Source organism: Ailuropoda melanoleuca, chromosome 1, assembly GCF_002007445.2.
Source record: "Ailuropoda melanoleuca isolate Jingjing chromosome 1, ASM200744v2, whole genome shotgun sequence".
Taxonomy (NCBI): Eukaryota; Metazoa; Chordata; class Mammalia; order Carnivora; family Ursidae; genus Ailuropoda; species Ailuropoda melanoleuca.
The window spans coordinates 52,773,778-52,828,220 of NC_048218.1; the positions used below are offsets into that span (position 1 = coordinate 52,773,778).

General features: G+C 41.3%; 1 protein-coding gene across 1 annotated transcript; it reads right to left on the reverse strand.

The window, feature by feature from the left end:
- Nucleotides 1-24,360: 24,360 nt before the first annotated feature.
- On the reverse strand, nucleotides 24,361-53,516 carry GUCA1C (guanylate cyclase activator 1C). Its single transcript, XM_002928481.4, has 4 exons — nucleotides 53,313-53,516; nucleotides 37,182-37,331; nucleotides 32,733-32,820; nucleotides 24,361-24,539 (listed from the first exon to the last, which is right to left on the reverse strand). The coding sequence occupies exons 1-4, from the start codon at nucleotides 53,514-53,516 to the stop codon at nucleotides 24,388-24,390; spliced, it is 594 nt and encodes a 197-aa protein (XP_002928527.1). The 3' UTR covers nucleotides 24,361-24,387.
- Nucleotides 53,517-54,443: the final 927 nt, after the last annotated feature.

A 54,443-nucleotide genomic window follows, 5' to 3' on the forward strand; every position in this document is an offset into this window, starting at 1 on the left:
AAAAAAAAAAAAAAGAATTCATTCCTATATGTATTCACTTTGGCCAAAACTGAATTGTTTGTCTGCAATGTGATAGGCACCGTTGTAGGCACTGGGGTTATGAAGAGGGAGGAGTCCCACATTGTCTGCCCCCCAGAAGCTCCAGGCCAGTGCAGTACCATCCGCTCTGCTTTGTAACTAAGGCGAAGCCTCGGGTGCTTGGTTGACAGAAGGGGGCAGAGTTGCATTCTTCTCTTGCTCTGTCTGCTGGGCAACTTGGTATTTCATTTCTCAGGAATTTATAGCCTCGAGATATTATTAGAGCCAGAGGGAAGGGGAAAAGGCAAAAATATGGAGCACGACCTCTTTCAAGGCTTTGTTTAACGATTGCCCCAGATTCACTATCCCTCTGCCGGCTCTCCCAGTCCGTGTGCTACATATTAACAACGCAACATAATAAAACTTTCTAAATGTTGACATTGTTGTGTCCTGATTATTTTATTTGGCTGCTGTTTATCAATATAAGCTGTACTAAAATGAGACAAATTTCTGTCTTGAAAATTTTATTGGCCTCATTTTCTAGCGATGATAATTAAACAAGTAAAGATAATTGGACAAATAAAGATGAGAAAAGCATAGCAATCGCTTGTCATTCTATTCTCATCAGCAGATAATTCATCTAGCTCCGACATGCTGCTATTTAATCTCTCTCCTTTCAATTTGGGTAATGTTGCACTCTAATCAGGGGAATTAAAAGCACACTCAATTATAAAGGAATGTTCCATAAGGTAGAACAGAAAAAGCCGAAGCTATCTGTATGTGCATTTAGCTTGACGGCACCTGTCTATGTTTGGCAAAAGGCAAACTGTTCTACTCTACGTTTGGACGGGTTCGATGAAAAGCGAATAAATGTCTAATAATCAATACCTTGTGTTCAGTAAGGAAGAGGGAAAGATTCTGAAAACAAAGTGAAAACAAAAGCTTCTACTGAAATTTGAAATTGGTCCCATTTCTCCAAAATTAAATACACTCATATTAAAACATTCCACTGCTTCTTTGGGCTTTAGTAATTTCATCACGGTTTATCCATAATAGCTTTTTCCTTTCATCTCTAGATATGGGGGGGGGAACCCAAACAACATAATAACAAGCAGCTGTTGGATGTGATAGGAATTTTCTAGGGAAGAAAATATGCTTAATATTTTTTTCATCTTTGTGTGTGTGCGTGTGTGTGTGTTTTGACAGCTGCTTGTCACGGAACAATTTGTTTATAATGTTGTTTATCATGTTATATGAAAAGTGAGAGATTATACAATGAGTCCAATCATGCCCTGTATATTGGAAACAGTTTTTCCCTGAGTTGGGCCAGAAAAGAATTCCTACAAAAAATCCAAAATCCATACTGATTCCAAACTGCCGTCCCTTACCTGTCATGCTGGGCAGCAGTTGGTTCTGATGTTTCTCTCTGTTTTTGTTCTCTGCAAGAGAGCTCAGAAAAGCACCCTAGTAGAGCCATAATATGAGACACAGCACCCAAGAACTTGCAAGGGTTTGTGGGGTCCCTCCAAGATATGCAGCAAAGCAAAGGGTTTTGTCTCTTTTCTGACAACGTAGAAACCTAAGAGGAAAAGCCTTTCTGTTTGTCTGGATTGAAATTCAATTTCATTTCAAAAATAAAGTTGAGTTAAATGAAGCTATTTGCTATTTCTTGCATAGATTCTTACGTCTTCAAGGAGCTCAGTCCTCTACTGGACAGAAAGTCAAAAAGGTCAGGGATCCCTTTGATAAATGGCGAGTCATGATTTTGTTTCCACTTTTCTAAGGTGTAGGCTGGATAGCTTGTATACAGATATAATAGTCAAAAAAAAAAGAATTGGAGGATTTTATATTTAAATCTATAAAAATCTTTGCAAATCTACGGAGTTGCGTAGCCTATTAGAGAAGAATCTACTCCTGTCTGGGCCTCGGCCTTATCCACTTGCTGCTTTTGAGAAAACTGTCTTAGGTGATTGACCCCGTAGAGGCAGTCATGTACTACACCCCTTGACCCACGGCTGACCCAAGGGTGTTCCATAACTGCTGGCCTACAATGTGATCTGTTATAAGGATTTTGCCAAGGCATGATGACAATTCACTGGACCAATCAGATTCGATCTTGTCATTTTTTCAGAAATAGAGAAAACCATATAATTGGTAATGAGTCTAGAATGAGAGAGGCAGAAAGACGCAGAGGGACAAAGAATATCAAAGAAATACAGTGATGCAGCGCTAGAACAGAGATCCATGTAAAAATGCATCTAAAGGAACATCTACTAGAATTTACCTTGTGTCACCAGAGCTGCTGTCAGTCAGACCATCAGAACTATTGCTGTCATGAAGCTGTTCCTGTCTCAATAAAGCCTGGATATGCAGGTAATTTCTTCATTCAACAGATATGTATGGAGAAGTTAGTATGTGCCAGGCACTGTTGGTGATGTAGAAAACAGCATGAAATAGCAAAATGAGACACCACGTCCCTTGTGGGGTCTACATTTTAATAAAGAGAGACAGAACATAAACTAAATAAATAACTAAATGATATAGCAGAACAGAAGGAAAATTGCTATGGAGAAAATAAAGCAAGAGAGGAGGACATGTGGGGTTGAGGGAGTGATGGATAGCTGCAGTTTTATTCTTTTTCTTATCTGAGTATAGATGACACGCAATGTTACATTAGTTTTAGGTGTAAAGCTTAGTGATTCAACAATTTTATACAATAGGCTGTGTTCACAAGTGTAGCTACCATCTGTCCCATTACATCGCTACTATCACGTCGTTCACCATATTCCTTATGCTGGGCCTTTTATTCCCGTGACTTACGTACTCCATGATTAGAAGCCTGTATCTTCTACTCACTTCACCCATTTTCCCCACCGTCCAACCCCTCTCCTCTGGCAGCCATCAGTTTGTTCTCTGTATTTATAGGACTGATTCTGCCTTTTGTTTGTTAATACATATGGTTTTCGTTGTTGTTGTTGACGGTTCCATTTATGAATGGGATCATCTCGTATTTGCCTTTCTCAGTCTGACTTATTTCACTTAGCATGATACCCTCTAGTTCTAGTTCCATTCATGTTGTCTCAATGGCACGATCTCATTTTTTATGGCTGTATGATATTCCATATATACACACACATCTTCCTTATCTTGACTATTGTAAATAATGCTTCAATAAACATAGAGATGCATCTATCTTTCTGAATTAGTGTTTTCATTTTCTTTGGGTGAATACTCGATAGGGAAATTATTGGATCATATGGCATTTCTATTTTTTTAAATTTTTTGAGGAACCTCCATACTGTTTTCCACAGTGGTTGCACCAGTTTATGTCCCCACCAGTGATGCACAAGGCTTCCTTTTTCTCGGCATCCTCACCAACACTTGTTATTTCCTGTCATTTTGATTTTAGCCATTCTAACTGATGTAAGGTGACATTTCATTGTGGTTTTGATTTCCATTTCCCTGATGATGAGTGATGTTGAGCATCTTTTCATGTGCCTATTGGCCACCTGCATGTCTTTTTTGGAAAAATGGCTATTTAGGACTTTGGCCCATTTTTTAATTGAATATTTTTTGGTATTGAGTTGTATAAGTTTTTTATATATTTTGGACATTAATTCTTTATTGAATATGTCATTTGCAAATATCTTCTCCCATTCTGTAGGTTGCCTTTTTTGTCTTGTTGGTGGTTTCCTTTGCTGTACAAAAGGGTTTTATTTTGATGTAGCCCCAATAGATTACTTTTCTTTTGTTTCCCTTGCTTCAGGAGACACATCTAGGAGAGTGTTGATATAGCTGATGTCAGAGAAATTACTGACTGTGCTCTCATTATGGTTTCAGATCTCACAATTATGTCTTTAATCCATTTTCAGTCTATTTTTGCATATGATCTTAGAAAGTGGTCCAATTTCACTCTTTTACGTTTTCCCAGCACCATTTATTGAAGAAACTGTCTTTTCCCCATAGTTGCAGTTTTAAACATGGTAATCAGGGAAGACCTGAGGAGGTACCATTTGAGAAAAGATTCACAGGAGGAGCAAAGCTATCCATGAGGATATCCAAGGCAAGAATGTTTCAGATGAAGGAAACAGCAACTGCAGTAGTCCAGAGTGGAAATGTGCCCAACCCTTGAGAACAGCACAGAGGCCACCCTGGCTGCATCAGTGTGAGGGGAGAACAGGAGGAAATGAGTCAACAGAGGTAAAGGGATACAGAATGCGTAGGGCTTTGTCGGCCATTGTGTGGATTTTGGCTACAGTGATGCAGAGCCCTTGAAAGATTTTGAGCACAGTGATCAAGCTACAGTTTTAATACAGGCACTCTGGCCACTGCAATTATAAATAGTAGGCACCAAGAGGAGAAGGAATCGTAAGATGACTGCAATACTTCATGTGGGAGTTGGTTAGCTTGGACCACGGTGGTAGCAGTGATTAGACGAAAAGTGTTTGGATTCTGGGTATAGATTTTGAGCGTGCCCATGTTCCTTTCTGAGTTATTTAGACTCTTCAAGAAGAGAGAATATGAATAAAAATACATTAATCAAAAAATGTATTGACTTCTGCTTCTAGGAAGATGGAGCAGACATCCTTTCCCCTGTTCCTCCACTAAGTACAGCTAACCTCTAGGCATTATACGTAAGACAAACATAAGAAGATGTGAACGGGGGAGAGAAGAAACAGGCCAGCTAGGGACCGAGGGTCCCAAGAAACAACCAAGTAGTGAGTTCCCTGGGTTTTCTTTTCACCTCATATACCCCATACTTGGAAATGAAGAAGCCAGCAACCTGTAAATGCCAGCAAGCCAGATTTTTTTTTAAAAAGGTGGGGTGGGGGAAGAAAAGAAAAGAAAAGTCTGTTTTATTTAGCCAAAAGACCAGGGAAAGTTCACCCTTGGGGCACAGAAAACGTTTAGACGATAACTGCTCAAATCCAGTCTAATTCCATAGAGAAAACTGTGGCCCATCTCCACTCATGCAATCAAAAGCTGAACGAGAAGTCTAGATTTCTATACTCATGAGGCTGTAAGAGTCCCCCAACCCCCATCAAAGCAGTGTCAGAAAAAGCCAAGTAGGGAGCTAGGATTTTGTCTCCCTACCGCCCCAGCTGGTGATGAGGTCCATCTCTCTATCCCATGGTGTCAACGATGACCACATGGGGAACCTGGACTTCTATCTCTCATCCAGCCCTAATGAAGCAATCCTCCACCTCACCACTTGGGGGAGGGTGGGTGTCTGAGGTGGCCTGGCAGAGACTCAAGACATTCAGTGTCACCCAGCAGTAATGAGACCAAACTCACTCTAGTATCAGTGGAGACCCCAAGGGGAGCCAAACCTCTCGCTTAACCCAGCAGTGACAAGGGCTCTCCACCCCACCCTCAGGTGTCAATGGAGGCCAAGTGGAGAACCTAGACTTCTACCCCCACCTAGTGGTAATCAGACAATGCCCCCCCAACCCTTGCCAGAGCAGAGAGAGAGAAAACCAGTTAAACAGAAGGTCGAAACAAGATCCAGATTTTCATACCGTGATACAAAAGTGTCCAGGTTTCATTAAAAAATCATCATACCAAGAGCCAGGATGATTTCAATTGAATGAAGTAAGACAGGCAATGGATCTCATCACTGAGATCACAGTTTTTAAAGAACTGGCCATACTGTTTTCCAAAGTAGCTATACCATGTTACACCTCAATGACTCTACCGAGAATTTTGCGGAGTTTAAAAAACCAATCCAAAAAGTTACATGTGGTGTGATTCCATTAGCATAACATTCTTGTAATGGCAAAATTGTGGGAATGGAGAACAGGTTAGTGGTTGCCGAGGGTTAAGGAAGAGGTAGCAGTACGTGGAAAGTGGGTGGAGCTATAATTGGGCAAGATGAGAGATCTTATGGTAGCATAAATATTCTATAGCATGACTGTATCAGTGTCAGTGTCCTCGTTGTGATATTGTATTACAGTTTTGCAGGATGTGACCATTAGGGAAACTGGCTAAAGGGTAATTTTCTTACAATTTCTTACAATTCCATGTGAATCGACCATGATCTCAAAATAAAACTGTTCGATTAATAAAAAACAAGTACTATGTGAATATCAATATGGAAAAAGAAACGAAGTGGTGGGTGGTATTCAAAATGACTCCAAGGTTTGAGAAGTTGTGCTGTGCCCAACATAATTGCAATCAATTAAAAATTAAAATTCAAATGTTTTCTTTCCCAAAATTTTTATTTTATTCCAGACAGCAGCAAATTTACATAATCCCACTTCCCTGTGCTTTTTCACCAATTCAATCACGCAGCCTTCACAGAAACAAGGACAAGGACATATACCCTTTCCAAGATCTCAAAACGTATTCTGAAAGTGTCCAATGTTCCACGGGCACGAAAAAGTAATTGAATTACCNAGAAACAAGGACAAGGACATATACCCTTTCCAAGATCTCAAAACGTATTCTGAAAGTGTCCAATGTTCTTCACGGGCACGAAAAAGTAATTGAATTACCATTTTTTTAAAGATTTTATTTATTTATCTGACAGAGATAGAGACAGCCAGCGAGAGAGGGAACACAGGCAGGGGGAGTGGGAGAGGAAGAAGCAGGCTCATAGCGGAGGAGCCTGATGTGGGGCTCGATCCCATAACTCCGGGATCACGCCCTGAGCTGAAGGCAGATGCTTAACCACTGTGCCACCCAGGTGCCCCTGAATTACCATTTTTTATAAAATCCTGAGCTGAACTGGCCTTCCTCTCTTTCACATTCTTTGTCAAGGGTTGCAATTTTATACTCATAATGTAATTTATTTGGTTAAAAACTCCCACTGGGCTTGTAAACTCCAAGAGCGCATGTTCTCTGTTTTACTAACTTTGCCTCCTCAGTGTCTGTCTCAGAGTCTGGCAGATAGTAGGTCTACAATAGACACTTAATGAATTTTTAAAAATTAATGAATGACTGTCTCTGCCCATTTCACCCATTCCACTTTTCTGGCGGCACAGAGCTTCATGGACTCATCTGTCTGCCTAGAGAATTCCCTGGACAGTAGTCTCAATGCAGGCTATGGTTAGAGAGATGAGGATTCCTCTTTCTCACTTTGTTTCCATTCCTAAGTGTAAGGGGTATCCAGCTATCCCTGAGGTGACGGCTGCTGCCACTGCCTCCTATTCCTGCTAGAAGTGGTTTTAAAAAATGAAACAAAGGGGGAAAAAATTTAGTATCCACTCAGTGGGAAATAATGCAATTGTGCAAAATAACTTTGTGCCCTAGTTCATGTAATTTAGATTTGGTTAGAGATTTCCTTTTCTTTGAGGCTGCAAGGCCATTAGTCTGGTTTTCCTTAGGACTCCTTCAGTCAAAAGGTCAGCCTAACAAATCACAGAGAAAATAATTGATCTTCTACTATGGTACCTGCATTTTAATATTTCATGATCCCAAACAAGTCACACATTCCATTTTTCTCACTTGATATGACCTTAGCATCTTAAATTGCTATTCAGTCAGTAGACAAGGTATACTAGCTATGGCCACGCTAGCTTTGTTGAAACGTGTTTCTGCCTTAAAAAATGTAGCTGGAAACACTAAATAATTTTCAAAAATAGAAGTCAAGCAGAGAGTGTGTGTTTTAATGGGCAATCTTGGCCTATATAGAAAAAAATGATCGATTTCCTAACTCCACTCAGAACAGGGGCAGTGCGCAGAGCTACTTAATGTCATTTGTATAGACACCAATTATTTTACAGCGACGTCATTGAACTACCCAAAATACGCTAATTATGTTGGACAGTCACTGCTAAGGCACAAATTTCACTTTTTTTTTTTTTCAAAACAGGGAATGTGAAAGCAAACAACAGGGAGAAACAACAGCTAGTTTTGAACGCAGGAATTGCATTTCTTATGCAACTACCTTGTCATTGTCCCCTCTGACCTTTCCACTGCTCCCCCCCCCAAAAAAACCCACTCTCCTACTTCTGGGTCTTCACCTTGATTACCTGTTCTAACTCACCTCATAATGAACTGGAGGATAGACTTTTTTTTTTTAAAGGGATGCAGTTCGTTTAGGCCCTCAGAATTCATGACGGGATCACTAACTGCCTTTACAGATTACTTCAAGAGAAACCCCAGTGAGGGAAACAGTATTTCAAAGTCACACTGTTTTGCTTTCAACAGTATCCTTCCCAAATCGGCACTGAACAAAATCACTGAACAAACTGCCATTGCTTCTTTAGGTTTCATAGTTTTTTTGCTTAACAAAAATGGAGACCATCAAAATGGACTTTCCTTCAAATAAACAGTATTGGAAAAAGATTAAAGCGACCAATCCTTCAGATGCTGATTTTATGCCTTTTCAATTTGTTTTGTGTAACTGAATTATTTGCAATGTTCCATCTCCATACTGGTATGTGGATTCTTGGTCACACAGATTGTGTTATCATAAATAAAATGCCTGTATCATAAATCTCTGCCTCATTTATTTTTTTGTTCAGTTTCAAATAAACTTGTTTTTAAAACTTAGTCATCTTCCTATAAATGTTTATTTCTTGCCTTTACCATATTTAATTATAGCAAACTGTTCCTATCCAAATTGCCATCATTTTTCAAGCTTAAATTTGTTTTGTTTCATTTTTGTGACCAATATAACAAGATTAGCATTTAAAATGGTGCCAAGTGAATGTCTAATCATACCTTCCTAAAGAGGCAACTGGTCTGAATAAATATTTCCTGAATATTAGCTCTTGGTAGGGTTTCTAAATGTGTTGTGGGAAAAAAAATTATACTGGAAAAATACCACCACTTATAAAAATATAATCAAGAATTGGTTTAAGCCTGCCTTTGATGTTCATACTGCCATATCTGATTTCCATGAAAAATGAAGATCTATTTCAGCAATGTTTTATGTAACTTAGTGGGCTGCATCTGAAGGGAAGTTGTATAATTTACAACTGTAAATCTGAACTGTAGATCTGTAACAACATCTAATCTGAAGTATGCTGCATTTTAGATAGAGAATATGAACAAGAACAGAGTTTGTTATTATAAACTTTTTCTTAAAAAAAGACTATTTGAGAGAAAGAGAGAGCGTGCAAGAGAGAACACAAGTGGGGGGGGGAGTGGCAGAGGGAGAGGGAGAAGCCAACTCCCCACTGAGCTGGGACACTTACATGGCGCTGGACCCCAGGATCGTGACCTTCATTAGCCTACTGAACCACCCGAGCACCCTTGTTATTATAAACTTTTTGAGAACCTTTCCTCCATTAATTGGTGGAATGAATGACAAGATATATTGTAAATATTACAAAGCAGTAAGAGTGACATTTGGGAAAAAAATTGTCACTGGATTTCTTTCATTCCCACATCACCCCGTCTTTTTTTCTGCAACCCCTCTGCTGCAAACACTCACTCAAACCCTGGGAAATAGTCTTTCCCTGCAGATTCCTGTTGCTCATTAAACAAGGTCTGGTTGACTCCATAGAATCATTGGCACCACAGCCTATAATTGGCCTTAAGGAAAAAATACACAGATTTAACCATCTATTTGATTCTGGTGCTTGCTGGAAGCAGGCACTGCAATTAAAAAGGAAAAGGAAATGTGGAGATAAAAAGAGGCAGGAGAGAGGAGAGAAAGTCCTGCTAAGTAAGTGGGTCCATACATACAGGTATGGACTTCTCATTCATTCATTCAGAAACTGTGTGTGCCTGAAACTAATAATATACTAAATGTTAACTGAATTTAAATTAAAAATTTTTAAAAACGATTTGTGCAGTCCTACCCTGTGCCAGCTGGATGGTAAACCGTAAGGATAGAATAAGGGAAATTAATAATCATACAAAGAAGTGTAAATCAGTGACTCCAAAAGCAAACAAAACAAGAAACAAAGGTTCTCGTTAAGAAGCCTCAGCCATCCACAAATGGCAGATATTTAAATATACAGTAGCAGTCAGTTTGCCATTCTTGATATATATATTTTTTTAACCAGAAATTTATTGCACGACTCATCGTGGAAATCCTTTAGATGACTGGATTCCACAGCAGCTGCCCTCGGGGGTGGAGAGGTTGCTCCCCACGGAATCCAGGCCTGACTCTGCGGCACCTTTTCAGCTGCCTCACAACCCCTGTCCCAGGGGCATCCCGTCTCTTAGCCTCGGCACTCCACGGACACCTGCTCTGCTGCTTCTCCGTTTGCCTCAGGTCCACTTCTGATGGTCGTAGGCCTGAGAGCCACAGCCATGCAACATGTGTGTCTTACTGTGACGCTTGCCAAGTCATGACCGCCCCTTCCTCATCTCATTTCTGTGGCCAAGACCAAAGAGGCCAGAAGAGAAGGCACCCATGATATTCCTCACTATGCCGCGAACATTCTCCTGTATGACAGGCGACATCCATTGCCTCGGTGGGGATGAAACAACCAAACAGTGGAAAAATGACCTCTGACTGTCAACAACCAAGGCAAAGATCCTTGAAGGTCTCAAACCACAAAATGTTTGTCCTAAACAAAATTTGGGGCCTATTTGAGAATATATATGGAGAGCCGGGCTGCAGTGCCTCCTATGAAACATTCTTCAGATTCCGTAGGAGGAGAACATTTAATATAAAATAATAAAACTAGAAACAGATTTCTGAAAATTGTCTGTATTCTGACCATTTTGGATACCTGATCCCTACCTGTAACCTGGTCCAAGCCCAACTTGAAACTACTTTTTTTTTTTAAGATTTTATTGATTTATTTGACAGAGAGAGAGAACACAAGCAGGGGGAGCGGCAGGCTCCCTGCCAAGCAAGGAGCCCGATGAGGGGCTCCATCCCAGGAACCCAGGATCATGACCAGAGCTGAAGGCAGATGCCCAACTGAATGAGCCACCGAAGCGCCCCAAACCCAACTTAAACCTTGATAAGAAAGGGAAAATAAAGAGCAGGGTGGCCCTCTGAATCGACTCCCCTCCCTCATCCAGTTCTTGAGTAGAATCTCGGAAGATGCAAGGCCCATAATCTCCCCCGTGTGCGAAGGAGCAGTAGAGAAGACATAGTTTCCATGGCCCAGAGTGGGATGAAAGTAATATAATATATTTAATCCTCCTGGGAAGCTCTTGAATATAGCACAGAAACTTGAAGAGGCTTTTCCGTGGGGACAAAAGGCCGTAGCAGTGGTTTCGGTGAAGCAACAGTTGAACACCAAAAGGGCAAGGTCATCAGTATGTGCTCTTCACTTGTAATAATTAGTTACTATAGATATCCATATTGATTTCTTGTGCCTGTGCCATTTTGAGTTTTAGATATTTTTAATCTATTTTGATGATTATCCCTGATCACTACAGAAGTCAACTTGATATGTGACAATACACACCTGATCCCATCCTCCTATACCCTGGCACTCAAAAAGTTTTCTAGACAGGTGAAAGAAAGAATGGAATAGAGCTCATAAATTGAGTTTGCGTCTCCACTACCAGAAGAATGGCAATCCCAAATGGAATTTCAGTTCAGTTACAGAAAGATAATGTTGTACTCCCTACACACCTAACGGTGTGGACTGAGTCATATATGTGCATGAACATTTTATACACACGTGTACACACACCCACACACCCTCCCTAGAGTCTGCAGAAACATGTAGTAATGGCCGTCTATGTGGATTCACTTCTTATGACACTTGTCAATATGAGGCAGGAAGTACTAAATCAGAACTTTCTCATCTAAAACAATCTCTTCCCCTTCAGAGAGGAAAAATTACTTAACTGAAAGCAAAATAAATTCAAAATATAAATATAGAGAAGTGACAACAAAAAACACTGAGGCCAATCAACTTCAGAATTCTCCTGATAAAGATCATCTAGGTGTCCAGACCAGCAAGGATGTTGTTGGTTTTATACAATGTTTTCACCAAGTCACAGCCCAATTCTCACAGGCATCTCAAGCCTAATGAACTGCTCACTAGAGCAGAACAGCCTAAATGCAATCCTTCTAAAAATCAGCCGTAGTCATTTCAACTGAACATTGGCAAGTTGTGCCTTGCCTCAGAGCCCGGCTGTCAGAACCGTTTCAACTAAAACACATCACCAAAGCAGGTACACCTGTCTTTGTCCACATCTGGTTGGTCCCTGAAGCCTACTTCTACTGTACTTCATATTTATTCCCTTACAGTTAAGTGCTGGGGAAAGAAGCATGAGAATAAGCTATGAAAGCTAAAATGGGAGGCAATTTGGTGAGGTTGGTATTTCAGGAGTACGGGCTGGTTGGTAGTGAGGGGGCCACAGAAAGTTGCCTTCCTCTGTCTTGCTAATTTCGTATTCCTTATTGACTTTCCCCTTTGAGGCCACATTGTAGGGGGCAGGGCTAGGAATAAAACCCAAGTCTTTCGACTTCAAAGGAAGGTAAGCGCTACTGCACCAAACTGCCTTTAATCATGTTGTGCAGTGTGGGATGCTGGAGCTATTTTGGGCCACCGAATAAAATGGAACCCTCACTCTGCCTGGTACACCGTTTTTCACCAAATGAACTGAGAACAGAAGGACAGTGGGTAAGATGAACTCAGCGGATAGCAGATCAATAAACCTACAAATAACTAAATGGACAGAGAAGAGCAATTCTAATTACAGGGGTTAGTGTCCAAAAGGGGCAGGAATTTGAAAAAATCATGTTATAACTATTATTCCAATTTGTACTAATATTGTTCGTTCTTATACTTTCCCTTTTCCTCAGTATTCCTCCTTCATATAGATACATTTTTAAAATCGATGCAATTTTGATCTAGCTGGAGATAGCATCAGATTCCACAGGTTAAGGGTTCAGTCCTACAAGGCCGCCCTCCCCCCATTCAGATCCCAGTTGCAAAGCTGGGACCTGACTGCCTACACATGGGAGATTTCAATGACCTTAGGTTCAATTAATTTGCTAGAGCAGCTTACAGAACTCCGGAAGCACTTGCTTACCGTTACCAGTTTCACCAGCCAGATGAAGAGAGGTGTAGGGCAAGTGTTTCACAAAGGAGCTTCTGTCCTGGTGGAGCTTGGGGCCCGACTTGGTGGCACTCGGGAGTGTTCTAGTTCCTCAAGCATGAAGTTCTCTGTAAAAGGCCCAAAACAGCCTCTTCTTGGGTTTTTATGGAGGTTCCGTTAAACAGTCATGACTAATTCACTGGCCATTGGCTGATTCTATCTCTAGCCCCTTTCCCCTCCCCAGATGTGCAGCATGGCATGGGGGGTGGGTACTGAAAGTTCCAACCCTTTAATCCTGTGATTAGTCCTTCTGGCAACCAGCCCCTGCCCTTGGGTGGGATCCAAAAGTCGCCTTTATTAATAGCAAGACATCCATTTCACCTTTGTGGCTCTGGAGCACTTTCAGGAACTGTGAATGAAGACCAAATATATCTGAGAAATAAATGTGGGTCATCTGAATGACCGAATGTATATTTTTTATAAATCATTCTATCGCAAATCATAATAAAACCTTCTTCACATAGCTTCTATGATGATCAAATAGATGACAAGGAAAACGTTCTTTTTTTAATTGGAATGTCCTATACAAATGCTATTACGTGTTGCTGAATTAAACTGAACTGAATCAATTCCCTCTCAAAGTATTAATTTTGCCTTCATGGAGAAGAGAAAGGTTGAGATCAGTGTGTGCCCCTTTTACGGCCCTTTGATAGCCATGGGAAGTCTTGTTAAAAGTGTCATATACATCTTTATCTAATCGACGAGTGTATATGCATTAACATATCTCTATATCCATATGGAACCTAGCATCTCTATGACCTATTCTGACAGTCACTCAAGATTTCCATGCAGGGGAAAAGGTCAGAATAATAAACACCTTGTCAACGTGTTAACAAGTTGTTAACACCTTGTGACTGCAAGGCCTTCATCCCAATTGGGAACCCAATTTTAATGAATTAGGCTATATTATATAGAGACTTATATTTGCCCAGGTTACAAGGAGGCTTAGCACCTAGAAGTGGCGTAAACACAAAAGCCCAGAAAGCCTAGGCAGATGGTTTTGATTAGTGAAACTGTCTACACATATTAAGAGAGTGGTGAAAACCAGGACAAAATGAAAAGCACTTTTCTTGTAGAGCGCACAGCTGCTACTCAACAGCGGCGGATTGGTTGCTGCCCAATATTTCCCCAATCTTCCAACTTTTCAAGAGAAGATAAAAATCCAGATTTTTATGATTTTTTCAATTTTTAAAATATACCATGAATACCATAAATGATTCAATCTAGCCCATGAACTTCTTTGGAATTCATGGCCCACAACCAACTCAGGCAGAGCTCCTTTCTTGTCCATTTTCTGTAAGGTCGTGATTCAATCTCAGTTCTTTGTGTTTTGGGGAAGGAAGGCCCGCTAGGTCTGAATCAGCCGTACCAACCGTAGCTACACATTGGAATCACCGGGAGAGATTTAAAAATACTGAAGCCTGGGTCCCAACCCCAGAGATCTGAATTCAGGTTACAGCCTGCGCCTGGGAATTTTAAGCAGCTTCCCAGGAGATTCTAATATGCAGCCTGGCTGTGGTCACGAAAGTGATGAAGGGAGGTTGGGGCTTTGCCTAATGCCCAGAGCAGTGGTTTTCAGTCACCTGCTTCAGCCTGCAGTGGGAAAGTGCTGCCGTCTTGCAGGAATCACATCAGCAATGGAAACAGTCCTAAGCACTTGCAGATTAAAATCCTAAGTAGAAAAGGATTTCTACAGTGCTTTTAGACTATAAACTTTTTTCATTTTTCAGACAGTGCTTAAGGTTTTGTATAGATTCTGCAAGTTTTTGTTTCTATAATACTTCATAAAAGGTGTTTTACCTCACCTTGTCACACACTTAGCTCTCTAAAGGAGAGGAGGTTGGATGCAGCCACGCATTAATGAAGTAAGGCCCAGTACGTCTGTAACTTCGGTGACATATTCTCGTCTACCCAGATCTCCTTCCCGTCTGGAAACAGAACTCCTCTCTGCTGAAGGGAGCCCATTCTTTTTTTTTTTTTTTTTAAATTCCAGAACAGTTAACATACAGTGTTTATTAGTTTCAGGTGTACAGTATAGTGATTCAGCAGTTCCATACATTACTCAGTGCTCGTCATGATAAGTGGGCTCTTAATCCCCTTCACCTATTCACCCATCCCCCACCCAGCTCTCCTCTGGTAACCATCTTTTTGTTCTCTATCGTTAAGAGTCTGTTTCTTGGTTTGTCTCTTTTTTTACATTATTTATTTAGTTTCTTAAATTCCACATATAAGTGAAATCACATGGTGTTTGTCTTTCTCCCACTGGCCTATTTTACTTAACATTATACTCTCTGGATCCATCCATGTTCTTGCAAATGGCAAGATTTCATTCTTTTTTATGACTGCATAATATTTCATTATATAGATAGATAGATAGATAGATAGATCACACCTTTTTTACCCTTTCATCTATCAATGGACCCTTGGGCTGCTTCCATAATTTAGCTGTTGTAAATAATGCTGCAATAACCATAGAGATGCATATATCCCTTCAAATTAGTGTTTTCATACTCTTAGGGTAAATACCCAGTCAACAGACCCGTGAAAAGATGCTCAACATCACTCATCATCAGGCAAATGCGATCAAAAGCACAATGAGATATCACCTTATACCTGTCAGACTGGCTAAAATCAACAACTCAAGAAACAAGTGTTGGTGAGGATGTGGAGGAAAAGGAAGGCTTGTGCACTGTTGGTGGGAATGTAAACTTGTGCAGCCACTGTGGAAGACAGTGTGGAGGTTCCTCATAAAATTAAAAATAGAACTAACGCACAATCCAGCAATCCCACTGTAGGGAACCCATTCTTAAGATTCAGATGAGGCTGATGATGGTCCCTCCCCCAACCCCACACTGCCTGGCCTTCAATATATACCAATTCAAACAGGGTCAGTCAAGTCCTCCATCTGCCTGTCTACAGTGACTGATGCAGGGAATGACCCAAGCAGGAAAGTCAGTCTTCCCTCAGTTTTGATATATGGGTGCTAAGGGGAGAAGGGAAGGAGACAGGGAGGGAGAGAAAGAGAGAGAGAGACCCTTCTCTGGAATGGAGAATTGTAAGAATAATTTAGGTTAAGTTTGTTTGTGGCCATCAGGGAATGTATAGGGCATGTACAGAGACAAAAAGAAATAAGAGATCCAGAGAGCTGGTAACATCTTTGAGCCCTGTATTTGGCTGCCTGCATGTTTATGTGAAGAGTAGATTCCTTTTCGACTTCAGCTATTTTGAGCTAGGTTTCTTCTGTTGACTACCACATTGGAATTAATCCACATCCTCTACTCCTAAACAGTCATCATCATAAGCAGAGTCATCAATTTACTCTAAACCACACATCTGCTAAAATGGGACTTGGTTTAGAAGACAGGAAGGCAAGCTTTATTTTCCACACCAGATTAAAATTTTCTCAGAAGGGAATACTCCAAGTGGCAAAATAGGCTGTACACCCATCAGACAAGACAATAAATCTGGAGGGATCCAAGCTCTGATCAGGCCTAGCTTTACCTGATATATAGGACCTGGAAGAAGAGCTCAGGGAGTCTTAACAGAGGCAGATACATACGCAATATGTTGTTGGCATAGTCCCTACCTTGCACAGGTAATTCTCCCCAAACTGACCTATAAATTCATTGTAATTCTAATGGAAAACCCCAACAGTGATTTTGCAGAAATTGACAAGCTGTTGTTACATTCTGTATGGGAATGCCAAGGGTCAAGAATAGTTGAGACGATCGCAAAGAAGGCAGATACTAAATATCAAGAATATTGTAACACTATAGTAATTAAGGCAGTATGGAATCAATGCAGGGATAGAGCAATGAAACACAACAGGGCATCCATCTTTTTTTTTTATACTTTTTGAACTAATTTTAAATGTACAGAAAAGCTGCAAAAATAAAAGAATTCTCTTGTATCTGTTACCCAATTTCCCCTAATATTACCATCTTATGATTGAGTTTTAACGAAAACTTAAATTTAATATGTGAAACTGTTTCTAAGTTTTGTTTTAATTTGTGGTGGGCTTTTTTTTCCTGTTAGTTGTGACTTTGAAAACTCTTTTTTGTGTTTGTTAATCAGTAATCGTTGTACTTGCGCCTTTGCAAATTTTCTATCCTGATAACTTCCCCATCTTTGGAGTCTTGGCGTTTTTCTTGTAAATTCATCTGAACTTTTATATTTTAGATCTTTGTTACACTTGTACAAATAAATTCAACTTATTATTTGTCTTTAAGTTTTGATCCAATAGTTTAGGTGGGTTGTTTTGTTTTGTTTTTTAGATTTTTAACTATTTAAAGATCTACTCGTATTTTGAGGAGCATTTTGCTCTCAGTGATGGCATATCATTCCGCTCTTTGAGAATATATTTTGAATTCTGAAAAGAGCCAGAAATCGTTTGTAGTCAAGTCAGGTAACCAGAGTATAGATAAACAAATATATAGGTCACAAAAATGGACAAACCACAAAACAAAACCATCAGCCAGCTGTGATGATAATACGATGATAACATAATGATTTTCTTGTGTGATCAAGAAACTGCTTAAAGGCCAATTTCAAAGGCACTTTTTAAATGGCAGCTTCAGTTGGATTACATGAGTTCCCATGGAAACCAATTTGAAGGATAATTTAAAAAATTATTTTCCCATTATGAACTTTATGACATAATGAAAGGACACATGGACTCAGGAAAGACAGCAAAGAGACTAAAGAGAGTGCTGTTGGCTCCATCACCATTGTGATGCATAATCATTGGCAAGGTTCGTAGTTCCTCTATGTAGTTCCTCATTCAAGAAATAGTTGTTGACTGCTTGCTGCATGCCAGGCTCTGTCCTCAGTGTTTTATGTTAATAAACCAAGCAGCCAAAAATCTCTGCCTTGTGGAATTTGTGTTCTAATGGGGAGACGCTAAGAATAAACAAAATAAGCAATAACAGAGCAAGTTGGAAGATGATAGTACTATGGGATAAATTTAAGCAGAAAAGGGGCCTTGGGAGTGTGGGGGTGAGGGAAGGGACATTTGCGATGTTCAATAGGTGGTGGGGAAGACCTCGCTGAGAAGGTGACAACTGAGCAACAGCTTGAATGAGGTGAGAGAAATAGCCATGTTGACACCTGGGGCAAAGCTTCCCAGGCAGACAGAACAGCAAGAAGGACGCTCCTGTGGAGGGCTGGTGGCTGGTGTGTTTGGAAAGAGAAAAGGGGCCATGACGGCTGAAATGGTGTGAATGAGGGAAGAGTAGCAGCAGATGAGGTGAGAAAGATGAGGGGAGAGGAGGGGTGAAGATGAAGTAAGGATCTGAAGGCCACTCCCATTGGGGTTTGGAACACAGGATCTGCCCTTAATGCATTAATTGGATCCCTCTGGCTGTTGTACTGAGGGCAGGCTGTGGAGGGACAGGCATGGAAGCAGGGAGACTAGTGAGGAGGTTGCTATAAGAATCCAGTGAGAGACAATGGTAGCCGAGAGCAGGCTGGTAGTGTGGGGGATGTTTGGTAGAGACGGAAGTCCAGATTCTGATATATTTTTACTTAATATTCTCATATATATTGTTCTAATAATACAGATTAAATGATGATTATAATATCTAAATTATATTAATGAGTTATTAGCTTTTATATTATCTGTATTATAGGATAGTTTTTATATTTCTTAAAATGCTCATTAAAAGTGTACATGTGATAGAAATGTAAAGTTTCTGAGCAAAAAGAATGAACATATGTGCTGGAGCAGAGACCAAGCGTGCAGTCTCATTAGAAGATTTTTTGCCTGAAAATGGATGAGGGCTCATTGTCATGTTAAGAGCATGAGGAAAATCTTAAGGTCTGTATAACTGACAGTTTGAGGGTCCATTCCCTGTGGGCACTTTAAAGATTTTGCCCAGAGATAATAGTTTATAGATAATTGTTTTCTCAGACCTCATTAGAAGGGGCAATTAAACGTGACTTGAGAACGGAGAGATTAAAGTGTCTGGGACAAGAATGTAGCCTTCCTCTAGGTCAGAACGGAAACTAGTCCCTAAGAAATAACCTTAGCTCCATGTATCTAAGCTTTGAAAAATGCAAAAGGTTAGAGGAACAAACACGTACTAAGTATGTAACATGCCAGGTACTGTGCTAGATGCTTACATATGTCATCTCCTGTCATGTGGAAACTCAGACTTATTGGAGTAAATGATTTATCAAGGGTAGTACGGTGAGTGAGTGAGTGAGTGAGTGATGGAGGCAGGATTTAAATTAGTGCGCATGCGTGCGAGTCTGTGACCTTTTTGTTATATCTTACAAATGAACTATACACGTGTGGGGTTCTAGGGAACTCAAAAGGTCAATGCTAGGAGAAAGAATATAGATGGACACTGGCCTTTTTAGGGTGACCATAGAGAAGGGTCTCTCATAGGGGACATGTGAATGGCTGTGGTTTTCATACTTGGCCATGCATTAGAATCAGCAGGAATGGGGTGCTTGGGTGGCTCAGATGGTTTAGCATCTGAATTCAGCTTGGGTCGTAATCCCAGGGGTCCTGGGATCGAGTCCGGGCATCGGGCTCCTTGCTCGGCAGGGAGCCTGCTTCTCCCTCTGCCCCTCCTCCCCCCAGCTCATGTGCTCTCTCTCTCTCTCATGCTCTTTCTCTCTCAATTAAATAAAAATTAAAAAAAAAAAGAATTACCAGGGATATTACTTTTTTATTCTGAAAAAGACTTTCAGATGACTTCTAGGTAGGAAGTCTATCACTATCCCACTGTTCTATACATGAAGAAGAACCACTCAGAATGAGGGGTAGGGACAAAAAGTAACAACTGGAGACAACATAGAGCCTATAGGTAGCAACCTGAAACTCATTGGCCATGAGCAAAAAAACAAATACAAAAACAAAAACAACAATCTGGACTTCATGCAATTTGTATCAAATACAATTTGTTCCATAAATTTAGTTTCTAAGTAACTAATAATCTTTTTGAGCTACTGAGGTGTCATTCCCTGCATTATGAAGATTTCATGGGATCATAAAAAATGGAGGTGAAAGGGACCTCAGAGATTTGTCCCCTCTCTGGAGAGCTGAGGAGGCCAAGACCCAGAGGGGAAAATGGCTTAAGGGAGGTCCCAGGAATCCACATGTGGTCTCAGTCCAGCACAGACTCCATCAAGCAATTCTGCCTCCCTAAATATCTTCCTCAATGTTGTCAGTCGTCCTACGGATAAAACTGGGTATTCTCTGGCTTTTATTTGAATGTCCAATTTTGCTTACCTACAGCTGTCTCCAGAAACAAACTCTAAGTATTAAAAAAGCTATTCCCTGTCCACGCAGTTTTAACGATTTAGATTTCTTCAGCAAGCATAAGACCCTAGCTTGGTTTTAAATGTCAGGACTTTTCTGTATTTCATTTTCATGTTTAAAGGTTATTCTAATGTAAATGGGGGGGGTAGGCAGAACAGCAGGCTATCTCCAGCCCTCATGTTGTTTCTTTAATGTGCTAATCCTTCCTTTAGGTCTCTTCATTTTGCCTCTCAGCCATATTTGTAATTTTAAACAAACCACTTTTCTCATTTAATTTCCCATTACATTTGTGCCAACACATTTTGGAAAGAAAAATGAAATATTTGCCCCACTTAAACCATTCTACTGCCCCCACGGCCTACCTTTGTGATCTAAACCCCGTTCTGTATCAGCAGATGTTTCTCTAGGTGGAAAGTTCTGTGTCCCTGCCAAAGAGCCAAGGCTTAATTGAAGCAGCAGCTGGTCACAGCCACTGACGTGAGGAGAAAGAAGAGAAGTCATAGTAGAGCTTGTTCTTATCCTGGACCAGCTGCCACTCATCTCTTTTCCTCTTTTCCTTCCTTTCTTTCTCAAGATTTTGGACCTAAGAAGCCCGCCATCCTCCTGGTGCATCTTCAAATCTAGAGAAGGATGTAATATGACTTTAATCTATTGGGGAGGGGTGTCATTTTCATAAGGTTAAGATGGTCAAATCTCTTAATACCTTCCATCCTTATCTCTTTTTAAAATAGTATCTTTCCTTCAAAGCATCAAGGCACTGTAGGAACAAAGAGAAAAATGTGTTGGAGGATGCTGGTTCTCATTAGATGGTAATAATTCTGGTTGCATCACTGCCCTTTGGTAAATGGGAGGGATAGTCTAGACATTAACCTAAGGCTGTTGAGGTTCTTCACACACTAGGCCCTACTGGTCATAAAATTCCGTACTTGAAATTTTACTGTAAAATCATTGGGAGGAAACACATGAAATTTTGTTTAAATAAATTAAAAAAAAAAAAACCTGCAGGAAAAAAAAGGTCACTTGGCAGTGGGCTCTATTTAAAACATCATCTGAAGGAGGAAGAAATTTATTTAAAAATAAATTGTTCATTCAAGTAACATGACTTCGTATGTAGGTTAGGACTATTTCCTGGACCAGACCCATGGCGCTCAGCTGCAGAGGAAAGCATGAAAAAGGAACATGACCTTGGGAAGACTAACCTTAAGAGGTGGAGACTTGAGGGGGGCCCCTGGGTGGCTCAGTTGGTTAAGTCTCCAACTCTTGATTTTGGCTCAGGTCATGATCTCAGGAGTATAATATTAGCCTCACATTGGGCTCCATGCTCAGAGCAGAGTCTGCTCCCAATTCTCTCCCTCTCCCTCTGCCCCTACCTCTCTCTCGCTAATAAATAAATAAATCTTAAAAAGAGAGAGGGATGGAGACTTGAGGGAAAGAATGTAATTCTGTTTTTCTGGCCTCTTTTTTTTTTTTCTATCTCACCTTACCATGAATTAATCTAAATTCTTTTGTCCCTGAATGTCAGATTTTTCCCCTTCGTAGGACTACCCTCTGCAAAACTATGAAGTAGATACTATTTTATGATATGTTTTCTTACGACAAGCAACTAGTATCTTCACATTCTCTGTACCCACTAACCCTTTTTCCTAAGAAGCTAACAAAAGTGTGCTATGTGGGCCTGCCTGCCCTGCATACAGATGAAGCTCTTCTTTGAAAAGGGAAGGGGGTACCACTCTCCCATCTCCACCATAAGCCCTGGAGCCAACTTGGTAGGCATGAGCATCAGGTAAAGTGCACGGAACAGAGATTAGAAATCTAAGAGTCAGCATCCAGGGAAAACCAAAACCTAACCTGAGTAGACAAATCATTCATGATTCCAAAGGGGTTGATGGATGGAGGAGGGTCCAGGTAAGGGGCAACAGGGTGACTGGAGCCTGGGGAAGCCAGATGAGAACTACAGGGTTCAAAGCATAAAGGGCAAGAGGGGGCCTGCAGCAGAGCAGAGCTTGGATGCTAAGTATGGAAACCATGGGTGGTGAGATGTTCCTAAGGTGTCTACTTGGCTCACACCACCTATCCCATACGTGCTGATGATTAAGCTACATACGCTTGGCTCCAACTCCATCCTTCCATATATCGCTCTGTGATGCAAGGCTGGTGTCCTACTCAGTACATTGTTTCCCTGTTAAGCTCGGCCCATAGGTGGTGCTAGAGGGACACTACCAGTCAGGGACTCTGGGGAAGTGGTATCACTTCTTTGAGTCTCAAAGGGGATAACAGCCACACAACTGGGCCATTAGGATCAAATAAGCCCACTCGGCACAGTTTCAGGGCATGTGTCAGGGCATGCAAGGAAAGGAGGGGGTGGGTTGAGCACCTGAATGAGGACTGACCCTTCAGTCCATCAGGGTGCAGAACCAGTCAGGATCCAGTCAGGGAAACAGAAACCACATTGATTATTTTAACAGCATTAATATAAGGTATTAGTGAGAAAGACATTGGAGGACAGAAAAAGCAAAGGGAGAACACTGAAGAAGCAACAGAAATGGCTGGAAGCAGCTACCCTCCTTAGCTGGAAGAACAAAGGGAAAATGTTGGAGTTATTAGGACATAGAAGGTTGGAAGGGGATGCTGGGACCCAGTTTTCTGTGGAAAGGGCACTAGGTGTCTCAGAAAAATGTGTGGGGGGGAGATGAAATCAACTGCCACTGCCAGGATGGGGCTGTTGCTGGGGCAAGATTGCCAGGATGTTTTCCTTTTCCCTTCTACTGCTAGGAAGCTCAGAGTCCGATGGGTAGCCCACTGTTGGCAAATGAGTGAAACTTTGTGTCTTTATGGCAGCAGTGATTTTTCTTTACTTTCTCAGCGATACTTTTATCATAACATATATTGTGCACTTCTTTGCAAATCTCCTCAAAGCCTTTCGTAAAACCACAGGATATTTCTACGTCCATCTAGACTACCTTCACCTGTATCTTCATCTATAGCTTCTCTACCTCCATTTATACTTTGTTTCTACTGCCAAGTATGCCTCGTCTATACCTCTATCAATATTTTTATCCATATCTGTAACCATGAGGGAGGCAGGGCCATCCAGTCTGTCTTTGCAGTTTCAGTTGTGTGTGTTCAGCCCAAATCTGAATATGAAAGCATAGTTGGAAGGTCTTAACATAAAGAGAGCTCACATCTGCTCTTTAGCCTCCACTGTGTTTCCAGGAGAAAGCCTCGCATTGACAGATGTACTAATAGGCCTGTGATATGGAACCCAAAACTTAAAAAGTTCTAGCCCATCAAGAAATCTCATTCATAATTTCATTTTTTGGAAAGGATATAAAAAATGAAATGTCAGAGCTATAATGTCAGGACCGTTTAAAATGTCAAGTGCTTGTTGTTGCATAGCCTGGCTGTCTGCTGTTCTGATCAAACCCCTGACTGGCATAATAATTATAGATGATACATCGCATTTTCATGCACAACTGGCCCCAGATTTATAACAAATCAGCAGAAACGTTCTCATTGCCCAGCCTGAAATTTTCTCCTTTTACTACATAGCTTAAGACTTTTCCTTTGGAGAACATTATTACTGATTCAAGACAGGATTCAAGGTAAAGAATGAGGAGAAAAAGGGAATAAAAAAGTTTCTCCATAGACCAGAACTTGGTCATTTATAATACAGAGATACAACAGGAGCCAAGAGGCATTAAACACATTTACCGAATGCATGTTTCAGAAGAAGGTTAAAGTATGGAGACACTGGCCAGATTATCCAGTTCTGTTTCAAGACGCAGATTAATTTAGGTGTGCCAGGAAATATACATGTGAGCTCTATTCTGAATGGATATGGAGACAATCCTTCAGGTTAATCATCATGTTCTAATCTTCAGAGAAAGCACTAATATATAGACAGGAAAGCAACAATTCTTTTGTCTACGATCTTTATGGAAGTCTCCATGGGACTTAAGTGATGTATTCACAAGCCAATAGCAATTATAATAAAAACCTGAAATCAATAGCATGTACGTGGGAGAATTTCATTTCTTCTCAACTGAAAAGTCTTGCACCCCCCGAAAGTCAGGAAAGGCATTCTCACGGCTCACGACTGCTTCATTTCCACCTTCCCTAGATCAGCCTTCTCAAATGGTTTGAAGGAAGCCTCCCTTCTGTGTCTGTTTCTCATTATAGAGTACTTTCAGTACATTGGAGAAGTCAAAGCTCTTGGAAACAATCTCCAGAAGATCCTGATCTTTTTCCGTGCCATTGATAAATTCTTCTAAAGTCAATTCTCCTAGAAAATAATAAATGAACAATTAACAAGAGGCTTTGTTCAAACCAATCACTGGTGTATACAATATATTCCCTGGTACTTTTCTTGATACTCTTGTGACATCCTTTCACCTCAACCAGACTGAATTCTTTGAATATCCTTATGTAGAAAAGCATTCAATGGTAGGGTTGCCAATGAAAATGTAGATGACAAATACAACCTATTCTTTTGAAGAGGGAGAGACAGAGAGAGAGGGAGGTAGTGCAAGCTGGGGTGGGGGGCAGAGGGAGAGAGAGAATCTTAAGCAGGCTCCATGGCCAGCGCAGACCCTGATGCGGGGCTCAATCTCATGACACCGAGGTAATGACTTGAACCAAAATCAACAGTCAGTTGCTTAACTGACTGAATGACCCAGGTGCCCCAAATACAGTCTACTTTTAAGTTGAGAGCATCAACAATGCACTTGTGTTTACATACACATTCGTGTCTCTACACAGTATTGATTATTTGACCTTTAATCTTGAAGATATGACCAGGTGATAGAAGCATGAATATTGCTGATTTCTAAGATCAGGAGGAAATGACTATGTGCAAGGCTGTTTTCAATATTCTTCTCTCAGGAAATAATCCCAGGGACTGTCCAATGCTATGACGAAGGTTAAACATTTTTTCTTAAAGATTTCATTTGAAAGAGACAGAGAGAGTGCACAAGCAGGGGAAGGAGCAGAGGGGGAGGGAGGACAAGCAGACTCTGCACTGAGTGTGGAGCCTGACGCAGGGCTTGATCCCAGGACTCTGAGATCATGACCTGAGCCAAAACCAAGAGTCAGATGCTTAACTGACTGAGCCACCCAGGTGCCCCTAGAAAGGTTAAACATTTATTCATCCCTTGTATAATCATTGGTCAGCCATTTTCTGATTTTTTTTTTTTTTATTAAGTGGCCTTCACGCCCAGCATGGAGCCCAATGTGGGTCTTGAACTCACGACCCTGAGATCAAGACCTGAGCTGAGATCAAGAGTTGGATGCTCAACCAGCTGAGCTGCCCTCTCATTTCTGATTCCTTATTTCATCAGCTTGACTTAAGCCCTAGGCGCATGCTGGCTAGTCCAGTGCTATAAAACCTTTGCCTTATACCCATGTACCATGGCTGCTATGTTTTGCCACTACCCTCATCCTTCAAGACAACTTTTCAACATTCAACAGGGAGGGTTCTCTGATGACTCATTTGAATTGTAATTATGAGTTTTCCAGTGCACGCTGGATAGCTAGTTTGTGTAAGCCTACCCCAAATGTCCCTGTTAATCACAATCTTGATAATGGAGAGGTCCCGTTGTCCCTCTATATTCCCATCAAGGAGAATCTGCAGTGGAGTGTGTTGTTCAGTGTTCAAGGTCAGGGGCTCTGGGGCTGGCCAACCTGGAGCATCTCCCTTAAAACAGTGTCCAGGCGGCAGACCTTGGTTTCCTTGGAAGCGCTGTCCACAGAAGAGAGGAAGGGCCACTGACAGGTGCCAGGTTAAAGTGCTGTGATATAAATCTCGCTGCATAGAGATGCCAGCGGCAGATGCTCTGTCCAGCTGGCCACTCCTGGATTCCCTGTATGTAAGCTCCCCTGATAAACCCATGTCTTGCCAGGCATCAGGCTCCCTGCTCACTAGAGAATCTGCTTCTCCCTCTGCCCCTCCTCGCACTCATGCTCGCTCCCCCCTCTCTTTCTCTCTCAAATAAATAAATAAAATCTTAAAAAATAAAAACAAAAAACCGCTGTCTCTGGGTCTTTTCTTTGGCCTCACGGGACCACCATCCACCCCAGGCTTAGATGTGCTGGGATGTGGCTGCACACGAGTCTACGAGTCGAGAGGTAGAGATGTATTCCTGATCTCAAAGAGATTGTACCAGATAGGTTTTGTGGCTAGGCAGAAGGGCAACCAAAGACAAATCAAGACCATTCAGTACCTAGAGAACGTACATCTGGGGCAGAAAGTCAGCAGGACCCGAAATCAGGTGTTACGCTGTACCTGTACTTTTGGGGGATAAAGTCAAATATCCAAAACACCATGAAGGTGATTCAAATATAAACAAACACGGATCATCACATTCTCACAAGATACCTTCCTTTTGGTTTCAGTGGCAAAATTCTAAAACACGTTTCTTAGAGGGAAATCGAATCTTTGTTCCTTATGTTTTCCTTATGCCAAAGAAGTTTGTGCAAAACCCACGGGGTAGGCATGGAGTCATCTATGTCTCACAGGGAATGTGTAATCATGGAATGAACCAAAGTTAAGGAGAGAAAACTAAAAATGAGGAGTAGTGAGTGTGTGGCTGGGGACAGTCACATGGGTGCGGAGTGGTGGGTCACGGGAACCATAAATAACAAAACAACCCTATTTCTTGCAAAGGGAAATCATAGCTGCTAAATTCCCCATGAAAAAGTTTTTAAAATTTCTGGGGGCTTCACATGACCAAAAGAGAAGTGAGTGGAGATGGGGGAACTGAAGTGGGTTTTCATCTCTCAGTTATAATACTTGTCCGTTGTCACCAGTGCTGGTGGAAGCTGGGTCTGAGGGTGTAGAGGGTGTAGTCGCCATGTCAGGTGAAAAGGAACACAGGTGACTGGTGCGCCAAAGAGAGCAAAGATGGAATTTCTTTAAAAAACATTTCTTTAAATTGAGATAGAACTGACATATAACGTTCTTTCAGTTTAAGGTATACAACGTAATGATTTGATACATGTATATATTGCAACATCCGTCACCTTCATTAATTACACTTCACACTTTCTTCTTCTTGTGATGAGAACTTTTAAGTTCTACTCCCTTAACAACTCATAGGACGGAACTCTTCACTGTTGTTTTTTCATTTTTCTCAAAACATGTGTGAACTCTGCATATTCGTTGTTTTCATGTTACCTAACAACTTACCATAAAAAAAAGTTTTTTGAAATTAAGCCGACTTCTACCTATAGCAACTTATAACGTTTACTATTTCTATTGAAAGTACTTACCTTGAAATTTTCCTCTTTTCCCTCTAGCACTTAGCATTCATTCATTTATTCATCAGACACGTATTAAGCCCCAGCTACAAGTGCCATTTCCTCCAACACTACGGTGTTGGAATGTGACAGGTGCTCGGAAAAAATGCTGACAAATTGCTTTTCTTTATCTGATGTTCTTAAACACTGCTTCCTAGTCCCTTTTAAGTTGCCTGTGGATTTTTGCCCAAACAAATTAAAAGGATGGTTTCTGAATCTTTCTAGAAAGAATTGCCTATGTAGGTCCAGAAGCTTCCCCTCAAAAAAATCTACCAGCAAGAGCCAAAGCCAGTAAGAGGTGACTGAGCTGGAGATCACAGGGCTCAGAAGGATCTGAAACAATTGTTTGAGTTTGTATTATTTTGTTGTATATTTACAGATACATTTCAGTATTTGTAGGGCATAATTCAGAAAGCACGAAATTTTATTTCCACATGTTGAAATATACATATACTCATCATTTATATCTACATGATTTAGTGTTGCTTGTTGTGTTTGTGGATACCTTCTCTCCTCCTGGGGACCCTGAAGGTCAATGCTCTTCCATCACTCACTACCGATTTTAGCAGCTTCATTGATGATAAAGGCTACCCGTGAATATTTTCTTCAGCCTTGTTTTGGCCATCTGGTTATCTTGCTGATAGTCTTATATTTCTTCCCATTAACATTGAATATTATCTTTCATAACAAAACAAAAAATGACTTCCTACCCCCACCCTGAAAAGAAAAGCCAAAATTTACTGTGCATGCCCACATGATCATTTTTGCTCTAAAGAAGTCAGCTGGTTTTAAAAGAAAGCAGCCTGCATAAAGGACTTTTCATCAATTCTTTCTAATTCTTTGAAATTCGAACTTGGTGAAACAGTGTAGCGGGGCTGGGAAATTAGCAGAGATGGGAATGGGGGAGGGGGGTGTCTCAGGAGATGAGACTGACCAGATTTTCAAGGGTGGACACCCGTGGGGAGTCTACACAACGGGGTTTTGTAGTCATCAGCAAGAGGCACCAGCGGTGTTTAGCCACACTTTACAGCCCAGTGTTTATATGCAGCCTTTCCTTCTTTTCTATGAGAAAACCCGATTCCCTCTTCTCCCCTGGCAGTTCTGCTTCCCAGTTTGAGTCGCTGTGACTCCCATGGCCTTCCACGATGTTCCAGTCGATAACACTGGTACTTCTGGGTAACTGCTCAATAAAATGTCTTCATGTCCTGTCCCTGTTTTCTTTTACCCAAAATATCCACTCAATAATCACCTCTTTCCTTTGTCTTTGGCCTTGTTCTATTTTCACTTTCACGGTTTATTATCATGAGCCACAGAAGTCTCCCCTGCCCCTGTGCTATGTGGTGCTAGGTTAAACTTGCCTGGACACTTTCTGCACTTGATGCTGTGAACAGCATCTGTAAATCTTCCTAAATCACGTCAAGAACAATTCCTAGGCAGTGCATGGTAGAACATGGTTGCTATCCTTCCTGCAGGAAAGGCTGCAGAATTCCATGCTTAATCATTTATCCTGACTTGTCTTGCTGTCCTGCCCATTTTCATTCTTCAATAACATTGAATATTGAACTTCAATCTTCTATCTGTGTGATTCTCTTCAAGTTTTCCTTCCTGATGCTTTTGTTCATAATAGAAGAATAAAAATAGCTTATTGTATTATTACAATAATCATGCTCATGATATAAAACTTAAGCACTACAAAAAGGTGTAATGAAAGAATCCCCCCATAACCTTTTTTTGTCTCCCCAGTTTCACTTTCCATTGGTAATTAACTCCTGCTAATCAATTACACTTAGATTTTGTGAAGTGGCAATGCATACACCATATATGTTTATTTCCAAAATAGTCTAGACACCTTTCTTCCTACAGATAACATTGCATGTTGTGGGGTGCCTGGGTGGGTCAGTCGGTTAAGCGTCCTATTCTTGATTTTGGCTCAGGTCATGATCTCAGGGTTCTGGGATCGAGTCCCCCATTGGTCTCCCTGCTCAGTGAGGAATCTGCTTGTCCCTCTCTCCCTCTGCCCCTTCCCCCACTAGTGTGCGTGCGTGCTTTCTTTTTCTCTCGCTCTCTCTCCAATAAATAATCTTAAAAAAAAATTCCATGTTGTGCTTATTTATTTCCTCCTTCACTTTTCATGACATCTTCCTTCCAGACACTCACTCATCTTACAACTATTCATAGAGCAACTACTATGTGTCAGGAAGTGTGAGCATGCAAGAAATACCGAAGTACATAAAACAAAAATAGTTCTTGCCCTCATGGAGGTTGCAGGTCCTCATCTTTTTGTTTTCTTAGCATTTATCCTATGCCTCTCTTTTGATTAATCTTCTAACTTTGATTTGCTAACTACCATGACAATCATGTATAGAATACTTCACAGCTGTTGTGTATTTTTCTGTCCCAACAAATTTGATATTGGTCATTCTTTTGTAAACAGTTTGCAGTCAAATTGGGATGTTCGTGTATGTTCCTAAAGTTCCATCCTGTTGTGCTGTGATCATCTTCATCTTTGGTTTCAATATTCATGGGATTATCAGATACCAAGAGTATGCTTGCTTTTCAGTTTGAAAAATTAAAAAAATATATATTGGCATGTACTCAACACGATTCTGGTATACTTGACTGAACATCTCTATTTCTACCAACACTGATGTTTAGATAACAATGATAATCAGCAATTTAAAAAATCACATTCGAGGTATATATACTTAGGTTTGTGCAAAGATGAATAGACATGTTCCCCTGTGGTGCTCACTCCCCTTTTATGTGTGAGTGAAACACTTTATTTCCCTGTGTCAAACACTGATAAAATCCTTTCATACTTCTGCAAATATCAACCTCCTATGTCTTCATTACTTTCTCTTCCTTGCCTTCTGGTGCTCTGGGCTGTCTTTGTCCCACAGTACAATTTCAGCATCCTTTTCTTGATGTAGGGAATGACCAAGCTGTCTCTTGATGAGATGATAAAACAACGGCCAATAATTTTCACATAAAAGTAAATTCTATCAGTTTTAGTTCTGTATATGCATTTGCCAAGGAACAGTGGTTCACTGTTGTTCCAAAATGCAGCTAGTTTATTTGATATCTTCATTGTAAAGGCAATGCTATACATCTTTTCTCTTAAATACAAGTTTTTATCAGAGGAAATGATTCACATGATTAATTCTATAAGCTATTCCAGAAACCATAATGTATTCTCTCTCTTTTGACATATTCTTCCAGGTCAAAAAGCCCATTTCCTGGGCTTCAGGTATCCTTAGTTATTGCCCAAGAAAACACCTTCACTCTTCTGGATTGCATCCTTTTGCAACCCCCTCTTTCTTTTTCTAGGCCCTTCCAACCACATCCCCCCATTTTATTGGCTCCTTATACTTTGTTTTCAAGGAAACTGTTTAGATAATAAAGACTCCTGCATCAGTTTCTTGTTTTCTGGAACACACTATCTGTTCCCTCTCACTAATAGAAACCAAGCCCCTTCTCAAGGAGAAGGTCATACTTCTCCAGGAGAGGTCGCCTTTCCTATCATATCCCCACTTCCAACCCTAAAAGCAGAATCCAGAGATATTTTCAAACATTCTTGACCTGGCCTTTTGACATTCATTGTATTACTAAGTCTTTAACATTCACAATGTCCTATTTCCAGGAGACTTATCCTTTGGCCAACAATTTCAGCCGCAGCCTGAAATGTTTTATCATCTCTACCCCAATCCCTGCCATACTCCAGCACCTCTAAGATTAAAAATTAAAACAGAACAAAACCTACAGCATTTGTCCTGTTTGGTGATCAGAATTTTCAGCTGCATGTTTCAAATAAAATTTTCATTGGCCTCCTATGATCTTCCACTCTCTACTTCCCTGGTCCTTGTCTACCTTCACTTAGTTTCCTTGTCAAATCTGGGTTGGCGGAATCTGTGTTTTGCAGCCTTTCACATGAACTGACTTACTTTATCCCCGATCTATATAAACTCAAATATGAGTGATTACAACCAAATGGCTCTGAGATTGGCCAATTAGAAAATGAGCATGCTGACTTGAAATTGAGGTGAGGCAAACTAGGACTGGGTCCTAAGAGGGAGACTGATGCTACTGATACTTTACAAAGTGTTATTCTGAGATTTATACTCTTGTCCAGTCGTTTGGCTCATTCATAAAGGTGATTTCATGTGAACTCCCTCCCAGCCTCCTCACCATCCCATCCTGCCAGACTCAGGGGCCGCATTAGACCTGTGCAAACTGCCACACTCAACATGGATGTCTACTGCCCTCTAGTGTCCATTACAAGAAGTGACCTAAGGTGGGCATGTTGGTTCTGTGGAAAAAAGTTGTCTTGGATTAATGACAAACATGGCTGGAGTCCCAGTGCTTCACATCCATCCCTCCCCACCAAAATGACTTACTCCATCATATTGTCCACAATGTCAAACTTTCTGTTTTAAAGGAACATGCCTAGATACGCTGCCTCAATCTCAAATCAATATGCTCCCTACCAGTTTACGGAGATCAAAGTCATCTCCCCCTTCTTCTGGAATGTCTGTGTCTTCCCTCTCATTCAGCCTCTGAAGAAGAAGTTACCTTCTCTGAGCTTAAAAGGAACCCAGATTTTAGGGTAGCAATAGCAGAAAGGAGATGGAGAAAGGAGCAGAAAGACTAGAAACATAGAAAAGGTAAAAAGAACAGAAATGAAGGCAAGTACAACTCTTCTCAGGAGTGTGTAGTCAAAAGGAAGGAAAAAATCTGATAGAAGAAAATCACACAATTGAAGAAATTATTTTTATAGTATGGAAAACTTGAGTTTACTTATAAGTTGATGAGACATCTCCAGTAGAAAGGAATAATTACTAGAACATATCCCAGAGGGAACAGCAGAGTCCTTGGTATCATTTTCTCTCACGTTTCTTTCTTTAGACCTCCCTTTACTCTTGTTCATATATCCCAAGGTGTCAAGCATCATGAATTAAATATATACATACGTAATATATATACAGTCAATACATATTTATTCAATTGAATTGTACTGACTGGAGAACACTGAATTGGTCAAATTATGAGGCCCAAGTGATACCACAACTAAGATCTTCTTGAAAGGTTCATGCTTTTGCTTAAATGACATTCCCACCACCACCATTTCCTACTTCGTAAACTAAAAAAAAAAAAAAAGTGAGCCCAAGGAGAGTGATTGCCTTACCATCATTGTTTATATCAATCTTATGAAACACCAAGTCAGTAAATTCTTCAGGACTCAGAGTTTGCTGGCCATTGAGGGCTTGTACAGCCTGCAAAGAGAAATTAAATCAGAGAGTTCAATTTTGCTGGAAGCAAATACATTTTGTGACATTTCTATCCTCAACGTGACAGAATTTGAGAATATGTTCATGTCATTTTGGCTGTCCAACCTGTTCTAGTTGTTAAAAATAAATAAAAAGATTATATGTCAGTTCAGGGTAATGAGGCTTGGAAATTTAATTAACTGAATACAATCTGAAGTTTGATATTATATAGCACAAAGGGATCCATTCAACATATTAGGTCACAAAAGATGCAAAAAAGCCTACTGGAGAAAAAATTGTAGCAGCTACTGTCATAAGAATTCTGGACCTAGAAAACAGACGACATTCTCAACTTCAGACCAATTATCATTGATCTTATGGAGAAACATGAAAGGATATTCTGTAAGCGTCTAAGGCTTCCCCTCCAGCTTCTGACACAGGCACCTCTGGTCCTTTTTGCCCTTTTGTAGAATGATCGACTGGGAAGACAGATATGTATGCCTTGGAAGGATACTGAATTTCTCTCACATCCTGCCAGCACCTTTTCATCATAAAGGCTGTCAGGGGACCCAGGGAAAATGACATTTCCAGCTTTCCTAGAGGGGAAATTTAACCATTCTCCCCTTCTCTCCCACCTCCAGGTGATTAAACTAAATGACCAATATTTGATGTTGAAATTCATAGTAAAATGAAAGAGAGAGAGAATGAGTAGTCATCTGGGAATTTGAACATAACTATCTTGATTGAACATGAAGGATCTTTAGAAAACCGCTGGCAACATGTTTTAAATGAGGGCACAGTCTGAAATAGGACTTTCTCTTCTGCTGCTTCTCAAGGATTACTGAGGCAGAATCCAGGCTTAGTCAGAGCACGCAGTGGTGAAGCACCATCCCTGGCCTTAGCACGTCGAGGTGTCACAGTTAAATACAGGGTAATATTTAGAATAATGGTTACTTACATGTAGTATCCCATTAGGTGAATGTTTTTAGGGTTTCTTGGTGTCTTGACAGAGATCCCAAAAGCCTAGAAAATTTGGCTAGGCGTCCAGTATTCCCATAGCCTGAAGGGATACTAGACAACATTCATACGTCATAATAAAAGATCATGCGATTTCTAGGATTTGTTTATCACCCATCTCTGGGCCATATAAGCGAGACTGAAGGACTGATTGGAAGGTTGACGAGGCCTGAAGGGATATTTTCAGAGGAAGTCATCAGTGTTGCCTGTGTTTTCCCTCTTCTAACAGGAGAAACATGGTTGGGGGACGGGCAAGGAGGCATGGGTTGTTTCCTTCTTTCCTCCGTCATTTAGCATATCTGCCCTTTCTCCTGCATTTTGCTAAGCCCTCCTCTGACGACTCTCTGAGCAGGAGCAGGAGGAGGTAGGAGCAAAGGGGGAGTGGAACACCTCTGACTTGGCAGGCACTGCCATGGCTACCAAGCGTCCGAGCTCTCGGGATGGCTGATGTTGGAAATCTGCTCTTTCTCTGAGACCAAGCCTCCCCTTCATTACTGAGACTCTCCTGCAATTCTCTACACGTGAATCATGCACTTTGATTCCAGCCGACTCCTCGAGGCTCCTGCTACAAGCTCTAGGTCTGAGTTTCTCAGTATCTGCCCAATTGATATTTCTTGTTCAGGATCGTCCTATGCACTGGAGAATGTTTAACAGCCACCCCTGGTCCCTAAACAATAGATAGCAGTCACACCTCACCCTCCTCCACTCACTCCCCAGCTGACAACCGAAATGTCTCCAAACATCGCCACATGTCCCCAAGGGGAGGAGGAGTGCAACCTTGCTCCCGGTTAAGAACCACTCTCTAGTTCTATTTCCAGCTCCCTCTTCTACTGAGGTGCCCTCACTTCTCCAAGTGGCTCAGCGGGACAAGATCCAAGATAACTCCATGTCTGCTCCCCCACCCCCACATCTGATCTATGAAAAAACCTCCGTTCCAACTAATTCTGGGCATGAGATACTTCCTAAACGTCATCCCTCTACTCTGCCGCAATGGTCTGTTTCATATAAATTTCTCAGATTCTAACACTGGAACACAGTGTTCCCCAAACCTCCATGGTCTCCTTAAATCCCCATGCTATTGACTTGAGAGCTCTTACCCAAGAAATCCTCTCTAGTAATCCTTCTCAAAAATTCTCCTGACCATTTTATGCCTTTGAAGTGAAATTAAGGTGTAACTACTTCCTTTGTAAGTTTTTGCCTATAATCTAGTACTTCCTTTGGATCCTTTTGATGGTTGGGCTGCATTTTTTTTTAACATCCTGTTATCATGTATTGAGAGAGCTTCTATTAAACAGCATGTATTATTCTTTACCCTATTTTTTTCACTTGCCACCATATAGAAAACATGTTTGTCGACCACTCTTTTTTCGTAAGTACATATTCCATTGCATTAATTTATTTAAAACCTTCCTTCCCTCTTTTAAGTCACTTATTTTTAGTATTTCAGTGATGTAAGTCATAGAACTTTTATCTTTGATGATGTTAGTGATTATTTTTCCTGACCAAAAATGTTGACTCTAAAATGAAGATACACTTTTGGCCTCTTGACACAGATTACCAAATTTCCAGTAATGTTCTATCCATTTATACTCCCTCCACAGTGTGTAAGGGTGCTCTTCTTACAGTGCTCTTGCCAGAATTACAGCTTATTCTTGTTAATCTTTATTAATTTCATTGGAGACAAATAGTATCAATTATTAATTTCTGCCCTGTGCTTTTATTATTTCAGTTTCCTTATTTCTTTCTGTTCTCTTTCTAAACACTTTTTTTTAAGATTTTTTATTTATTTATTTGACAGAGAGACAGCCAGCAAGAGAGGGAACACAAGCAGGGGGAGTGGGAGAGGAAGAAGCAGGCTCCCAGTGGAAGAGCCTGATGTGGGGATCGATCCCAGAACGCTGGGATCACGCCCTGAGCCGAAGGCGGACGCTTAAGGACTGAGTCACCCAGGCGCCCCTCTTTCTAAATACTTTAAGAAAAATACTCAGCTAGCTACTTAATATTTCTCTTTTCTTCACTAACAAGTGTTCTACATTTTAACTAATGAAAATCTGTGCATAAGATTTTCCATAAGATTTAGACAAAATCATTTTTATCCTTTCATTCCTCCTAATTCTTTTGACAATTTGATGACCCTCTCCCACCCACCAAAAATGGGTAACATACAGGAAAAAATTTGCCCTCAGTTTCATGGTCTTCAAAGATTCCCAAAGGCCCCGGATCCATAGATCCCAGGATAAGAACCCTCGCTCTGAGTACTGCTTTGCAGGCATCCCCAATATTTGTATGCTATATTACATATTTAATGTTTTTAAAATAAATTTGAGCATGTTTATTCAAGGGGATATTCTAAAATTTACATGGGGTTGGGCACTCTCTAGACAATATTTTAGATTCCTAATTTTGTGTTACAATATATTATATACAGAATTTCTGAATATTAATGCTTACAAAATTCAGTTACAAAGTGCATCTTAGTACTTTTTTTGTGAATTACCCATGTGAGATTAAAGTGGAAGCAATATTAGTATTACCACACTCTTGAATTCTTTGCTTATGTTGGTTAACTCCACATTTGCTAAACAGTTTTAAATTTTAACAGCTTTGTCCATTTGTTGAGGTGTTTAATTATAATTGTAGTTCTATCCATCTATTTTTCGCATTTTTGCTAATATTATGTTTGTAACTCAACCCTTTTGTCTATAAATGGAAGAATTTAGACCAGGTCATTTCTAAGACCTCTGATGCTAATTCTGACTCTGTGTTACAAATTCACTGTATCACATTCATAATGTCATTTTACTTCACAACCTCACTTAGGTACAGTGCTGCATTTAATCATCTTCTACTTTAGGATCCATTTCATCGAATACCGTGATAATAACTATTCCCACTTCCATGATGGAGGGGGGTGAGATTTATAAAGGGACTCACTGAACTGTAGAGCTGCAAAGGACCTGAGATCCTTGAGCTACCTATTAGAATAGTCCAGCTAGCTCCTGGAAAGACTTAGTCTGTGGCTCTTGCTATATAAATCATCTAGCATTTTAACTATTCCTCACAAAACTTTCTGCACATATGCAGACAAAAAGATAAATTGTTTTAGAACATCATGTTTATTTCATTTTTCATCTCAGTACTCTGCTACATGTGAGTTTGAACACCAACAAGAAAATGCTGGTTTGCAGGTGCACACTCAGTAACCAACAGCACAGTGAAACTTACATTGCTCCAGCCGATCCAAATGTCTATCCCAAGAGTCACCAACCACACAGACAGCTGTCCCCACAGGGAGGAAATTTACATTAACTATACAATGTCCCACAAATTTGCTTCACTATTTCACTTACCATGAAGATGTTCAGTAGTTCCTTTTTGTCAATAGAACCGTTTCCATCAGCATCATACAGTTTAAAATACCATTTTAATTTTTGCTCCATTTTTCCTCGTATAACTAGATTTATAGCAGCAATAAACTCTAAAAAGTCAATAAATCCATCCTATGGAAAGCAAGGTGGAAAGGGAAATCAATATCTGAGAAAACAATTGTTTTTTATTTGAGAAGTCATGGGTCAGGAGCAGGACCGTTAGCACAAATTAATAGAACCCACAAGATTTCAGCATAGAACTTTCCCTGGCATTTCAGTAAACAAAAAAGAACACAAGTAATGTGTATAGAAACAAGTAACTTTAAATATATAGGTGTCTTTTTTAGAGAAAATATCTACTCCTTATGCCAAAAAAAAGGGGAAAGTTCTGAAATGCTGTGAGGGAAGGCTGTGTCCTTACCACCAGACATCCTACAGTGGCTGTCTTCTCCTAAATCCCTTCAGGTTTTGTCCTCTACTCAGGAGAAGACAAGGTACCAGTTTCTAGAAGAAAGGAAATACCAAGGAGCTAAATTCTGTACTCTTTAGAGAGCCCAGTTGATCTTTTTGGAATGCTAAGCTCCATGATTCCTTTTAAGTACGTCGTTTTCAGTATGAATCAAAATTTATGAGCCTCTTTCTGTAAAGATTTTGCCATATTAGTCAATCTGAGAAAAGACTGTTTAAAGCTCTCAAGCTTAGGCAGTTCCCCTCATCCTGTTTTAAATGGTAAAATACTCTCAGTTGAAACAGAAATAGTGGGTATCATTCTTCAGATTCATACCCTTTAAACCTTGCTCAGCCAAATGCTCAACTATCTTAAGAAAGGTGACTGGCTCTAGGGAGGAGTGTGCCACCTGTTCTCTACGTGCCCATGAGAGACAGAGGCCAATGGTAGCATATTCAGCCCAAGAAAGCACGATGTCAGCTGCATTCTCCTTGGAACTTTGGAATGTAAAGTCCTATTTACCAAACAGGATGTGACTTAAAGTACCCCTTTCCCTTGGATACAAAGGGCTTGAGACTTATCGGCCTGTAAAATGGTATGTGTTTGCTTTGAGGCTCAAGCTTTTGTGTCTAGTCTGTAAGAAAAGCAAATGAAAAATCACCAGTAGTTCTGGATGTAAAGCAAAGCCTGCTTGCTGGTTAACAGCTTTTTGTTTGTTTATTTTGTTTTGCTTTGCTTGTTTTGTATTGTAGACTACTACAGAATCTCGGATATTGAAAGCCAATGTGCTAATCACTATAGCATTGTCTTCAAAATGTATTATTTTTAAAAATTTTCTACAATATATAATAAAAATATCCTTAAAATATTTTAAAATTTTACTACATGTATTAGATTTTTACATTTTACAACTTAGATATCTTTACCCCATCAATAACTTTAATATCTCTTGTAAGCCATAAGACTTCTGTTAACAGTTTGGAGTCTGGTTGAATGGATCTCCTAAAGTAAATCTGCTCAAGTCTACAAAACATAGCTGGTCTTACCTTTTCTCCATTAGCCTTTCTTACTGCTCATTACCACTTCATCGTATTAATCCTTAGCCTAGCTATGGCTGAGACAGGGAAGATAGGTTATCACAGAGTTGAAATGTATTTAAGATGAAATAGGGACACCTGGGTGGCTCAGTCAAACTGTCTGACTTCGGCTCGGGTCATGATCTCAGGGTCCCAGATGGAGCCCCATGTTGGGTTTCCCACTCAGTGGGGAGCCGGTTTGTCCCTCTGCCCTTCCCCCTGCTCTTGTTTTCTCTCTCGCTCTCTCTCTCAAATAAATAAAATCTTTAAAAAAAAAATGACATCAAGATATCTTCCGATTTGGGAAGACGTGACCATTATTTTTCAGTGACGAGACCAGCAGGTGCAGAGGACAGAAATTGGGTGGACAGTATCCAATCAGGGCACATTGGCTCCCAGGTCTTCCTCCTGTGTCTCTTAGGGCTGACCCATCAATACAACAGTTTCCTGGGTAGTTCTTATGCGTGTTTGCCCAAAGGTTACAGAAGCATCCTCCCTGAGGAGGCTGAGCTGCTTATAGTGTTTCCATAAAAACCTTTTATTTTGTGATGGTTTGTTTCACTTTCACTTTTCGAGTCCCACTTCAGTGATCACAGTTTTTGGCGCCACCTGTATGATGAGTGGCAACAGGCTAGACTAAGCACTGTTGACTTTAGGCACAGTGGGCGGGTGGCCCTACCTCCTTCCAAACCAGGCTCTGGAAGCTCTGAGCAAACTGTATCAGGAGATAAGAACAAATATTTTCATTGTATGGCTTTAAAATGGACAATCCACAACCAATCTGCAACCAAAGTTGATGATGGGTAAGGAAGGAAGCCTTTTCTACTTAGACAGGTGCAGTCTTTGGCAAAATCTCCTGCAAGCAAAACACTTTCTGTTTTCATTTTAGCATTCTGTTATGTAATTAGACAAATTCTTAACAATCCACAGCCAACTCTTCTTTCCAATTATCCTTCTGGTAAGATTTTGTAGAAATCTGCAGCAGTGAGACAACTCTAGTGAATGTGATTTAATGGCTTGTGTTAATGTTGGAGAGAGTTTTAGGTAATGTTTATTCTGTCAATCAGAAGATGAAGTTATTATTGCCTTTGGTTAACCTATAGTTGTCAAGCCCAGGGTAGGGAGGTGGATAAGAGCCACAGAGAGGGTGAGATGTTCCTGCAAATGGACTAGGAAGAATGCAATAGACAATGTCCAAAGACTTTTCTTTGAGGCTATCCAAAGGAACACGGTTAAGTTTATATTTCTGTATTTGAGCTACCAGACCCCTTGTGGACACAGAACTGTCTGGAGATGTCTGATACCAACTGGCCTTGTGCCAGAGTAGGGTTCATAAACTCCCTGCATCAGAATCACATGGGGACAATGAACAATGCTAGAAGCTGGCCCCCACACAGCAGCATCAAAACTACTTGGGATGGGACCCAAGTGTCTGCATTTTAATATGATCCCCAGGTGAGTCTGATGTATCCTAAGTTTTGGGAACCACGAACCTAAGCTGTTTTTCTTATAGATGTCTTTTTTTGTAGGCAATGTTATCAACTAGGTATCTAAGTGGCTGTGGTAATTGTGACTTATTCTCACTTGAACTTACATAACCTTATTAAGACTAATTAGGAAAAGTATGACCCACATGGTCCAGTCTCAGAATGACACAGGCACACAAATACAGCCTAGCAATAAAAAATTAATGTCAAACTAACAGCAAGTCTTTACTTTCATTTCTGGAACAAACACAAGTTGCAAGAAGTGTATGGATTTCTTCACAACACCCCCTTCCTCTCTCAGCTGCTCCCGCACATACATCCTGCTGCTTGATCTTCAGCAACCTCCCCTGCCCACTGCCTTTGTGGCCAACCAGAGCATGAAAACCCTTCAGCCTTTCACTTTCCCAATTTGTCTCATAATTCTGCGTCACAAATCCTAAAACGTTAGTTTGGCAATGGCAGGATCCTCCTTTGAGGTTGAGGGCGGGGAGGAAACTGGGCATACGCAAAACCATTCTCAAGAGCCTCGGAAAGGGGAGTCTGGGAGCATGTGTACAAAAATAATGTGAATCCCCCCACATTTATAGATTTATACGTTATGTTCTTGGGACGGAATGGGTTAAAGGGAAGAGTTAAACAGGGCCAAGATATGGAAGCATGACAGTTTCTCGGACTCCAAAGGGAGCTCGGTCCATTAATACATTATGAATCATTTTGTAGAGGGGGTGAAAACAAGGGAGAGAAAAAACATCTGGAGACTTCGAATTCAAGCTTTCTCGTGGTTTCTAAAATGTATGGGAACTATAAGGCAAACCTTTTACATCTATAAAGAAAGTATAAAAAGATAAAAAATATATGATTTTTTGTTCTTTCTACCATTAAAGAGATGAAACTTTAGAAGTCTAATACAGTAAAAAATAAGGAAAACAAAATCTATTCTGTTCTATCCAGCAGAAAATCCACAAGTGGAATATATGATCTCCAGGCAATGTTCACAACCTGCCGTAAATCACAGTTGCTTTCAGGATATGATCAATTTGAAATGCAGATAGAAAGTTAAATCATAAGATGTATATGCATATTAAACAATTATTATTTATTACTAGGTATAAAGGCTATAAAATCTACTATATATATATATATATTTCAAGCACTGTGCTAGTCACTTTCCAAGCATCATCTCTAATTCTAACAGCAGCCTGACAGGCGGCCTTATTATTCTTAGCATATAGAGGAAAAAATGGATTTTCAGAGAGGCTAAACAGACTAGTCAAATAACAACGTTAGGACACAGTGGATCCAGGATTTAAATTCAGTCAGCCTTACTCTAAGGCTTTTGTTCTTTATTCCACCCAGTATTTACTGCCCTCAAAACGCCTTACAACCGAGTTCTCCTTCTGGAGGAGATGTCCGTACAGATGGAACACATTCAGTGCAGCGTGCTGTTCCGGATTCACATGTGTAAACTATTTGGCAATACAGTCGTACAAAGTAAGTGACCCAATGTCTGAAGGTACCACACCTTGGCGCCTGTGCTCCCTGCATACCCGGTGCTGCCCAAGGGACAGCTGGCCTGTGTGGTGGGAGTTGCTGAGTCTCGGAGACACTGTGAGCCCAGAGAACTCTTGGGGCCACCACTTCCAGACCTCCCTCACCTGGCTTGCACAGCCACCTGGCTCAGCAGGACAAAAGGTGTTCCCTCTGCTCTTGCCTCTCCTGCTCCTTGGTATCTTTGATGAACACTTCTGTCCGTTTTAGAAACCTTAGCCCCCTCTCCCTATCCAAGGGTTTAGCCTCCAGCACCCCAGAGATAGTAGCCCTCCTACGTTTCCCTGCAAATTTCCCCAGCTGGCCCTCTGGGACCTGAAGCCCACACATTGGTATAGCCAAATCTGTCATGTCTTCAGCTCCGCTCTTGGCTATGACTCTGCAGGGTCCCTTTGCTGTGTGGCCGGTCTTGCTTTGGCTCAGCACTTCCCCCTCTTCAGGGCCTCACACATGCTTTGCAGCCCTGACTGAACCCTCCATTCTCCCCACTTGGTAAAATGCCCAGGTAAGATGTCACTGTAGATATCATCTGATATGCCAATGTGGTCTTGCATCACTCTCTGTGTGCCTGAGATGCCCCCAGAAACAGATATTGAAATGTCATCTCAATACATTTCAGAGATATCTGCTTTGGAGTTTTGTCCCAGGGATGGAGCCACAAATTTATAATCTGGGTAATGTCCTTACGGGAACTTGGCTTCATTTCATAGATTCAAATTGTGGAGTTTTAGTTCTAGAAATAGTCCTTAATTTGCAAATAATAGTAAAAATAACAATCATAATAATCATAATGACAATGACAGCTATTTTTTTTTTAAAGGAGATAGAAGTCTATTGAACAAACTGCAAAGTAGCAGTGGGCAGGACAGTAAGGGAGAGACTGCCATGAGACAGTGGCGGGGGCTGGAGTTAAAAGAGGAAAGTTGAGGAGGAATGGGAACAAATGGAATTTTCCTTTTTTGAGACCTGTGTCCTGGTGTAAGTAACCCATTTGTCAGCTAGGGCCTACGGCCATTCTGAGGTGGGTCACCTAATGTGTCTGTTGTATCCAGCCAGGGGGTTGGGAGTCACTGTGGGCCTTTCTACCTTGCTCAGGTTTCCACTGTCCAAGTAGATTGACTCAAAGTGGCCTCTACATTCCCCCTGACAGATCGACAATGACAAATCCTTGGCATTTGAGTGGAGGTCTCATCTTCAGTAGCTGCTTCATGCTGAATGAGGGGTGTAGACATGTCCCTACCTGTGGGTCAACGTTGGTAAGTTGGGAATTTAATAGGAGTTATGGAAGGCTGAGGCTGCTGTGTCTAGAGTTGATAACATATGGGAGTTTCCTTGAGCAGACAGGATCATCCATCAGCTTGAAGTTACGGCAGTGAGGGAGTCTTGACACCAGGCAGGGAGACACCAGGGTCTTGAATCTTGAGAGCTGCCGGTGAGAAGATTTTTAGATGTCTGGCTTAAAGCATCATCGGATGGTGTGGGAACAGGCAGCAGGAATCAGATGGGTTTTTCTGGTTTGTAATTCACATGTCTCTGCTGATCCTTTTGAATGGCCCTTAGAGCCATAGGCACAAAGATCGTCTATACATGAGTTTTGTAGCAGTTTCTCTGAAGCTGACCTCAAGTTGTCCAGCATCAGTTTTTAGGGCTTCTCTTCCAGGAGGCCTCCTTAACGAGGACAATGACAACTACTGATGCTGATGTAAAATTTGCTACACACACAGCCCAAGCATTGTGCTTTACATTCCTGAATTCAGTTAACCCGAAAAAGGCCCTGAATGATATATACCAATAAGCACAGTGTCCTGGGGTCTAGTGACACCAAGACCATAGAAAGAGGGTTGTTATTACAAGAACTAGGGGTCAGACCCCATTTGTTCTAATGTACCCTATAAGGAAAACAATCTGAATCCAACAAAAATTCTCCAAACTATCCCAATTAAAACTATCCCCTCTCACCACATTAATGTTCTACTTTTCACAGAATCACTATCTGTGAAAAATTCATGAATTGCCACAACCCCTAACCTGAAGACATTTCAATGTTTTCATTCTTTCACATGTGACACTTTCCAATGGCATTTTAGCAGCTTTGGCAAGTCAGCAGCAACACAGGAACTGAAATGTCTGCTCAGATGGTCAGAGTAAGGAAACCCAGACAGTTAGTATAAGCACATTATATGACTGATCAGTAATCGTCAGTGATATTTAATTTGCATTTTAGGAACAGCCAAAAAACTAGGCAATATAAGGGCCATCTCAATTTTGTCAAATGCATATGAATACTTTTTAAAAAACTTTTGTGAATTTTTGAAATCTGTAAGAGAAAAGTTATGTTCAGCATATATGAACTAGCCCATTTTCACCTACAGACACTTTTACTAACAGCAAACCTAATCTCCATCAGCCATGGAATTGCTGGAACATCCTGAAAAGAGACTCAGCTCTTTAAGATGAGAAATATACTGCTGGGTTGATAGGTCGGTTCTATAACATGATCCTTATGCAGATCAAATACAGTTGTTCTTGACCATGACTATACAAAACTCAAGGGTTCTGGGACAAAGGGTTTCTCGTTCTTATCAAACAAGCTCACAGTCCTGAATAGGTTTCCTGGATACCAATCAGGAAGCCCTGGGCATCTGCCCCCAGCATGCAGCCAGCTCAGCGGTGTCTGGACCACCGTGAATTAGAAGCCAATCTCAGGTGCTTTGGGGGAAGGCAATTCAATTGTCTGAGTTTGATCACTTTTGAATGGGCTAACTATGGAAGACAAACCAGTGACTACAGCCAAGGCAGCCTTTTGCAAGGAACTTCCTTAAGTAGCCAATGTGTCTCCCTAAGCAATATTGTCACAGATATAAAATCCAGCCTTCCCCTAATTCAGACAGCTTGCTGTCTCCTAAGAGCGTTATTTCCCATGGAAGAACCTGGATCCTTGAGTCTTTACCGAATAGAAGAGGTAAACAGAGGCGGGACGGATGGTGGGACGTATATACCTGTATTACTTGCTTCAAGGCTGTTTCTCTATGACTGTAACTAAAAGAACAGTCAGAGGAACTGCCTCTGAATTAATAGATTTGGACCCAGAGTGCTTTTTTAAAATGTATCCATGCTACAAAGCTCTTGGTAGCAGAAATGGGCTTAGAGCCCATCTTTCTAGCACTTTGACAGTGGTCTTTCTGGCATAACTGTGATGCTCCTACCTGCACGCACATTCAAACCGCCTGGCAGTTTAAAACAAAAAAACATTGTTTTGATTCGGTGGGGCTAAGGTGGAGACCCAGCCAGTGGTCATTTTAATAATAGCCCCAGGTGCTTCTAATATGGAGCCAGATTTGAGAACCACAGTTCCGACAGATTTTGTTCAAATACATGAGTTTAGATATATGTCAGCAGGTACAGCTGATGTCTTTAACAGGTAAAATTCTGTGAGAAGCTCAACCAACACTTTGATAATTGATGTTAATATGAAAATCCTTTGTAAATTACAAAGTGTTAAACAAATATGAGGTGTTTTATTATCACTAACAAATGCTTCCCGAGAGCTTCTAAGTTGGTCGTTCCGAAGCAGTAGGCTTGGTCTTTCCTCTTAAGGGACTGCAGCCTCCTGGGCTATAGATGGTCATTTGTTTCTAGTAAATGTGTCTTATGAAGAGCCGCAGTAATTGCGGTCACCCTGCAGGCCAGACAACCTGATAGTGTTAGAAGCTGCAGGGCAGCTGGGGGCTTAATGAACAGCAGCAATTATGACACAAGGTAAAAGCCAGGTTGCCTGCTCCAATTTTCAAGGGTTCTCACACAGAGACAAGCTATGGAACCAGCTCACCAGAGGTGACTTGCAAATTTCAAGTAAAGCTATAGCAGTCCCGTGCAGCTGTCCCGGGTTGAAGAGACCGCTGAAACTCTAAGATGATTCCCATTTAATTGATTTCATTCTGTGACTGGGAACCATTTGAAGGGGCCAATGTGCCCCCAAACAGCACAAATGACCATCTACAGCACTGGGGTCAATGAAAGAAGAGAAATGGTGGGCAAGCAACGTCTGCACCTGGAGGTACACCCTTTCATTTGGAAATTGAATCTGAGCTTGATAGAGAGTAAAGTTAATCTTCACTGTTATCAGACCCATGGCGGCTGGGGTCAGAGTTATCTGCATTTTACAGATAAATGCACCATCCCATGGTGGGCTATCCTGCATATTTTCCCAAAGTTTTCTCCTACGTTATTTCACATGCGCTCAGAGATAGTGTAGGCAGGACACATCTTATCTCAGTTTTAGAACTGACCACCCTGACACAGAGAGGTTAGGAGCCTTGTCCAAGATTACACACAGCGATCGAGTCAGAGCTGGGACAGGAGCCCCGCAGCCTCACCCCTCCTGCAGTGCCTCCACTGCCCTGGAGTGGCCCGGGCTTCATAGTACAGAGTCACGGAAAGGCTCATTAAAAATAGCAAGGGCTTCTAGTACACTAAGATTTGATTTGTGAACATATTTATGGATAAACTAGCACATATGTTAGTAGTCCTCTATCAGATCCTCTCCAGCTTCCCATTTACCCGTAACCACGTCTCTTTCTGGAACAGTTATCACCCATGTTTCTAAGAAATCATTCAATTCCCTCCTTCTTGATGCTCAAGATTTTCTGAGGAGGCGAACTTAAAGAACCTGAAAACTTGCCCTGTTTTGTTTTCTCCTAGTGTTTAAATGTATCCTAGTGCTGATGACAGCTTTTCTGGCTTAAACCATCACTCCATTTTTGGTTTGAGTTCCCAAACCTGTAAGTTCAGAGAAACCATTTTCTCTCGGTTGTAGACCTCGGAGTCTTACAAGGGGCAGAGCACTTTCGATCTTGGAGCTCCCAACGGCACTCTGTTCGGATAAAGCCCAGATGCCTAGATGTGGCCTAGAGCGCCATCCATTTACCTTCGTGCCCATCACAGAGTAAGAATGTCAGCGGGAGCCAGAGGGACGAGGGCTCGCTTTCTGCCCTGAGATTCTCCGGGCAAGTCACGACCAGCATCTTGGGGCCCGGCGTGCCTCATTGCTCAGCTGTGACGGGAGAACGCATGCAGCAAAACCACGGGCTGTCCGGACGCGTTAGAGATACCAGTGAGACGCCCGAAGTGTGCGGTTGCCAGGGTTGCTCTAGTAGTCACCCTCTGCCCCAGTGAGGCCCCCACATACCCTCCTCTCTCCTACCTGCTATTTTTAGCGGAGCTGTTCTCTTCGTTGAAATTCTCAACTCCTCTGCTAAAGCAATTTATGGTGCAGCCCTTGGAGTCGGACAGCCAGCGTTCCAACTCTGATGTGTCGTTTCAGGCAAGTGACTAAACCTCTCTGTGCCTCAGTCCCCTCACTGGGAAAATGGGAATGTGAAAAACAGTAGCTACATATATATTCTTGCAGTGAGGAATCTAAAAACAGTGAAGTGCTTAAAATGGTGACTAGTACAGAAGTGTTCAGTGTTAGCATTTATTAGTAATAATTCAAATTCTTCCCTTCTTCCAAAGTCCCAAAGTGCCTCAACCTCTCCAAAAAGCCTTGCCTGACTCTACATTTTAGCTTCTGTTTCATCTTCGGATCCCCGTAAATAGTGCAGGCCTGCTATAGTTTGTTATACTGCCTTATTTTACGCTTTGGCATTTAGTCACTGCATAACTTTAACCCTCAACTAGACTGTAAACTCTTTGGGGGTATAGAAAGTCATGTCTACTACCTACTTACCTACTCACCCCCAGCCCCACACCACTCCAAAACGTGAGTGTGATTTTTCTATCATTGCCTGTCCTGCAGGCATGACACTGGAGAGCTCCCCTGCCCCTCCATTCAGCCTGCCTGTCTAGGGAGAGGCTGGCCCATCAATCATATCCCTGCGCAGGGTCTAAAACCAGCCCTGTAGTACCTGAGACCCATCTAGATCCTTGCAACTAAATAGTATGCTTTGCCCTCTCCCAGTCTTTGATTCTTTACTACCTTTTATTACTTGAGGATGCATTTGCCATCCCACGAGTTAAACTTCTTTGAGGATAGGGGACAATTCCTATGCATCTTTGTGTCTGCGTTCCTTGCACCATGCCTCCAGGTGCACAGTAAATATTTGCAAATGCAGTGGGATAATAATGTGGTGTATTAAGGATGTGACTCTGCTCCTGCTAATCCCTTCTATCATCTAGCCCTCCCACAGTCAGTGAAAATATTCATTGCCTAAGACTTAAGTCACTGTAGCAGAAAAGCTGAAATCAAGTTCATTCTTAGCTCTTGACTTTCAACAGTTTAAGTCATTTAGGATTCAGAGCATAAAATTTATGCCATAAACAAAAGATTTGAAAGAATACATAATTAGAGCCAGTTTTCTCTAGTTTCTCTTGGGTCCTTCCAAACTAGATCAAGATTTCATAGACTGGATTCTGGAAAGAAGAGAGAATTGCAAGACTCTGAGGAATGGGAAGGGGGAGAGGACATTGCTCTATGAGGGCCAAGAATGGCTGGAGGTCTGGGTGACAGGAACACCAGATGGGTTTGGCAGATAGAAGAAGAGAAGCACCTGTGGTTCAATCACTCAGCTTGGGATGCTCTCTTGAGGTGTGAGCTGATTGTTAAATTTTCAGGAACTTTGCCGGCCAACTATTAAATGGCTGGTAGCATGAAACTGGCCACGGTGGGAGTATTTACACCATGGAAATCAGTATAGGTTACCAGGGCTTCCCCCCACCACCCCAGAGAAATAGTTATTAAACATTTCCCAGCACACCACAGTTCTTCCTCCATACTTTCACAATTGTAGGTCAATTTAAAAGTCAAGAGTTTAATTTTAATGACTAGTAAATTTTGTTCTCTGTATAGCCCACTGGTGTACCAAAATTACGGACTTCCTTATTTTACATGGAGTTAATAATTACCTCATCATTATCAGTCTGACACCGCCGGAACCTAATGGACAATCCAAGAAAAATGTGACAACCAATAATTACGCGTTTACAAAGTATTTTTGCCAAGCAAATGAATCTGAATACATTTGAGTTTCTACAGCTAAATATCAGTTTATGAGTAATATGAAGAATAGACAGCTCAATAGCACTAGAAAGCTAGAGAGCACAAGAAAGCAATCAACAAAATCCAGCATGCAAAACATTCTACAGAACCAACGACTCACTTTCCCCAGCAAATCAATGGCATAATGGGGGATTGGGGGAAGGAGATGTTTAGGGGATTATTACAGAAAAAAACAGACTTAAGAGTCATAGCTACCAATTTCCACCTATGGACCTGGTTTGGGTGAAAACTCAAATCAAGGGACAATAAAAAACAATAAAAAAGTATGCTTAAAGGATACCTGCATCCCTATGTTTATAACAGCATTATTTAAATAGCCAAGATATGGAAGCAACAGTGTCCATTGATTGATGAATGGATAAAGAAGATACACATCTATCTATCTATCTATCTATCTATCTATCTATCTATCTATCTATCGGTAGATAGATATATTTTTTTCCTTCTTAGATTTTAGGAGCTTCTTTTTATCTCTGTTTTTAAAAAATTCTCCACGTATACTGTAGGTTGATATCTTTCTATTTATTGTGCTGGGCCCTTGTGAAACATGTGTCTAGGTCTGAGAAATTTTTCTGGTTTTGTTATAATCTTACATTTTCTCTGGGCTCTTTTCCTGTGACTCATTCATTGGATATTAGACCTATTAATCCTAATCTAGATCTTATTTGATGAATTGCTATTTGGAATGATACAGGAAGGAAGTCAGGAAAGGTTGAATGGGCTAATCTGACCCAGCTGAAGGAGGGTGTAAAAGAAGTTTGGACGGAAGTGTCCTAGACACTCCTGAAACCAGTGGTTTGACAAAGCCACCAGGGAATCCTTGAGTCAAAGCCTGCTGACAAAGGAATCCTGTGTCTTAGGAATGGGTTGGCTTTATTATTTCTGCTGCACTCAATAACTGGTGGTAATCTAAAACCAAGCACGGACTCAGTGCACACTGTGAGGGATTTCGAAGCAATGCACCCAGGGTCCTGGTCATTTACCTTCCGGTTTGGTCTGAGGTGCCAACATCATGGCCGCTACTGTAAAGTAGGTCTATCATTACGGTGATGTTGAATGTGTTAGTCTACGTACTGTTCCTAGAACAGTGTCAGACACCTTTCAAGCATTAACTGTGGTTAATTAACTACTTTTAAGGAGTAACAAGAAGATGCCTGCAGGGGTGTGTGATCAGCCAAAGGAATTGTTATAAACTTTATGCTCTAAAAACTTTAGGATCTATTTATTTCTACTTTAAGCATGATTCCAACAGGTTTAGTTAACTAGAGTACATGCCAAAGCCAGGTTAGAAATGACAGTGTAAAAAGAGACTGGAAGCTCATTATTATTCAAAGAACGAGAAAGCTGGGAAAGGTGTGTCTGACAGCAGGGAAAGAGAAAAACAATAAAAAGCAAACACAACAAAAGCAGATATCTTTATGATTTTTAGCATTAGGAAACTGAGCCCAAGCAACTTCAATGGGCATGCGTGCTTCATGGTATTTCAAAAACATTAACAACCAACGTTCACAATAAATGACTCTGATATCAAAAAATGTTTTACCGGCACTTTGAGGAGGCAGGGAAAGTATGAAGTGCATTTTAGAATGATTTCCATCCAGAATAGTTAAAACCGTAGAGGAGCTCCACAGAAAGAGTAAATCCTCCAGGATTCTGGACAGCTGATAGTTTTATTGATCTAATTAAATATATGGCTTTGTTTTCCTACGCATAACTGCATATCATTTCTTACTATCACTTGACAATGAACAATCCTTACTCTTCTCATTTTACACCCTGATTTTATATCAAGATCCCCATACCTTGTGTGGCATCCATCATCACTGCCTAGGTTCACTTGCTTTTGCTAAGCAAACAAAATCTCTACGATAAATCATGAATACCAGCAAAACTTGCGAGTCATTTAAATTAAGCTCCTGAGCTGGGCTTGGCCGTCCTGTGGCTGTCACAGAGAGGACACTCCAGTGGCAGACCCGCACAGGCTGCCTGCCTGAACCCTGTCCGCCCCTCAACAGCAGGCTTCGTTGTTTCTGCCTAGTGCTCCTTTTTCCACGTTCCTGTTCTCACTCAGGAACCGCAGACAAGCGGTGCTTCCACAAACACTGCGCTAACAACCAAACCTCTGGCGTGGGATAGGTCACCAGCTACTTGGAAGAATAATGGAAAAAAATCTGATAACAGCTCATCTTCTAACCTCCCAGGAAGACTGTCGGAGTCTGAGAAGCTGCCATGTAGACCCACAGACCTCCGCTGTGAAAGAGGCGACTTTCTGCGGGCACAGTGGGACAGCAGCCGCGCACAAGGAGCAAAACGTATAGGATGGCAGAGAGAAGGGGCTGAGAGAGACACACGTAGGCAGAGACAGACAGCATGCCAGCGTGCACACAGTTCCCTGTCTTGGTCACTTGAGGCTGTTGTAACAAAAATACCATACACTGGGTGATTAAAGCACTCAGAAATTGATTTCTCACCGTTCTTTAAGCAAGGAAATCCAAGGTCAAGGATCAGGCCAATTCCCTGTCTGGTGAGAGCCCACTTACTGGTTCATGGACAGCCAGTCTTCTCACTGTGTCCTCACATGGACAAAGAAACTTCTCTGGGGTCTCTCTATAAGGGCACGAAGCCCAGCCATGAAGGTTCTGCCCTCATGACCTAATCACCCCCAAAGACCGCACCTCCAAATACTATCATATTGGTGCTGCGGGGGTTAGATTTCAACACATGAATTTGGGCGTGACAAACAAAAAAGGAAAGCTCATTTAGAATGGAGCCAGGAGGCCAGCAGGGGGAGCTCTCGTGCCCTACCACTCCTAGTCAGTTGCATACCCAACCAGAAGAGACTGGATCTTGCCTGTGGCTAAGGCTTCTTTACTACCCCAGCAGCAGGAAAAGAAGCGCCCTACCCCCACGCCGTAACAGTCCTGCGGAGGAGATACCGTCACAATTGAGACAATGAAAAGCCACTATACTTCAAACTGCCAGTTTCCTCCAACCGACTTTTTGTTTATAAAAGCCTTCCCAATCTCTTACCCTTTCCTCCGTACAAGAGTGTTCCTTCCTCTCCTTTGTTCTGCAGACATGCCTATGGTTCTGCCATAGCTTGCTTGTCCAAAATTGCAATTCTCTACTATTTCCAAATAATCCCATTTTTGCTGTTAAAAGTAACTGGCAGTTTTATTTTTAAGGTTATCCGGGCGGGGGCGGGGGGACACAAACATTCGGCTTATAGCCTATCTAGAACATATTTCAACATTATGAACAAAAGCAGAATCTGTCTCATTTTCCCACTAATTTGTGAGCTCCTTGGGGGCAGAACTGTTGTTGCATCTACACGAAGTAAAATTCAGGAGGAGGGTATAACACTGTCATGCTAAGCAAGCAGTGTTTCATTCCTGCTTGGTAACAGAGAACATGTCCTAAAAGAAATCTGTTCCCAACACTATTACTAGAATTAAAATAGCTGTTAATTTTGCCCAGGCTTAATTTTCCCCAGTTCCTGGCTGTTACCTCCTTTTAAGTCATCCGTTGTTTTGGTTTGTTGTCGTTGTTTTGTTTTTGTTTTGATTTGGAAAAGGGCTCAAAGGGCTATGCTAGATTCCATACATCCCAATGGGCAGCCAATTGTTTTAATTGTATTGAATTATCACTTCTTTCTCATCTATTCTCACACACAGCCTTCGAAAGTCATCGTTTTTCAATGAGTAATATTTCCCCTTTCCCTTTCATTCTAGATGGCATCAGCCCATTTTGAAATATACAGGTAAAAAAATAACTGAAACGCACAAGGAAAATTAGGCAGAATTTGAGCCTGCTAGGTCAGATTGTTACTTTTTTGGCTTTTTTTCTATTCCTTTTTTTTTCCTCATTTTTGTATTTTTACAAGTCTTGAAAATTAAATGTGCTGCAACTCCTCAGGAATGAGTAAATTCAAGACAGTAGTTGAGTCACAATCTTTAGAAACTAAAATTTATCTGAATTTAAAACCAAACTGTTTTGTTTTTTTCCCCAACTAAATTGGTCAGATATGAAAAAGCATTCCAGCATTCCAGCTTCTGAGTACAAACAACATGTTGGCGAATTTGTATTGATTTTACCTGCCAATCTAGATGCAATCACACTTTTTAAAACAGATTCCTGTAATTTGCTTTTCTATAAAATGTCACCAACGCATTAAATACTTTGAAAACAGTCTTTGTAAATCAATCTGCACTTATTAGATTTGTTTAAATGATAGCATTAGAATTCCATGCCGAGATTTAATTTGGTTTTAAAATAACTCCCTACATGCAGAACATTTCCAAGGGCGGAGAGGCTAGTTCCCAATTACTTTCATGCCGTCTGTGCTAAATGTGTTTAATGACTCACTTACCTACAAGCTGTGGGTTCTCTGAAGAGCTCCCTGTTCAGTGAGATGCACACGTTTTACCTCAGGCTATTTCAGATTTTCAAAAAGGGGAGAATGCAGAACCAAAGCCAAATAAAAACTAAAGGTCTTACCTTGTTCATGTCAAAGGTATTATAGACTTGATCAACATGTTGACTGGCCTTTGGATTCAGACCCTGCAGACCCAAGAGTGTCTTAAATTCATGCAGTGTTTGTAGGCCGGATGGATATTCCTTCATAAATTTTCTGTACCACACATAGGTCTCTTTAGCAGGAACTGCTGTCTGACCACCAGCTACGGATTCGCTATTTCCCATCGTGATTCACGGTCTCCAACTTTCTCTCAGGTTGTTTTCATGTAAGGTCCCTACCGATTTAGTTCCTCACTCTTCACTAAGCTAACATATGCCTTTAGAGAGCTACTCTAAACCTCTTACAGCTATGGGCTAAATAAGAACAGAAAGCCAGTGAGATTAACTCATCTGTGCAGTTTTAGGACTAGGTCATTTATCGCTAACTGATAGGACTGCGTTTACTGCCATTCAGAGATACAGTTTTCTGTGAAGGGCAGAGGCAACATTTTAGAAAGTGTTCTTTGCCATACTGTCAACCATAAATTATGCCTGCATAGTGGAGTGGGGTCTCATGGAAGGAACTCTGAGTTGGAATCAGGAAGCCTGGGCTCGAGGCCTTGTTCGCACTCACTGCACTGAAACATTACAGGCTCAGCGGTCCCAGCTGTAAAACAGTAACAAGAATATTTGCGTTTTCACACCTAAATATTGTGAAGATAAACTCAGATTAAAAAAAAATCTTAGAGGGAGGTTAAGATGGCGGAGGAGTAGGGGACCCCTTTTTCAGCCGGTCCCCTGAGTTGAGCTGGATAGGTACCAGACCAGCAGGAACATCCACGGAATCAGCCTGAGACGCAGGAAGATACATCTGGATCTCTACAAATGAACATCTCCAGCGCTGAGTATCGAGGTACGAAGCGGGGAGCCGTGAAACCGCGCACAGATATCATAAGATAAACCGAAGGGGGAGGGAGCCGCCGTGTCAGGGCGCCGGGAAGCGGTAGCCACCTGCACGGGGGAGCGGACGGACCGCGGACCCACACGCTTGAGACAGCAGAACGGGAGCTCCGGAAGCGCGCGCAGGGGCGGCTGGCGGTTGGCGGGCCACCTGCACGGGGGAGCAGGCGGACTCGCGGATGGCACCCGCGAGACAGCAGACTGAGAACGCGA

Coding starts and splice junctions, on each gene's coding strand:
- GUCA1C (XM_002928481.4), bottom strand. CDS start 53,516: ATGGGAAATAGCGAATCCGTAGCTGGTGGTCAGACAGCAGTTCCTGCT. Junction 32,821..37,181: donor AACTACTGAACATCTTCATG/GTAAGTGAAATA, acceptor TTCTCTTTGCAG/GCTGTACAAGCCCTCAATGG. Junction 24,540..32,732: donor GATTGATATAAACAATGATG/GTAAGGCAATCA, acceptor ATTATTTTCTAG/GAGAATTGACTTTAGAAGAA.